At 43.5% G+C, this 72,089-nt stretch overlaps 1 protein-coding gene across 1 annotated transcript; it reads left to right on the forward strand.

Moving 5' to 3' along the window:
• Positions 1 to 4,272: 4,272 nt before the first annotated feature.
• LOC120997244 (cytochrome P450 2K1-like) lies at positions 4,273 to 54,210 on the forward strand. Its single transcript, XM_040427248.1, has 10 exons — positions 4,273 to 4,364; positions 9,173 to 9,358; positions 13,197 to 13,359; positions 15,368 to 15,517; positions 27,948 to 28,108; positions 30,104 to 30,280; positions 31,487 to 31,628; positions 32,421 to 32,605; positions 34,700 to 34,841; positions 53,413 to 54,210. The coding sequence occupies exons 2-10, from the start codon at positions 9,185 to 9,187 to the stop codon at positions 53,589 to 53,591; spliced, it is 1,473 nt and encodes a 490-aa protein (XP_040283182.1). The 5' UTR covers positions 4,273 to 4,364; positions 9,173 to 9,184; the 3' UTR covers positions 53,592 to 54,210.
• Positions 54,211 to 72,089: the final 17,879 nt, after the last annotated feature.

The following is a 72,089-nucleotide window of genomic DNA, read 5'->3' on the forward strand; positions in this document are numbered from 1 at the left end:
CCAAAACCGTGGCTGTGACAGAGAGACATTTTATTGTGGAGGTTGATGCATCCGAGGACGGCGCAGGAGCAGTCCTTTCACAAGGTCCTGCTAGCCTCACTAACCTGAGACCGAGTGCTTTCTTCTCCAGGAAATTCTCTCCCACGGAGAGAAACTACGACATAGGGAATAGGGAGCTGCTGGCCATTAAATGGGCATTTGAGGAGTGGAGGCATTTTCTGGAGGGGGCAAGGCATTGTGTAACTGTTGTCACTGACCATAAATGTTTCTCGAGTCTGCTAAGAGGTTGAATCCCCGTCAAGCCAGATGGGCTCTGTTTTTTATTCGTTTAGATTTTTCCATTAAGTTCAGGCCGGGAAGTAAAAATGTGAAGGTGGACGCATTATCTCGGAGCTTCAATGCTTTTCAACCAACTGAGGTACCACCTGAATCCATCCTACCAGCAAAAATCTTCATAGCAGCTCTAACCCAGGATATCTCGGCTCGCATTAGGTCTGAACAACATCTGGCACCGGTATCCACCCCAACAGATAAGTTGTTTGTTCCCGTACAATTTCGTCTCCAGCTGTTGTGTGAGTGTCACAATTCTGCCTTTTGTGGACATCCGGGTGTTGAGGGCACTAAGGATCTGGTTTCTAGATCTTATTGGTGGCCCACTCTAACTAGGGATGTCAAGTCCTACGTGTCAGCCTGTGAGGTTTGTGCCAGGTCCAAGACACCTAGGACTCGCCCTGATGGTAGCCTACGACCCCTACCCATTCCCAGTAGACCCTGGTCCCATATCTCAATGGACTTTATAACTGACCTACCGCCGGCGGAGGGTAAGACTGTGGTTTGGGTAGTGGTCGTTAGGTTTAGCAAGATGGTGCATTTCATTCCCCTGTCTAATCTCCCGAATGCCAAAACCCTGGCGTCTATTTTTGTGAAAGAAATTGTTGAATTGCATGGTATCCCGGAAAATAATTTTTCTGACAGGGGTGTGCAGTTTGTGTCCAAATTCTGGAGGGCTTTCTGTCAAAAATGTCAAATTTCATTGTCTTTTTCCTCTGCCTACCACCCTGAGAGTAATGGGCAGACTGAACGCCTTAATCAGTCTGTGGAACAATTATTGAGGCTGTATGTTGCTGATGACCAGCAATTATGGGTTAAATTTCTTCCATTGGCTGAATTTGCTTTGAATAACCGTGTCAATTCTTCTGCTGGGGTTTCACCTTTCTTTTGTAACCATGGTTTCCATCCCCGTTTTCATTCTGGGTCATCCATCTCCTCCTCTAACCCTGAGGCGGATAGGCTCTCCTCTGAACTGTGCACAGTTTGGGCCCTGTTCAATCGAACTTAGAAAAGGCTCAAAGTTCTCAGAAACTCAAGGCCGATAGGAGACGTTCAAGAGTGGTGAATTTTCAGGTTGGGGATAAGGTATGGTTGTCCTCCAAGAATCTCTCTCTTAAGGTAGATTCTAAAAAGTTTTCTCCTCTTTTTATTGGACCATATAAGATCACGGAGGTGATTTACCCGGTATCATTTAGGTTGCCCGAGTCATTCCACATTCATAATGTGTTCCATAAATCTGTACTTAAAAAATATTTTGAACCGGTAGTACCATCGAAAGCCTCACCTCTGCCGGTTCTTGTTAATGATGCTGTCGAGTATGTGGTGTCTAAAATAGTGGATGTCAGGAAGGTGCGTAATTCCTTGCAGTACCTGATTCACTGGAAGGGGTATGGACCTGAAGAGAGATCTTGGGTACCTGCCAGGGAGGTTCATGCTCCTAGACTTGTTCGAAAATTTTATTTAGAACACCCTGAAAGGCCCTCGCCTGAAGTCTTGGGTCCGGTGGCCCCTCGTAAAAGGGGGGGTACTGTAACGGGGTGCCAAAGGCGCACTCGGTCTCCCACCAGCCGCATACCTGCTGCTTAGCTTCGGGAGCGAGGATCTGTGTTTGACCTCATTCCCAGAGGGGCTTTGCTAGCTGGGAGGCTCCTTGCTCCTAGGTCTGCCTTGAGCGCCGAGCTGATCACTCGGTGCTCGACTGGTCGGTCTGTCGGTCATGTGACGCTGGCCACGTCACATGACCCTCACTCCCCACTATAAATACAGGCAGCCTGCTGGCCACGGGTTGCCTGTTAATTTAAGTTCCTGGCGTTTGTTGGATACCTGTATACTTACCTGATCCTGTTCCCTGACGATCCTTTGCCTGCTCCTCCTGTACTGCGCATCCCTCCTGGTATTTTGACCTCGGCTTCCACCTGACTATTCTTTGCGGACTCCTTTGGTACTTCTCGACTCTCCTGGTATTTATGACCCCGGCTTCTCCTGACCATTCTTTGCTTATCCCTCTGTACTGCGTTGTCCTCTTGGTTTTGACCCGGTCCGTTCACTATCCGTTATTTGTCTTGTCTGTCCTTCCCGCACGTATCCTAAGTTAGGGACTGCCGTCCAGTTGTCCCCTGCCATCAGGACTCGTGAGGCAAGTAGGCAGGGCCAGGGGTGAGGGTGGAGCGCAGTGGTCACTATCCTCCCCCCTGTGTGTGTGTGTATGTGACCGTTACACTACAGGAGAGACACCCCTGCCTATATGAGCTTACACTCTACAGGAGAGAAGTCATTGCCAATAAGAGCTTACACTCTACAGGAGAAAGATCCCTGCCCATAAGAGCTTGCACTGTACAGGAGAGAGGCTAAGAGCATACACTCTACAGGAGAGAAGGCCTTGCCCATAAGAGCTTACACTCTACAGGAGAGATGTTAACGTCCATAAGAGCTTACAGTAGCTAGAATTTAACAAAGTTAACGAATATGGAATATAGCAGTGCTAAGTTGAAATCGCAATTCGATTAATTCAAGTTATAATAATCAAATTGCGATTTCAACTTAATTCTCAAATCCGACAGTAAAGTATGGAGGCGTTCCCATGGTGATGGGGACGCTCCATAAGCACGGAAGTCGGCAGAAGCGGCAACGGGCACTGACTGGAGCAGCCAGGAAGCCAGGAATCCTCTGGACAGGTAAGAACTACTTTTGGGAAGTGGGAAAGAAAAAATATAACAATAAAAAAAAATTAAAAAAAATATTCGAAATAGCGAATTTATAGTGATATATTCGAAATATTCGCGAATTAGCGAAGTGCCGATATTCGCTAAAAAAATTCAATATTAGAATATTCGCATTCAACACTACTGCCCATATGAGCTTACACTCTATGGGAGAGAGGACCCTGTCAGAAAGCGCTTACACTCTACTGGAGAGAGATCCCTGTCCAAAAGAGCTTACATACACGAAGAGAAGCTAGTCTAGTGGTTGATGCAGTGGGAGATTTTCTCAATTCTGAATTACTTATTCAGGGAGTGCCCCCCTGGTGGAATAATTGTATCATTTATTTTCATGGCTTCCCCTAAATTCACTTGAAAAATCCACGGCACACCAAATATGTTTCATCAGTTATTCATTTTTAATTCATAGTAGGTTTTTACATCAATTCAATGTTCCATCCAGAGAAATTATATAGAGGGGGGTGATAAGAGGAAAAACAAGATAAAGGAGAGGAAAAAAAGGAGAAGAGGAGAGATTACAAATATTTATTATTCCAATGTCATAATCCTGAGTATTTATCCATGCATCAAGGCACTAACAGTGTTTTACATCCTAGCAATGTACAAGTGTATATATAATTGCCCTTTTTTCAGTTCCTTTTCCAGTTCTTTTTCCGTTCTTTTTAGTTTTACGATTTCTATTTTCCCTTTTTTCCCTTCCACCCTGGACCTCTGAGCAGAAGCTGTTAGCAGACTCAGATTTTTAAATTATAGGATAAGACATCTTACACTGATATGTATTGTTTAGCTTATTCATAATCTCTAGTGCTGCATCATTGTTCCGTCCACAATACTTATTTTTCTACTATGTATTCTTTACAGATCCCTTGATAAAGGTGGACACCGACCGAAACGTTGGTTAACTAAAAAATAGTGCTTATATAATTTCTCTGGATGGAACATTGAATTGATGTAAAAACCTACTATGAATTAAAAATGAATAACTGATGAAACGTATTTGGTGTGCCGTGGATTTTTCAAGTGAATCTACTGACGTCTGTCCTCTACGAGCACCCACCATCTAGGGTGTGCAGATCTCAAATATTTCTTGGCTTCCCCTAAATAGCATTGAGTTTCCACATGCCAGCAATAACAATGTCATCATTCTTCCCTGCTGGTAATTTAAGACAGTATGTGGAGCCGAGGTCGACGATTAATCATTACAGGAGTTAAACATTGCCCTGGAGTTTATAAGCAGTAAGCACACGGCTCTTGGCAAAGAAGTGCAGACTTGTCCAGCTCTTGGTGTAGCCCCCGCCATCTATAGTACTTAAAGTAAGGAATCATATTTTCCTATTATCATTATACATAGAACTATTCCATAATGTGATAAGATATAACATACTTAATGTCAATGTAGCATTGACCCCAATATGAGTTTTCTGGCCGCTCTGTATCTGACTACCTGTGAACTGGAAATGTTTACAAGCGTGGCTATTTTATATTACTATATATTATACATTCCAGGTGTGGTAAAGTTGAATTTGTAATTAGATTATACAATAATATTATACAATAATGTTAAACTTGGTTGGAGGAGTGTCTAAACTAGGGACTGGGGGGGGGGGGGTAATTACGTTATAGGAGGGGAAGATAGTGCAGATAGAGACCGGGGGCAAGGTAGTGGGACCGGGGGAGGAATGGAAGGAGGGACTAGAACAGTTCAGAAGGAGAGTTGTAGGGTAGAAACTATACATAAACCTCTTAATTGTATGTATACTAATGCCAGAAGCCTGACTAATAAAACTGGTGAACGAATTAGGCTACTTTCACACTGGCGTTTTAAATTCCGTTTGTGAGATCCGTTTCAGGGATCTCACAAACGGTTCAAAACGGATCAGTTCAGCCCCAATGCATTCTGAATGGATAAGGATCCGTTCAGAATGCATCAGTTTGGCTCCGTTCCGCCTCCATTCCGCTATGGAGGCTGCTTGCAGCGTTTTGGTGTCCGCCTGGCGATGCGGAGCCAAACGGATCCGTCCTGACTTACAATGTAAGTCAATGGTCCGTTTTGACTTAGACTTTTTTTTTTTTTTAAGAATAATGCAAACGGATCCGTTCTGAACAGATATAAGCATTTGCATTATAGGTGCGGATCCGTCTGTGCAGATACCAGACGGATCCGTACCTAACGCAGGTGTGAAAGTAGCCTTAGTGATGTGTGAGGAGGAGACATGACTAGATGATAACTATGACTGGGCAGTTAATGTACAGGGTTACAGTCTGTTTAGAAAGGATGGTCAAAACCATAGCGGAAGAGTGGTCTGCCTTTATGTAAAGTCCTCTCTAAGGCTACTTTCACACTCACGTTTTGGGCGGATCCGTCATGGATCAACAAAAACTGATCCGTTACAATAATACAACCGTATGCATCCGTCATGAACGGATCCGTTTGTGTTATCTGTAAGGCTACTTTGACACTGGCGTTTGGTGTGGATCCGTCTGCCAAATTGTGTCAGTGAAAATGGATCCGTCCCCATTGACTTACATGCAAGCAGCGTTTTGGTGTCCGTCTCCAAAGCGGAATGGAGACTGAACTGATTCAAACTGATGCATTCTGAGTGGATCCTTTTCCATTTAGAATGCATTAGTATGCAAACTGATCCATTTTGGACTGCTTGTGAGAGCCCTGAACGGATCTCACAAATGGAAAGCCAAAACGAGAGTGTGAAAGTAGACTTACATTGTGTGCCAGGACAGATCCGTTTGGCTCCGTTTCATCAAGCGAACAGCCAAACGCTGCAGGCATCGTTTTGGTGTCCACGTCCAGAGCGAAATGGAGACTTATCGGAGGCAAACTGATGCATTCTGAGTGAATCCTTTTCCATTCAAAATGCATTATGGCAAAACTGATCCGTTTTGGACCGCTTGTGAGAGCCCATGAGACGGATCTCACAAATGGAAAGCCAAAACGCAAGTGTGAAAGTAGCCTTAAGCCCACAGTCTGAGAAGATATAAGTGAGGGACATGAAAATGTGGAGTCACTGTGGGTAACTAACAGGATTTTATTATAACCCACCTAATATACCAGAGTCCACAGAAAATCTACTACTAAACGAAATAGATGAGGCAGCAAATCATAATGAGGTGGTTATTATGGGGGACTTCAACTACCCAGATATAGACTGGGAAACTGAAACTTGTAAATCTCATAAAGGAAACCGGTCTTGGCAATAACCAAATACAATTACCTTTCCCAACTGGTTAAGGACCCGACTAGAGGGACAGCCATACTGGACTTAGTATTAACCAATAGACCTGACAGAACAACAGATGTGCAGGTTGGGGGACACCTGGGAAATAGTGACCATGAGGTAATAACCTTCCAATTGTCAGTCAAAAGAGTGTTTCTTCAGGGAGGAATAAAAATACCAAACTTCAAAAAAGCTAAATTTAGCCAACTAAGAGAGGCCATAGACCTAACTAACTAAAAAAAATAATACAGCCACAAAATGGGATATTTTTAAAAGCATCCTAAAATCTAATTGTGAGAGGTACATACCTTATGGGAATAAAAGGTTAAGGAACAAGAAAAAAACAATGTGGATAAATAGAATAGAACTGTAAAGAAAGCGATAAATGACAAAAAGAATGTATTTAAATCACTATAAGGAAAAAAATAGAACATGTAAAAAAAACTAATAAAAGCAGCAAAACTAGAGACCAAGAGAATAATTGCCAAAGAGAGCAAAACTAATCCTAAAACGTTCTTCAATTATATAAATGGTAAAAAGTATAAATCTGAAGGTGTCAGCCCTTTACAGAGTAATGAGGGGGGAGTCGTAGAGAGCGATGAGGAGAAAGCAAAGCTATTAAATATAATTTTATCCACTGTATTAACTGAGGAAAATAAACTGTCAGATGAAATGCAGAATGTAAAAGTAAATTCACCATTAAAAGTGCCCTGTCTGAACCAGGAAGAAGTACAGCGGCGTCTTAAAAAGATTAAAATAGACAAATCGCCTGGACCAGATGGCATACACCCCTGTATCCTAAAATAATTAAGTAATGTCATAGCCAGACCCTTATTTCTGATAGTTAAGAACTCTATACTGACAAGGAGTCTTCCACAGGATTGGCACATAGCAAATGTGGTGCCAACATTCAAAAAGGGTCCAAAAACTGAGTTTGGAAACTATAGGCCGGTAAGTTTAACATCTGTCATGGGTAAATAGTTTGACGGTTTTCAAAGAGATGCTATCTTTGAGTACCTAAATGAAAATAAGCAAATCACACCATATCAGCATGGCTTAATGAGGGATCAGTCATGTCAAACAAATGTAATCAGTTTCTATGAGGAGGTAAGTTCTAGATTTGACAGCGGCGAATCAATGGATGTCGTATATCTGGACTTCTCCAAAGCATTTGACACTGTACCGCATAAAAGGTTAGTATATAAAATGAGAATGCTCGGACTGGGAGAAAACGTCTGTAAGTGGGTAAGTAACTGGCTGAGTGATAGAAAACAGAGGGTGGTTATTAATGGTACACACACAGATTAGTACACTGTCACTAGTGGGGTACATCAGGGGTCAGTACTGGGCCCTATTCTCTTCAATATATTTATTAATGATCTTGTAGAAGGCTTGCACAGTAAATTATCAATTTTTGCAGATGACACTAAACTGTGTAAAGTAATTTACACTGAAGAGGACAATATACTACTACAGAGGGATCTGGATAGATTAGAGGCTTAGGCAGATAAGTGGCAGATGAGGTTTAACACTGACAAATGTAAGGTTATGCACATACGAAGGAATAATGCAAGTTAGATACATACTAAATGGTAAAACACTGAGTAACACTGACATGGAAAAGGATCTAGGAATTTTAGTGAACAACAAACTAAGCTGTAGAAACGAGTGTCAGGCAGCTGCTGCCAAGGACAAAAAGATAATGGGTTGCATCAAAAGGGGCATAGATGCCCGTGATGAGAACATATTCCTACCACTTTACAAATCATTAGTCAGACCACACATGGAGTACTGTGTACAGTTCTGGGCTCCTGTGAACAAGGCAGACATAGCAGAGCTGGAGAGGGTTCAGAGGAGCGCAGCTAAAGTAATAACTGGAATGGGGGGATTACAGTACCCTGAAAGATTATCAAAATTAGGGTTATTTACTTTAGAAAAAAAGACAACTGAGGGGATATCTAATAACTATGTATAAAAATATCAGGGGTCAGTATAGAGATCTATCCCATCATCTATCCCATCATCTCCGTCTGGAGGAAAGAAGGTTTGTACACAAACATAGAAGTGGATTCTTTACGGTAAGAGCAGTGAGACTATGGAGCTCTCTGCCTGAGGAGGTGGTGATGGCGATAAAAGAGTTCAAGAGGGGCCTGGATGTATTTCTGGAGTGTAATAATATTACAGGCTATAGCTACTAGAGAGGGGTCGTTGATCCAGGGAGTTATTCTGATTACCTGATTGGAGTTAAGTGGGGAAGATTGGCTTCTACCTCACAGTTTTTTTTTTTGCCTTCCTCTGGATCAACTTGCAGGATAACAGGCCGAACTGGATGGACAGATGTCTTTTTTTGGAATTATAAACTATGTTACTATGTTACTATAATGTTTTTAACAACGTAATCTATAGTAGTTAATGCTATATTATCTTTACCCGAGGAATTATCATGATGCGGATTAAGTAATTTGTTTCTGTTCACATTTGGGAGGTTATATTCCATATATACAGATGTGTCCACCTTCACCTTATAGTTAATTTGATTAAGAATTGCACATTTTCATGACACTAGCTCAACACAACATCGCAATGTGCTATCAAAATTATTGATAGGCTGTAATTCACAACATAGCCACTGGCCAGCCACCTATAGACACATATATAATAGACATCTCATTACAAAGTATCAAAAAAATCATGTTCTTTTGACGAGCTGGTCACCTTATGACATCAGGACGTGTCCATACCTGTACACAAGGGAAATTTCCCAACATATGCATCAAGAATAAAGTTCCAACTTCTGCCACTGTATAAATACTATACTACATGTTATTTTCCTGCCCTTGGTAGTGATCCATTGTCTTTAAAACCTTTTTTCTCATGGTTTTTTTTCAGAAAAGGTTTGCTATGGACCCTATCACAATTGCCTTCTCTGTCCTTACCATCTTATTTGTTATTGTTGTGTCAAGAAAATGGAATCAAGGAATTCCCAAAAATTTCCCTCCTGGACCAATACCCTTACCGATCATTGGAAATATCCTAAGCATTGACATCTCAAAACCATATAAGACATTTGTGCAGGTAATGTGTAACTTATCGAATAATCAGGATTATGTACTTGACGGATGGCTTTCAGGAAAATGTAGACTCTGGACATTGTGTGTCTTAGATTTAAAAGGGTTGTGTCATCTGAGACATTGGTGGCATACCGCTAAGATATGCCACCAATGTCTGATTGGTGTGGATCCCACCTCTGGGACCAGCAACTATCTCCACAATGGGATACCCAAAGTTGAGAGAGAGTAGCTGTTTATGTGCTGCTGCCCTCTATTCATTTTTATAAAAATAGCCGAGCTCTGGTTCAACTGTCTCCGGAAGTGCCAGAGAAGTGAATAGAGTGGTGGCTTCGTTTGCACAGTGCACTCTCAATTCATTTCTATGGGACTTCCAAAAATAACTGTGTGCACTCAACTGGCTATTTTCACAACTTCCATAGAAATTAAAGAATAGCATGTTGCGTGCACAGCTTTCATTTGCTTCCTCATTCATGTAGCCTCACCACAAAAGATAGGACATGTCCTATATAGTGTTGATCGAGCACCAAAGTGCTCGTGTAGAACACTTCGCGATGCTCGGGTGTTTTACTGAGCACCCAAACACAATGGAAGTCAATGGGAGAACCCGAGCATTAAACTAGGCACCCACTGCTCTGAATAGGGGAGGTTGTCGGGACTCTAGTTCAGCTTAGGAGTCCCTGCTCTGACTCCATATATAGCTATATTCATATATGGAGTCAGTGCTTAGGGACACCCCAGTGTATTTAAATCTAATTTCTGAAAAGTTTCTGCCAGGATTTGAACTCCAAACGTTATACATTGGAGGCAAGGACCTTATCCACTCAGCTATAACACAGAATGCTAAACTGTGTCAGACAAACCTCATAGAAGTTTCTGATGTAGTGAATATTCCTATTTAGCAGAAGACTTATTTTATATTTCTGTGCAGGTTAACATGTAGCTCTTCAGTGTAGTGGTTAACGTTCTTGCCTCTAATGTACAAGGCTGGGAGCTTGAATCCTGGTATAAATATTTTGGATATATATATATATATATATATATAAGTTTTTAGCCATAATTTATTTACATATATTTTTTATATAATTAGAATATATAATATATTATAATATATGTAAATATATTATGGCTAAAAACAGTAGTAGTTTCCCACATATTATGCATTCATATATATCAGAAGTATGATTTTATATATATATATATATATTTTTTTTTTTTATTATTATTTTTTTTTTTATTAAAAATGTTTTATTAGCAATTACACATTTATTTTGCGCCATATTTTTTTTTTACAATTACCAAAACATCTTTGCCTCTAACGTACATGGTTGGGAGTTTGAATCCTGGCAGGAACTTTTCAGAAATAGAGATTATATTAAAAAAAAAAATTTGTAATTGTAAAAAATGTATGGCACAAATAAATGTGCAATTACTAATTACTAATATATATATATATATATATATTCATACTATATGAACGCATAATATGTGGGAAACTACTACTAATGTTTTTAGCCATAATATATTTACATATATTATAATATATTATATATAGTGATAGACGAACATCTGCCAGGACTGTGCGTGAACGCGATCAAATGTTCGCGAACCGCAAGTTCGCGGCGGGTCCCATTTATTTTAATTGGCAGGCGAACCTAAAAAACCTTCAGCTCATATTTGCAGCCAAGAAATAATTACTAGAACTGCACAAATAGTCCCACAACATGGACAGTGACATACCAGATGTATTATTCCAATTTGTGATCTCCATTCATAATTTTTTTCAATGCGAAATATCGGCAATATAATTTTTGCGTATGCGCATGTGCAAATGCACTATACAGTACCCAAATGCACTATAAAGAAAGTATATTAGTATATAACACCCCGCTTCAATCAGTTTTTTTGGGGGACGACTGGTATATCACACCAGTAGAAATTATTTGTTCCAATAACGTTTGTCCCTCTATATACCTGCAGTATCGCAGCAGAACCGCACACAACTGCCGCACAATACAAATGCACTATAATATACTTTCTAACATAGAAAGTATATTATAACATTGTACAAGGAAGGCAATCCATTAGAATATACATGAAGATAAAACGTAACCTTTAATAATGTTACTATGAGGGTCCATTCACATGTCCATAAGTGTTTTGCGGATCCGCAAAACACGGACACCGGCAATGTGCATTCCGCAATTTGCGGACCGCACATCACCGGCACTATAATAGAAAATGCCTAATCTTGTCTGCAATTGCGGACAAGAATAGGACACGGAAGTACGGATGCGGAAGTGCGGCTCCGGATCCGCAAATGCGGATGCGGACAGCACATTCCGGCCCTATTGAAAATGAATGGGTCTGCACCCATTCTGCAAAATTGCAGAACTGATGCGGACCCATTTTGCAGATGTGTGAATGGAAAAGATATCCCTCAAAATGAAAATAAATTAAATTATTAGAGTTAAGCAAAAAGCAAAGATGTGGTAGGCAATAAAAGGTGCTCGGCGGCACCAAATCAGAAACCATATTTCCTACCACAATCTGGGGTGTTCCAGTGCACATCGATGAATCCTGGAGGGAAAGCAAAAACCATCTATCCCTGGGCTAGATGATGATGTGGTATTGAAGGAGAGGGTGGGCAAAGAACTGTCCCTGATATTGCCCTACAGGGGGGTGCTATTCTGGCCCTGATAGCCTAACCACAGACCACCTGCCCTGATAAGAGCGACCTTGTCCGGAACCTTACCCTATATAAAAATGGCCCTAGTAAGCCCCTAGCCCCTAGGCCCCTGACTTCCAGGTGATCACTATATAGATCTATCTGTTTTTGACTCATTATAAAAGTATATTAAAAGTATATCGCACCCCTCAGTAAGTCACACCCATCGATAGCACACCTATACCAGTCCTTTAAAAGACTTTTGTGGCCCTATTAGCTAGCGTTTAGTGTCCCTAACAGCCTGTCCCTGCTCCACACAGCAACCTCTCCCTACACTGGCAAAACACTGAATGTAAAATGGCGGCCAGATCAGGTTTATTTATAAGGTAGGGGGTATGTCCATGTGCTAAAACGTCTCAATTGGCTGTCCTGTACCACCTGATGGATGTGTCATGGGTCAAAGTTCTTCAAAATGTAAAAGAATATGGCGGGCGTGAATATCTCCATATGTTCGCATGTTCGGTGAATCGCGACCATGCAAAGTTCACCGCGAAACGACCGCTGGGCTATCTCTAATTATATATTCAAAATATATATTAATATATGTAAATATATTATGGCTAAAAACTTTAAATGTTTATGCCAGGATTCAAACTCCCAACTTTGTACATTAGAGGTTAGGACTTTAACCACTACACTATAGAGCTACATGTTAACCTGCACAGAAATATTAAGTCTTCTGCTGAATAGGAATACTCACTGCATCAGAAACTACTATGAGGTTTTTCTGACACAGCTTACTGTTTAGCTTTATAGCTGAGTGGATAAGGTCCTTGCCTCTAATGTACAAAAGGTTAGGTGTTCAAATCCTGGCAGAAAACTTTTTGAAATAGATGCTAAATTACATTTAAATACACTGACTCGAGCACACGCTGTGTTCATCTGCACTCCACGATGTGCCGAGCATAGCGATGCTTGAGTCGAACTGGTGTTCAGTCGAGCATGCTCGCTTAACAATAGTCCTATACTTTGCCACGACATGCAGACCACAGACCTTTTGAAATCAATGGGTTCGTGGTGTGAACACGTTTTCTGGATCTGCAGTTTGTGGACAGCAAAACACTCACAGTCATGTGCATGAGGACTTATTCTCATCTTTTCAATCTTGTTTGCACAGTTGTCAAAAAAGTATGGCACAGTCTTCAGCATCCAGATAGGCTTATCAAAGATAGTTGTCCTATGTGGTTACGATACCATCAAAGATGCCCTGATCAACCATGGCGATAAGTTTGTGGACAGGCCTAAATCAAACTTGTTTACTTCAACCACCAAGGATCATGGTAAGTACAAACCTGTCCACCTTACCTTTCCTTGGATTTAGTTAAGAACTTTAATGTCTCAAGAAACAATTTCAATACAATATTGCAGCATGCCAGAAAAACCCTTGACAGGCTGCAACTCACATTGCAGCCACTGAGAGGTGACACAGACAAAAGCTACTTTTCTCCGGTTTGAATTCCGGTAGGCTGTTCTGGCCTGCCGGAATTCTCCAGATCTGGCACTGCCGGATGCAGGTGGAATATCCTCCAGCCCCATTAAGTATAATGGGGTCCGGATGGAGGTCTGTATGCATTCCGACAGACAATTGTCAGCTTGCCGTAACAATCATGTCAGAGTTTCACACTGGAGGTGTGAAAGTAGCCTTATATAGGATAGACATCTCATGACAGAGTGCTACAAAATCTTTTTTTTTTTTTTTTTAAAGCTGGTTATCTCATATCGCACAGCTGGGGATACATTTTAGCAAAGCTAAAAACAGACACATCTGTAGTTTGGCTACTTGAAGGAATTGTAAATCATATCATAAATCTTTACAGAGGACTTTTTGTACTTATGTAACCATTATAAAATTATCATTTGGCAGCAAATGGGCTCTATATGTAAACTTTTGGCAACTTTTTAGTTTCCATTTTTTTAATTTGGGACAATCAATTCCCTCAGTACCTACTTACAATATATACATATAACTTAGTAGGGAGTACTAGTTGCATAGTAAGTGTTATTATCAGCTAAAGGAGATGTATATTCTCTAAGCTGCAGTCTGTATGGTGCTGGCTAGATAGGGGGCTGGAAAAGCTAAACGATCTCATAGTCTTAATACTTAGCCCTCATAAGTAGGTATGGACTGACTTTGCAGAGGGAATATTCCCTGGTCACAGTCCCCAGAATAGTCATGGATTGATTGCAGTAGTGCTGATAACACCTGTCCAAGGTAGTCAGGAATGGAGCCAATGTTCATCACCAGGAAAAGATGAAATGGGAGTGTAGTCAGGATCAAAATGAAGGGTAAGAACAACAGGTACCAGGTAAAAAATTCTCAAGGGTAAGAAAATAACAATATCTGGAAAAAGAGCTGTGATTTTGATCATGGTCAGTTAAGATCAGGATCAGAAGCAACAGGAATGTGATCCAGCAAAGAGCATAAAACCAAATCAGCAGGCAAGGCAAGGAGTTGGCTGCCTTTTATATAGGCCTTAAGCCGTCTTTAGTTGCCGATTACCTTAGCAACCCATCACCAAGTATCCGGGCCAGGATAGCCAACTGGGCAGAGTAGGAGAGCCATGACCAAATCAAGCATGGTGGAAGACAGGAGCTGGAGCAGCAGAGGATGAGGCATCCAGTTGCCTAGCAACCTGATGCGGTCATTGGCAGGGTCCATTGCCAGTCTCGCTCAGTACCTTCATTTAAACATATGTTCTTCTAGCTGCACAAACCCATTTAAAGAGATTTTAAGGAAAACATATTGGTGGCTACCTATATCTCATCTTCCTGGAACACAGTTGGGGAGATATATTAATGGATGAGCCCCTAGAATCTTAGTATAAGTACGAGAGGTTAACCTGTTACTTCCCAGATTTTACCCAATAACTCATGCATTAGAAGGAGGAATGGAAGTCTCCTGTGATTGGAGCTCCAGTGGAGTCTTTTTGGAACTTATGGCAAGGCTGCTTTTGAGATATTGATTGCTTCAGGAGAAGTTTATTTCATGAGAGATAGAGAGCTAGTGCACTATGTCACCTATTACTTAGCACTTACCATAGGGTCAACAAGATCGTATTCTGTCAAATTATTAAAACAATTCTATTTAGCTTTTTTCGGTTTAGTTATTTTCTGAGTAATTTGTGTGACACAAAGTTTGGCTTCAATGGAAAAAGTCACCCAGATTTATGGCCAACCACATCTCACTTCTGAATACAGATTTTTGAAGGGTCTGTGTGACAACTTATGTTACAGCTGTAGAGATGGCCTTGTTTATTAAGAAAAGTAATATAACTTTGTGTTAATTAGGTGTCATCCTGGCTAATGGGGAAAACTGGAAAGTGATGAGAAGATTCACACTCTCAACCTTGCGAGATTATGGGATGGGGAAAAAGACTACAGAAGAAAGAATTATTGACGAGGCTGAGTCTCTGGTACATAAATTCAGAAGCTATAAAGGTGAATATTAATGATTTTCTTAAAGGGTGTTTAATCACACTCATGTGCTGCTTTTGGCATGTTATTGAAGTGCAATGAAGGCAGTCCGAAACCCAAGAAGCCAGAACCGAGCAGTTGGGAGCAGGAAAGTATAATTCCCTTCACGTATCCTGCTGGATTTTAAAAAGAAGATAAATCATGGACAACCCCTAAAAAGAGTAAACACGAAGCTTGTACCTCAGAGTGAGTGATTACCACCAAGTGTTGTGCCTCTCAAGAGGGAAATAAAATACTTGTGTGTTTTTAAATCAGAAGCTGTGTTGCAATATTCCTGTCAGAAGAAAACCACTCCCCAACACCCTTGCCCAGCTATTACTTCTGCTTGCTGACCTTCTGTTCTCTGCAGATTAGTCATATGGAAAAATATGAAAAAGTTATTTTTAAGGTAAAAATGCTATAGATAAAAAAAATATATATATAAACAGTTTTTTTTAAACTTTTGTTATTAAAATGATTTGCCAGATAACCTCCATTTTAAGCAACAGTAAAGTCTTATTAAATGTTCTGAATGAATCAGTCAACAATAATAGTGTCACCACCAGTTCTGTGAGAAGGTCTGGCAGACGTCCTTCTCTACCACTTGCATAATGTTCTTTGTTTTGGTTTCACTTTGTCATCTCCTTTCCTTCTCCCAGGTGTCACCTATTTAGACTAATCGTCTCCCTTTATATTCCCTCCCATACTGCCTCACTTTGCAGTTTATACTACTTCCTGGATGAAGTGTTCACTGCTGGAGGCTGCTGCTGCTGTTTACTCAGATAAGTCTTTTCATGTATTGTGTTTCCTTGCTGGCTTGATTCTAGGTGACCCTGACTCCATCCGTATTAAGTGCAGGGAGTCGGTGGTAGTGTCCCCTCACTATTATAGGGTTTTCAGGTGTTGCACAGTCTTAGGTTACGTGGGCATGCAATCGTCTACCATTGAGACCCTTGCATGGGCATAACAGTCAGGGAGAGCTCTTAGGGTTTTATAGGGTTCACCTATATGCTCCTTAGTTTGGGATCAAGCCAGCCGGACGTTTATTCATAAGTTCTAGCTATCTGCAACATCATCCATGACATTATAAACCGCCGTTACCGTCTTAAGCATGGATCAGGTTTCAGCCTTGATTGACCGCATGCAAGGTCTTTCGCTGGAGGTAGCAGATCTCCGTAAAACTGTGTCTCAGTTTCAGGTGACCGGTTCTGCTGGTGTTCATGGAGTTTGTTCCGAGCCTAATATCTCGCTTCCGGATACGTTCTCTGGGGGAAGTGAGAATTTTGTTCGCTTTAGAGAGGCTTGCAAACTGTAACGGTCGCGTACACACACACACAGGGGAGAAGGGAAGTGACCACTGCGCTCCACCCTTACCCCTGGCCCTGCCTACTTGCCTCGCGAGTCCTAATGACAGGGGACAACTGGACGGCAATCCCTAACTTGGAAATAAGTGCAGGGATGACAGACAGACAAACAACAGGACGTGAACGGACCGAGTCAATACCAGGAAAGCTACAAAGTACAAAGGATTAAGCAAAGAATGGTCAGGAGAAGCCGGGGTCAAATACCAGGAGAGCAGAGAAGTACAAGAGGAGTCCTAAGAGAGTAGTCAGGTGGGAGCCGAGGTCACAATACCAGGACGGATGCGCAGTACAGGAGGATCAGGCAAAAGGATGGTCAAGGAACAGGATCAGGTAAGTATTCATCAGTCCAACAAATAGCCAGGAACCTAGAAATTAACAGGCAACCTGTAGCCAGCAGGCTGCCTGTATTTATAGTGGGGAGTGAGGGTCATGTGACGTGGCCAGCGTCACATGACCGACAGACCAACCAGTCGAGCACCGAGTGATCAGCTCGGCGCTCAAGGCAGACTTAGGAGCAGGGAGCCACCCAGCTAGTAAAGCTGCCCTGGGAATGAGGTCAAACACAGATCCTCATTCCCAAAGCTAAGCAACAGGTCTGCGGGCGATGGGGAACCGAGTGCACCTTCGGAACCCCGTGACAGTACCCCCCCTTTTACGAGGGGCCACCGGACCCAAGACTTCAGGCGATGGCTTTTCAGGGTGTTCTAAATGAAATTTACGAACAAGTCTAGGAGCATGAACCTCCCTGGCAGGTACCCAAGATCTCTCTTCAGGTCCATACCCCTTCCAGTGAATCAGGTACTGCAAGGAATTACGCACCTTCCTGACATCCACTATTTTAGACACCACATACTCGACAGCATCATTAACAAGAACCGGCGGAGGCGAGGCTTTTGATGGTACTACCGGTTCAAAATATTTTTTAAGCAGAGATTTATGGAACACATTATGAATGTGGAATGACTCGGGCAGCTCCAACCTAAAAGATACCGGGTTAATCACTTCCGTGATCTTATATGGTCCAATAAAACGAGGAGCAAATTTTTTAGAAGTTACCTTGAGAGATAGATTCTTGGAGGACAACCATACTTTATCCCCAACCTGAAAGTTTACCCCCCTTGAACGTCTCCTATCGGCCTTGAGTTTTTGAGAACATTGAGCATTTTCCGCTTCAGGGTTAGAGGAGGAGACAGACGACCCAGAATGAAAACGGGTATGAAAACCATGGTTACAAAAGAAAGGGGAGACCCCAGCGGAAGAATTGACACGGTTATTCAAAGCAAATTCAGCCAATGGAAGAAATTTCACCCATAATTGCTGGTCATCAGCAACATACGACCTCAAGAATTGTTCGACAGACTGATTAAGGCGTTCAGTCTGCCCATTACTCTCAGGGTGGTAGGCAGAGGAAAAAGACAATGAAATTTGACATTTTTGACAGAAGGCCCTCCAGAATTTGGACACAAACTGCACACCCCTGTCAGAAACAATATTTTCCGGGATACCATGCAATCGAACAATTTCTTTCACAAAAATAGACGCCAGGGTTTTGGCATTCGGGAGTTTAGACAGGGGAATGAAATGGACCATCTTGCTAAACCTATCCACCACTACCCACACTACAGTCTTACCCTCCGCCGGCGGTAGGTCAGTTATAAAGTCCATCGAGATATGGGACCAGGGTCTACTGGGAATGGGTAGGGGTCGTAGGTTACCAGCAGGGCGAGTCCTAGGTGTCTTGGACCTGGCACAAACCTCACAGGCTGACACATAGGACTTGACATCCCTAGTTAGAGTGGGCCACCAATAAGATCTAGAAACCAGATCCTTAGTGCCCTCAACACCCGGATGTCCACAAAAGGCAGAATCGTGACACTCACCAAACAGCTGGAGACGAAATTGTACGGGAACAAACAACTTATCTGTTGGGGTGGATGCCGGTGCCAGATGTTGTTCCGACCTAATGCGAGCCGAGATATCCTGGATAAGAGCTGCTAAGAAGATTTTTGCTGGTAGGATGGATTCAGGTGGTACCTCAGTAGGTTGAAAAGCCTGGAAGCTCCGAGATAATGCGTCCGCCTTCACATTTTTACTTCCCGGCCTGAACGTGATGGAAAAATCAAAACAAGTAAAAAACAGAGCCCATCTGGCTTGACGGGGATTCAACCTCTTAGCAGACTCGAGAAACATAAGGTTTTTATGGTCAGTGACAACAGTTACACAATGCCTTGCCCACTCCAGAAAATGCCTCCACTCCTCAAATGCCCATTTAATGGCCAGCAGCTCCCTATTCCCTATGTCGTAGTTTCTCTCCGTGGGAGAGAATTTCCTGGAGAAGAAGGCACATGGGCTCAGATTAGTGAGGCTAGTAGGACCTTGTGAAAGGACTGCTCCTGTGCCGTCCTCGGACGCATCCACCTCCACAATAAAAGGTTTCTCCTGATCAGGCTGGATCAGAATGGGAGCGCTACTGAATGCCTTTTTTAATTTTTCAAATGAAGAAATGGCCTCAGTAGACCAATTCTCCAAATACGCCCCTTTCTTAGTAAGGTCGGTCAACAGTTTAGCAATTACGGAAAAATTCATAATAAATTTACGATAGTAATTAGCGAAACCTAAGAACCGTTGTAAGGCCTTTAAGGATGAAGGTCTTACCCATTCCTTAATTGCTAGTACCTTACCAGGATCCATCTTGAAGGCGTGAGGAGTCAGAACATGCCCTAGAAACAGAATCTCCTGCACACCAAAGACACATTTCTCTTGTTTAGCGGATAGCTGATTCTCCCTCAACACCTCTAATACTTGTCTAACATGAGACACATGGGATTCGAAGTCAGGAGAGAATATCAAAATGTCGTCAAGATAGACAATAACAAATTTACCTAAGAACTCCCTAAGAATGTCATTCATGAAGTTTTGGAACACAGCTGGGGCATTGCTGAGTCCAAAAGGCATCACCTGATATTCAAAGTGTCCTACCGGAGTATTGAACGCCGTCTTCCATTCGTCTCCCTCCTTGATTCGGATTAGATTGTATGCTCCTTTCAGGTCAATTTTGGAAAACCAGGTTGCCCCCAGGACCTTTTTAAATAAATCCGGAATCAATGGGAGGGAGTATCTATTCTGGACAGTGATTTTATTTAATCTTTGGTAATCGATACATGGCCTAAGACCACCATCTTTTTTCTTAACGAAGAAAAACCCCGCCCTCATAGGAGAGACAGAAGGTCTAATATGCCCTTTACCAAGGCTCTCCTTAATATAATCTTCCATGGCCTTGCGTTCGGGCATAGAAAGATTATAAATTCGTCCTTTAGGAAACTTGGCCCCCTCTACTAGCTCTATGGTACAATCATAAGGTCTATGGGGGGGTAGAACCTCCGGGGTTGGTGATGAGAATACATCAGAATATTCTCTAACAACAGAGGGTAAAGTATCAGACTTTACTGAGACCCCAGCCTGTACCACGGACAGGCACGAGTCATACTTAGGCCCCCATCTCACCAACTCCCCATTGGACCAATCTATAGTGGGGTTATGTAGTCGGAGCCAAGGCAACCCTAGTACCACCTCAGCAGGTAGGTTCTCCAGGACTAGAAGCGAACATCTCTCTGAGTGGCACACACCCACGGTTAGAGAAATCTCCGAGGTACATAAGCTCACCGTACCACCAATAAGAGGAGTAGCATCAATAGCCATGACATGGATAGGAGTTGGTAAGGCAAACATAGGAATACCCAATCTTACAGCATACTCAGAGTCAATAAAGCTAGCCGCTGAGCCAGAATCAATAAAGGCCTTACCCGGCCATTTATCTACTCCCAGAGAAATCGTAATGGGTACCGAAAGCTTTCATTTAGAAAATTCAGGGTGTACCTGGTCTTTAGGTTGCCTTGCCTTAGGAGACTTGACAGAGAGGACCTTCTTAGGACACTGGTTGATCCAATGGTCAGGATCTCCACAGTAAAAGCATTCTCCACGTCTGCGGCGAAGATTCCCTCGGGTCATGCCAACCTGCATGGGTTCCTCGGTGGAGACCTCAGCATTGTCTCTGGGATAGGCCTCTGGCTGGACCACCATCTGGGAAGAGAACTGTTGTTCCTGTCGTCTCTCTCTAACCCGTCGGTCAACAAGGGTCATCATCTCCTCTAAGGTCTCTGGAAGTTGATAACTGACCAGAAGATCCTTTAATTTATCAGACAGACCTGACCTGAACTGACTCTTCAGGGCTGGTTCGTTCCCTCCTGAGGGGACACACCACCTTCTGAATTGGGTGCAATAATCCTCCGCTGGTAAATTGCCCTGAACCAGTGCCTTTAGAGCCGTCTCGGCTACTAGAGCCCTGTCTGGTTCATCATAGAGGGTACCTAGGGCCTGAAAGAACCCCTCCACAGAATATAAACAACTGGTGCCAGCAGGTAAAGAGAACGCCCAGTCCTGGGGATCACCCTGTAATCGGGAAATGATAATGCCCACGCGTTGACTCTCGGGCCCAGAGGACACGGGGCGCAAACGGAAGTAAAGTTTGCAACTCTCCTTAAAAGAGAGAAACTTCTTCCGGTCTACAGAAAAGGTTTCTGGGAGCTTAATCTGGGGCTCAAAATGCGGACTGGAGGCCTGAGGAGTGGAAGAGCCTTGCCCTAACTCAAAAGAGCTGAGTTTTTCCCCTAACTCCTGCACCATCTGCGTCAGATTAGAGACATAGTCAGTCAGGGTCACCAGAGGATTCATAATACAGTGGTTATTGGGCCTGTTAATCTGTAACGGTCGCGTTCACACACACACACAGGGGAGAAGGGAAGTGACCACTGCGCTCCACCCTTACCCCTGGCCCTGCCTACTTGCCTCGCGAGTCCTAATGACAGGGGACAACTGGACGGCAATCCCTAACTTGGAAATAAGTGCAGGGATGACAGACAGACAAACAACAGGACGTGAACGGACCGAGTCAATACCAGGAAAGCTACAAAGTACAAAGGATTAAGCAAAGAATGGCCAGGAGAAGCCGGGGTCAAATACCAGGAGAGCAGAGAAGTACAAGAGGAGTCCTAAGAGAGTAGTCAGGTGGGAGCCGAGGTCACAATACCAGGACGGATGTGCAGTACAGGAGGATCAGGCAAAAGGATGGTCAAGGAACAGGATCAGGTAAGTATTCATCAGTCCAACAAATAGCCAGGAACCTAGAAATTAACAGGCAACTGTAGCCAGCAGGCTGCCTGTATTTATAGTGGGGAGTGAGGGTCATGTGACGTGGCCAGCGTCACATGACCGACAGACCAACCAGTCGAGCACCGAGTGATCAGCTCGGCGCTCAAGGCAGACTTAGGAGCAGGGAGCCACCCAGCTAGTAAAGCTGCCCTGGGAATGAGGTCAAACACAGATCCTCATTCCCAAAGCTAAGCAACAGGTCTGCGGGCGATGGGGGACCAAGTGCACCTTCGGAACCCCGTGACAAAACTCCATTTTCGCCTACTTCCCCATTCCTCTGGTGATGAGGATCAGAGGGTGGGGATCATCATCTCGCTGCTCAGGGATAACTCTCAGTCTTGGGCCTTTTCGCCACCGGTGGGGGCATGGCCCCTCCGATCGGTGGATGAATTTTTTGTAGCCCTGGGGCAGATATATGATGACCCGGATCGTATTGCTCTGGCTGAATCTAAACTGCGTCTTTTATGCCAGGGTAAACAGTCTGCCGAGATATATTGTTCTGAATTTCAGAGATGGGCAGCTGATGCTGGTTGGAATGATGCTGCACTCCGAAGTCAATTTTGCCATGGTCTTTCGGAAAGATTGAAAGATGCATTTGATTTTCATGAGAGACCAGCCTCGTTAGAATCTGCCATGTCTCTAGCTGTTCGTATTGACACGCGTCTTAGAGAGAGAGAGGAGACTACTCCTTCCTGTTATATTCAGCCCAAGGACAGTGGGGCTGTCTCATTCAGTGCGCAGGGGTCTCAGTCTGTCTCAATCCCCTCTGAGGAGGAGGCCATGCAGCTGGGTTTGCTTGCCTCTGATAGTAGAGGATTCAGCTCTCAGAGGAGGGTTTGTTTCTGTTGTGGGGGTATAAATCATTTGGCTAATGTTTGCCCCTCTAGGAGATTCATGGAGTTTTCTGAGAGTAATAAAATAAAAATAAAAACTCTAAAAACTTTCCATTTGCAACTATTGGCAAGGTTGATGAGGAAATTGAAGGTTTGCGGTTTGCTTGTAGTTCCCGTTTTCTCCTACCTGCCAGGGTGGCGCTAGAGAGCAAGAACATTGCTTGAGATTTTTTTAGATAGTGGAGCAGCTGTCAATCTCATTGATAATCAATTTGCAATAACGCATGGTTTCCAGGTATGCACTTTGGAAAAGGATATACCTGTTTTTGCTATCGATTCCGCTCCACTTTCTCAAAGATCGTTAAAGGGTATAGTTCACAATATCCGTTTGACTGTGGGTGACGCTCATGTTGAGGATATGTCATGTTTCATCCTAAAAGGATTACCTAATCCTCTAGTGTTGGGGCTACCCTGGCTCACTAAACATAACCCCACCATTGATTGGCAAGCAAGGCAAATAAATAGTTGGAGTGAGTTTTGCAGAAAGAATTGCCTCTTTCAGAGGTTTCGACCAAGACTGTACCATCTTTTCTCTCAGAATTTTCGGATGTATTTTCCAAGAGTGGTGTCCATGAGTTGCCCCCTCACCTGGAGTACGACTGCCCTATTAATCTCATCTCAGGCGCCAAGCTGCCAAAATCACGTTTATACAATCTCTCCCAAACTGAAAGAGTCGCTATGCGTACTTATATCTCTGAGAGCCTGAGAAAGGGACACATCCGACCTTCGAAGTCACCTGTTGACGCTGTTTTTTTTTTTTGTTAAGAAAAAAGATGCTTCTGTAAGACCTTGTCTGGATTTCAGGGAGCTGAACTGTATCACAATTTGTGACCCATATCCGCCTCCTCTGATCCTGGACCTGTTTAACCAGATTGTTGGGGCTAAAGTTTTTTCTAAGTTGGATTTAAGAGGGGCATACAACCTAGTCATGGAAGGGGATGAATGGAAGACGGCCTTCAATACCCCTGAGGGTCATTTCGAGAATTTGGTTATGCCCTTTGGTTTGATGAATGTTCCAGCGTCTTCCAACATTTTGTGAACAGCATTTTTTATCATTTAATGGGGAAATTTGTTCTGGTGTATCTAGATGACATTTAGATTTTTTCTCATGATTTCAAGACTCATCGGGACCACCTACGTCAGGTCTTGCTGATTCTGCGGGAGAATAAATTGTACACCAAAATGGAATAATGTGTGTTTGCGGTTCCTGAGATTCAATTTCTTGGTTTTCTTCTCTCCGCTTTTGGTTTTCGCATGGACCCTGAGAAGGTCCGTGCTATGCTTGATTGGGAGCTTCCTGAGAATCAGAAGGCGCTGAGGGTTAAAAATGTGAAGGCGGATGCCCTGTCACGTTGTTTTCCGGGAGGGGGGAACTTTGAAGACCCGGGTCCCATTTTGGCTGAAGGGGTGATCGTATCTGCTTTTTATCCTGATTTGGAGGCAGAGGTTCAGGCAGCTCAGGCAGAGGCTCCTGATCTTTGTCCTCCTGGGAGGTTGTTTGTGCCTCTCGCTTTACGACACAAGGTTTTTAAGGAGCACCACGATACTGTCCTTGCTGGGCACCTGGGAAGTAGAGCCACAGTGGATCTCATTGCTCGGAGATTCTGGTGGCCGGCTCTTCGTAAGACGGTTGAGGGTTTTGTGGCAGCCTGCGAGACCTGCGCTTGTGCCAAGGTCCCTCATTCACGACCATCGGGTTCTCTCCTCCCGTTACCCATTCCTTCCCGTCCTTGGACGCATCTGTCCATGAACTTCATTATGGACCTGCCTCGTTCCTCGGGGAAGACTGTGATTCTGGTGGTAGTGGACCGTTTTAGTAAAATGCCGCATTTCATTCCCTTTCCTGGGTTACCCAATGCTAAGACGTTGGCGCAAGCGTTTGTTGATCACATTGTTAAATTGCATGGCATTCCTTCAGACATCGTTTCTGATAGGGGCACGCAATTTGTTTCCAGATTCTGGAAGGCCTTCTGTTCTTACTTGGGGATTCGGTTGTCGTTCTTTTCTGCTTTTCACCCGCAGTCGAATGGTCAGACCGAACGCGTCAATCAGAATCTGGAGACATATCTGCGCTGTTTTGTGGTGGAGAATCAGGAGGATTGGTATTCTTTTTTGTCCCTTGCTGAGTTTACTTTAAATAACCGTCGCCAGGAGTCTTCTGATAAGTCACCATTTTTTGGTGCATATGGGTTTTATCCGCAGTTTGGGACATTCTCTGGAGAGGGGTCTTCTGGTTTACCTAATGAGGAGAGATTTTCCTCGTCTTTGTCATTTATTTGGCAAAAGATTCAGGGTAATCTGAAGAGGATGAGCGAGAGATATAAGCTTGTGGCAGATAAGAGACGTGTGCCTGGTCCGGACCTGAATGTGGGTGATCTGGTGAGGTTGTCTACAAAGAATATCAAACTGAAGGTTCCCTCCTGGAAGTTGGGTCCGAAGTTTATTGGGTCTTACAAGATCTTGTCCGTCATCAATCCCGTTGCCTTCCGTCTTGATCTACCTCAGATTTGGAATATCCATAATGTTTTTCCCAGGTCCCTATTAAAACCTTATGTCCAACCCACTGTACCCTCCTCTTTGCCTCCTCGTCCGATTGTTGTTGATGGTAATCTTGAATTTCAGGTCTCTAGGATTGTGGATTCTCGCATTATCAGCGGTTCTCTCCAATACCTCGTTCATTGGGAGGGTTATGGTCCTCAGGAGAGGATGTGGGTCCCAGTGGCGGACATTAAGGCCACTCGTCTCATCAGGGCTTTGCATAGGTCTCATCCTGAGAAGGTGGGCTCTGAGTGTCCGGAGTCCACCCGTAGAGGGAGGGGTACTGTCACCGCCAGTTCTGTGAGAAGGTCTGGCAGACGTCCTTCTCTACCTCTCGCATGATGTTCTTTGTTTTGGTTTCACTTTGTCATCTCCTTTCTTTCTCCCAGGTTTCACCTATTTAGACTAATCGTCCCCCTTTATATTCCCTCCCATACTGCCTCACTTTGCGGTTTATACTACTTCCTGGATGAAGTGTTCACTGCTGGAGGCTGCTGCTGCTGTTTACTCAGATAAGTCTTTTCATGTATTGTGTTTCCTTGCTGGCTTGATTCTAGGTGACCCTAACGCTGTCCGTATTAAGTGCAGGGAGCCGGTGGTCATGTCCCCTCACTATTATTGGGTTTTCAGGTGTCGCACAGTCTTAGGTACGTGGGCATGCAATCGTCTACCATTGAGACCCTTGCATGGGCATAGCAGTCAGGGAGAGCTCTTAGGGTTTTATAGGGCTCACCTATATGCTCCTTAGTTTGGGATCAAGCCAGTCGGACGTTTATTCATAAGTTCCAGCTATCTGCAACATCATCCGTGACAAATAGTTGTAGTTGACGCACAAGTGTTATGGACAGTGGATGTGGACCCCCTGTGCCAACTAAACGATTTGGCTTTGAGCTGTACCTAAAGGTATTATCCTGCCACACCCCTGTTTTTTACCCTTTAAAGGGTTTCTATCACTTTGTTTCACCTATTTAGCTTTCAGACACTAGCGATCCGCTAGTGTCTGCTTTATCTAACCATCCTAATATAAGAGCTTATTGTCCTGCCGTTTAGCTAAAAAAATAACTTATATAGATATGCAAATGAGCCTCTAGGTGCTATGGGGGCGTGATTAGCACCTAGAGGCTCCGTCTACCTTAACAAACTGCCGCCGCCCAGCGCGTCCCTCCAGCCCGCCCATCTCCTCCGGAATGCGATGCTCCTCGTATTCGGCGCATGCGCAGTGAATGTCTGATCGCTTCCCTGCTCAGACATCTCCACTGCGCCTGCGCCGATGACGTCATAGTGCTCCGAGGAACAGGCGCAGTGGAGATGTCTGAGCAGGGAAGCGATCAGACATTCACTGCGCATGCGCAGAACAGAGACGCGCACGGAGAGGATCGCTTCAGCTGGAGATGGGCGGGCTGGAGGGACGCGCTGGGCGGCGGCAGTTTGTTAAGGTAGACGGAGCCTCTAGGTGCTAATCACGCCCCCATAGCACCTAGAGGCTCATTTGCATATCTATATAAGTTATTTTTTTAGCTAAACGGCAGGACAATAAGCTCTTATATTAGGATGGTTAGATAAAGCAGACACTAGCGGATCGCTAGTGTCTGAAAGCTAAATAGGTGAAACAAAGTGATAGAAACCCTTTAACTCCTCTATGATAATCTGGTCTTTGCTGCAAAGGAGCCACCAAGTCATTACGTCTTGGAATAGTCCTGGTGCTTTTGGCTGCTGACGACTACTAATGGTGTCACGCTTAAGGGCTACAAAACAAGTATGCAACATTCAAGTAACCACACAGTACACTACGAATAGATTAATGTGTACCCAGTGAGTTACTCATCAAACAAATAGTACCTATAGAACTTGGTGGACAAAAACTGAGTCCACCTGTCTATATCTTATAGAACTTGGCTTCCTTATTCCTGTGTTTAAAGATCCATTTTTTGTAGGGTAGTGTCTTTTTTATTAAAGACTATGGGCAGTACCTGGTGACCAACTTCCTAGCCTGGTATTAAGCTTCATTAACAAATGCTCCATCAATGTAATAGGGAATAGCTCAGGGTCGACAAAAAGAAGACAAACCTTTGGGTAGTCAGCCATGTTATCATACAAGAATTTATTGATTTGCTCCCAAAAGCCCTTCACAAGGAGACAGGACCACATTTAGTGATAGTAAGAACCTGATGTCTCATTGCACTTAGGACATATGTCAAGAAACTCAAGCCTAAATTTGTAATATCTTCGAGTAGGTCTGATAACCCCTTTAAGTTAACTTCTCATGAATGTTTCAGAGAAAAGTTTCTGTGTACTAGAAAACTCCCTAAATGATGTGAGGTCATCATTGATAAAACATCAAAAGAATGGATTTTCCACTGTATAGATACAGCCAATATAATTTTGTAAAAAAAAATTTTTTTCTCTTTCTAGGAAAACCTTTTAATAACCTGAAAAATGTAAATTCTGCTGTAGCCAATATAATTGTGGCCATACTGCTCAGTCAGAGATTTGATTATGAGGATCCGACCATACTGAAGCTTGTGGATTTAATTAATGAAAATATAAGACTCTTTGGGAGTCCTCTGGTCAGGGTAAGTTACAGTCTGATCTATCAAAATGAAGTGCTAAATAATCTTGGTTTAATCTTTTTTTCTCTCAAGTACTGTATACAGCTGCTATGTTGAGCTACGGTATGTGTCCTTGTTTAACCTGAACCTGCAACTATACTTTTATATTCCCCATTTTTGTGGGTTTTCAGTTTTTTCAGAAGAGTAGCAGAGAGAATGGAGTAACACTTGACTGCAGGATCAGACTACACACAGGGCTTATTTGTAGTCTGTAACCATAGAGACTAACTGAATAGTAGCTTTATTTTAGATTAATTGGAACAAAAAACTGTTAACAATAGTCTAATTATCCTTGTATAACCTGATGCATGTGTTAATCTAGAAACCTAGTGATTTTAGTTTTAATGGCCCTCCACACCATACACTGGTTAGAAGGGGTTTTGTATTCCTTTAATATTGTGTTTCATTATTCATTTTATATTAGATTTTAAGCTACAAAGGTTGCGAAAGGAAAATTTTAATATATTTCTTCTTTTTGTACTTTATGTACTCCCACTCAGGAGCATAGCTTTAGTGGAAGCAGGGGAAGCAGCTGCTATGGGATCCCCCCAGGAGGAGGACTAAAACATTTTTATGTCAGGGCCCCTGAACAGTATTATAAAATAACATTATATACTGTTCATTGACATGAAATATAATATATATGTGTAGGAAACTAACAAAGCGGCTGCTTGGCCTGGTCTGGGAGACTGATCTTGAATAGCTACATGAGTGGGGTTTGCCCAGGAGGAGGGGGTTCCCAAGAAGTTACTGGGGGAGGAGGCCCTGTTCAAAAATTTGCTGTGGGGCCCAGTCTGTTCTAGTTACGTCACCGCTGCCACTTCCATTCTCTTGATCCTGGAAAGCCAAAAGAGGATTCTGATTTAGCTGTACTTACAAATGTCTGAAAGACTTCTAGAAAAAGGGGACATCGTCCACACTCCTTGATGAGCTGGCTAATCTCCTGGGTGGTACAGAAATACCCACTCCTTGTTCCTGTGCCTCCCCTTTTGTGGGAAAAGGACACATAGAGATCACAGTAGTATCTAAATTTCTGGTCTGCAAATAGTGTTACCTCCTGTGTATAGACCCCAGCTCAGACCTATAAATTATCCTAATCTGTTTGGGTCTATATAAAGTCTGGTCTGGGGGTCTGCATATGAGAAGGGCTAGGGTATGGTCTGAGGGTTTTTATTGGTTTAGGAAGATTAGGAGAATCTATATTTACACTGAGCAAAAATATATAAACGCAGCACTTTCGGTTTTGCTCCCATTTTGCATGAGCTGAACTCAAAGATCTGAAACATTTTCTACATACACAAAAGACCCATTACTCTCAAATATTGTTCACAAATCTGTCTAAATCTGTGTTAGTGAGCACTTCTCCTTTGCCAAGATAATCCATCCCACCTCACAGGTGTGGCATATCAAGGTGCTGATTAGACAGCATGAATATTGCACAGGTGTGCCTTAGACTGCCCACAATAAATGACCACTCTGAAATGTGCATTTTGAGGAACGGAATAGCTGACCTCTAATAGAACAGTCCTATCCTTGTCCGTAATGCGGACAATGATAGGACATGTTCAGTTATTTTTTATGGAAAGGACATACGGAAAGCACACAGAGTGACTTCCATTTTTTTGCGGACCCATTGAAATAAATATGTTTGTGTGCATGAGTCCTTATTTTGTAATTTCAAATGTTATATGTTGGTGGCATGTCCTATATAAATGGGTGGGGCATAAAGCTCAAAAATTTTCCGTAGTTTCCTTTCAGATGTTCAAAGTATGCTGCTTGTTTAAAAATTATTTTATAGCTCCCTATGCTTCTCACTAATATGGCAGCAATTAATTAATTAATAATTAGGAGGTTACATGATCTGTTTTGTATCTTTATTTTTTATTGATTTTTTAAAAATTATTTATTTAATATTTTTTTTAATTTATTTTGTCAATGTGTTTTTTTATTATCTTAAAGCTGGTAAACAGTTTTCCGCTGTTAATGCACTTGCTGCCGGGAGCTCACAGGAAAATTTTTGCCAACTTTAGAGAGTTTCATGGGTTTTTAGAGACAACATTTACTAAACATAGGAAAGAACTGGATGTGAATGACCAGCGCAATCTAATTGATGCCTTCCTTGTCAAGCAGCAAGAGGTATTTCTATTTTATCAGTTATGACCAACTATGGATAAAAAATTTAAAAAATAATGTACTAAAAATGTTTAAAGGGATCTATATCTATGTATAGGGCTCCAACATTTCTATGTTGACTACAGAAGAGTTCAAGTGGGTATTCTATGGTTATTATAGGGGAGATTTAGTATGAAGTTTCATCAGCTGCAATACATTTTAGCTGCACAACTGGTAAACTAAGAAAGAGATTCAGGCAAAAAATAAATGGCCCAATAAACCTTGATTCTCACTTAAACCCTTGACGTTCCAGTGACACAACACAATGGAATTAGATATTTTAACATTTATTCCAGTTTCTGTAGCCACAAAAGGATCTTGAGTTAGTCTTTGAAAATCCCAAATATAGTAATAAAAATTGTAGTGATGTGTACAGGATAAGTGCTGGAAGGTGTCTCAGCTGGGTGAGATAAATAAAATCCAGAAAGCTGCAGGAGTTTCAGCAAAGTGTAGTCTGTGGAGACAAGTTTGTTTACAGTTTGTTTTGGGCTGGATTTCATTTGAACTTGTGGATAGGTTTTGAAGTGGGATCTGCCATTTCACACCCTTCCAGTACGGTTTTTGTCTTTTACCTGAGGGGATCGCAGGTGAAGCCTGCTGTAATCAGATTGGCATAAGTCAGCTCTCAGGGAATCAGTCAGAGACAGAGAGTGAGTTGGACATGCAGAGGCTCTGAGTGGTCTCAGCCAAGAGGGCTGAGGGGCCACGAGGCTATGTAGAAGCCTGACGTTTGGGGGATCCAGCGATGCCTGTGGAGCGATGGTCGCACGGCCAGAGTCAGGAGGACTACTGGGCCATAATCCCCCAAAAATGTACTAGAGTTGTCACAGCCTGGAATCTGCTGAACGCTTGGCTGAGAAAGCCGCACCTGAGACAGTGTGTGAACTGTGCTATGTAGGTGAGTCAGGAAGACACATTATATGTATTAGTTAGAGACTAGCTGGGCAAGTGTTTATTATTTTGTGTGGATGCCACATGTGTTTAGGTGAAGCTGGGACTTCATTACCTGTATTGGCTGAAGTGTCCTAAATAAATTACAAGTTTGGACCTTAAATTTGGTGTCTGGTGAAGAAGTCTGTGAGCGTGAGCCCCTGAAGTAAAGCGATCCCTTACAAAATGTTAATGTTGCACACAGTATTGTATGATGATATATCCTATTTTTATGTAAAGGGAAACCTGGAATCAGCTCAGTTTTACCACAATGAGAACCTGATTGCTCTGGTGGCAGATCTTTTTGTTGCTGGAATGGAGACCACGTCAACCACATTGAGATGGGGTCTTCTGCTCATGATGAAATATCCAGAAATTCAACGTAAGATAATAATTATTCACTAGTCATCATGCCCCAATCACTAGAATGGGGTCCCCTGTTCGACATTTGAATGAAGTGGCAGACACATGTGTGTCCAATGATCCATTGAATTTATGGGGCTGCTGGAGATACAAGATATGGGGCAGATGAAGATATGGGGCAAGTGGTCAGCTATCTCCAACAGTCCAGTAGAGTTGAATAGAGAAACGTACATTCATGCATGTCTGTTGCGCCATTCAGATAGGAAAATGGGAACCCGTTCTAGTGAATAAGGGGGCCACAACGGTCACACCCCTAATATTCTAACACTTATTCTCCATGCTGTGGATAGGGGTAAGTTGTTGTTATGGAGAAACCCCTTGAAGGCCCACATCTTATATATGCTATCATCTTTTTTGCATTTCTTAATTGTGCATACAGTATATAGGAAGTCTTCATGTGTCCAGGGGCGTAGCTATAGGAGGTGCAGAGGTTGCAGTTGCTACCGGGCCCAGGAGCCTGAGAGAGCTCAAAGAACCTTGTTCCGCATAAGAAGACACTGGTATTATGTAAAGTGCATACTGGTCAAGATACACCTCTGGCTGGAAGGAAGGGGTTAGGCATGGTGGAGTGCCATTTCAATTTATGCCTCAGGCAGCATGAAGGCTATGTTCTTCCCTGTCCCTGGCCACTAAGCACTGAGAAAAGGGGGGCCCAAGCTGAACTCTTGCACCAGGGCCCATGAGACTTTAGCTATGACCCTGCATGTGTATTCTTTGTCATTGATTGCCTGACATATCTCTTCTCTGATAGAAAAAGTCCAAAACGAAATTGAAAAAGTGATTGGATCAGCTCATCCTCAGGTAGAACATAGGAAACAAATGCCGTATACAGATGCCGTCATTCATGAAATTCAGAGGTTTGGTGACATTGTACCTGCAAACGTCCCTCGTGTAGCTTCTCAAGATGTAACATTTAGAGGGTATTTTATACCAAAGGTAAGAATTGTATTTGCGTGTGATGTTTCAAACTGATGTTTGAAATGATGACCATTGTGTTCATTAATACATGAGGAAAACGAAGTACACCCTTTTTGAATTTTATGGTTTTATGTATCAGGACATATTAAAAGAAAATCATTTAGTGGTAAATGGAAGATGAAGAACATCACACAATATAGTCAAACGATTAATTATTTATTTAATAAAAACTAGACTAAAATGTTGAATTTGTGTGTGAAAAATTAAGTACACTGCTTCCATAGGAATTAAGAGGGTAAGCAGTAACCAGGTGCTGTTAATCAAATTCCCTTGATTAATTGATCATCAGCAAGTGTGAACACCTCTGTAAAAACAGAAGTTTGGGCATTTTGCTGGTCTGGAGCATTCATTCATTAGTCTGTGAAGGGTTATAAAGCCATTTTCAAACAATTTGAAGTCCATCATTGTACAGTGAGAAAGATTATTCACAAGTGGAAAACATTCAAGACATGTATTCAAGATGTATTCTGTTTATAAGCTTCCGTCCACATGCAGTATTTGTTCAAAGCCTATAGAACCCCAAAGCCTAATGGAACCTCAAAATACACAAGTAAAGTCAATTTATGGAGTCTGTAGTTGAGCTTTTGGATCCATCATATGTCACAGCTTTTGCTATACATAGAAGTTATGATATCCTAAGTTTGGTTTCATGTTGCATGTTATTGCAGAAGCCAACCATTTCCCCCTGTGGTTCTAATAATAAAGCAAACTTAGTGCTCTGTAAAGTTCCATAAAAATCTAAATTTGGTTCAAAAGAAATGCAAGTGACAAAGTTGTTGTGGCGACAATATGGAGGCTAAAATGTGGCTGTTTAAAGTATACATCAATCTCATGGATGTTGGCATGTAGGTGATATCTTTGGACCCTTTAGGAAATATGATTGTTTCCAAAAGAGTTCTATAAAAGTAGAAAATGGATCCCTTTTGCATTGCAACAGTGCCAATCTTGTCCATAGGCTGTGACTTGCATTGTAAATCATCTCAATCAAGACCCTTTTTCTAACTTAATAAAACTCCTTTAACTTGGGTCTTTGAACACCATTTCATGTCATCATCTTTTAATGAACATAATTGTGAACCATAATGGATCAGCCATATCAATTAAACCATCTACCTAATATTGTGTAGGAATTGCGTTATGGAATCCGTTACCAGGGACCATATCACAATTCTATGACGGAATGCATAATGGAAAGCCTTTGGAGGCATTCTGTTATTCATTCCGTTATAATAGAAGTCTATGGGCTGCAAAACGGTTCTGTCCCGTTTCCGTTATGCATTCCGTCATAGAATTGCGTTATGGTCCGTGGTAACAGAATCCATAACGCAATTCACCTTTTACCACCAAACGAAGTGAGAACGAATTTCAAAATATTAAATTTGCTCATCTCTAATTGTGACGTAACCCCCTTCTTGCAATGATTGTGGCAGGAAGGGGTTAATTCCCTTTTTGTTTTCTTTCATAAAAAATCAAAGTAAAGCAGGCATTTTGTACATAAAATATACATACAGTCATTTTTATACACATATATACATCTTTTTTATTATTGGCATATAGCAGTCTTTTGTGTGTATGTCTTATATTTTTTTCATTAAAAAAGAAAAAAAAATACTTTTAGTAAAAATATAGCAGTCTTTAGGTATTTTATTTAATAAATTGTCACTTTGTCACAAAAGATGCCTTTTTTTCCTTCCAAAAGTGTGTGTGTGGTAAGGGGGATGTTAGTGTGTTTTATAGGGTCCCGTTATGGAACCGCTCATTAGTAAAGCAGGACCGAGGAGCAGTGAACACAATGCTCCATGTGCTGGCAGTACTCACCACTCCCTGGTCGTCTTCTGCCTGTGCCGCATTCTGTGCTGTGACCTGCACACAGCTTGAGGACATAGGCATGCCCAAAAAACATAATCAATTTGCTGTAAATCCGGGAGCGGTTTTGCTGTTTCTAGCTGTGCATCACATTAATGCCCCACCACCTCATGTGTCCTGTAATGGTTGATCAGTATGTATTTGAAATATAATTTCACTGGTACATGATTTTTTTTATTCCTACAGGGCACTGTTGTTACTCCATTGCTGCACACTGTACTGAAAGATAAATTTCACTTTAAGAAACCTGATGAGTTTTATCCAGAACACTTTCTTGACTCCAGTGGAAATTTCCAGAAGAACGAGGCCTTCATACCCTTCTCATTAGGTAATGGCATTTTGGGTTCTTATATCTAGATCGTTTTTTTTTTTTATTATTCAATTTAAGATATTTTTATATGCCTTATAGCAGCTGCAATAAAAAAAGATTAAAAAAAATACATGCTTGTAATAAAAGCATGATTTAAATATCAGATTCTGATGTTAAAGGGCTTCTGTCAGCCCACTAAACCGTTTTTTTTTTTTTTTATAATAATCCCTACACTGCGATCTCTGCATACATAAGTAAAATAATAATTTTCGTTCAGTAGAATTTGATAAAACGCTATTTTTATAATATGTAAATTACCTTGCTACCAGCAAGTAGGGCGGCTACTTGCTGGTAGCAGCCGCATCCTCCGATCCTAATGACGCCCCCTCCGCATTGTGATTGACAGGGCCAGTGGACGGGATCTCTCTCTGCTGGCCCTGCCTGTTTTCATTCAATATCTGGCGCCTGCGCCGCGGCCGTACCTATCTTCAATCTGCGCAGGCGCACTGAGAGGCGGCCACTCACTCGGCCGCTCGCTCCTCAATGCGCCTGCGCCGGGTGTAGATGTGACGTCATCGGTGCAGGCGCATTGAGGATGGAGCGGCCGAGTGAGTGGCCGCCTCTCAGTGCGCCTGCGCAGATTGAAGATAGGTACGGCTGCGGCGCAGGCGCCAGATATTGAATGAAAACAGGCAGGGCCAGCAGAGAGAGATCCCGTCCGCTGGCCCTGTCAATCACAATGCGGAGGGGGCGTCATTAGGATCGGAGGATGCGGCTGCTACCAGCAAGTAGCCGCCCCCAACTTGCTGGTAGCAAGGTAATTTACATATTATAAAAATAGCGTTTTATCAAATTCTACTGAACGAAAATTATTATTTTACTTATGTATGCAGAGATCGCAGTGTAGGGATTATTATTAAAAAAATAAAAAAAAAACGGTTTAGTGGGCTGACAGAAGCCCTTTAAATTCCTTTTAAAGAACAAGTCAGAATCTAGAGACATGAAAACTTTGCAATTCGTAAAATACTATATTTAAACAGTTGGTATTCCTCACCAAAACCTGTGTCAAATCCATTCAGTGCCCAATTGATATAAATGGGAATCTGTGCATCGTTTATATGACAGATTTCTTCCACTACACATCTGAAAAAAATCAATAAATAAGGGTCATATTATTTCTTAAAAGAAAAATCACTGAAAATAATGCATTAACTCAATAGATGCCAATATTATTTATAGACCAAGGCCTCGTTCCCATTTCCTTTTTTAACAGATTTGTGCTGTCCGCATTTTCCACGAACAGCACACATACCCATTGATTTAAATGTGTCTGCTAACACATCATTATTTTTCGGTCAGTAAAAAAAACACAGAGTCTTACATTACCGTGATGTGGACCAAATGCCTTTTGAAATCTATGGGTCTGTGAAAATCACGGAGACAACACAGATGGCATCTGTGGTGCGTCAATTTTTCACGGAAAACAGATAGGATATGCTCTTGAAATAAATTTTCAGCTGAGCCACGTCCATGGATTACGAATGACATACGGAGGGTAAAAATGGACACACAGACCATCCATGGATCGTTCACAGACATCTTCAAGGATTAAAAGATGCTTTTTTCACGTACGTAATACTGACATAGAAATGTGAACGAGGCCTAAGCCCTCACTCAGATATAACAAAATCTGAGATTCATGGCTAATATATTTTGATAAAAACACATCTGTGCCCACCTACCAGTGACGAGGTCATCTCAGTCAGGCAAGAACCTAATCTATTGCCTATCTTTATGCCAGTGGGCATCTACATTCAAGACAGCAGACCCTGCACATATAATGTGCTGCTACTTGTTAAATCTGTGAGTAGCCAAACATTCAATGAGAGGAAGCATGCACAGCTATATGTACCATCTAATAAAATTCACCATAGTCAGGGCAAAAGTGCACACAAAAAATGCTACTACCAAAATGGGATAATAGGTATGCATTCAGGCTTGAATGTGCCATTCTTTCAACTATATACTACAGACAAAATAAAAGCACTGAAAAATATCAAACATCCTACATGATGTGATAAATAATTATGTGGATGTACATGGCTACATTTAAAAAAGAAAAATCACTGAAAATATTCCACTCACACAATAGATGCAAACATTATATATGAACAAATCCTTCAATCTGAGATTCTCAGCCAATATTTGATCAAAACACATGTATGCCTGCCTACCAGTGACAAGGTGGTCTGAGTCAGGCAGGACCTATTCTAAAACCTATATCTGACTAAGATCACCTTGCTGCTGGTAGGCAGTTGTGTTATGAACTTATGATCAAAATATATTGGCTTAGAGTCTCAGATTTTATCATATAAGATTAAGGAGCTTAGTCCATATATAATGTTTACATCTATTGTATTAGAGCATTATTTTCAGTGATTTTTCTTTTATAAATGTAGCCATGTACATACACATATTTATTTATCACATTGTGCGGATTGTTTTTTTTATCTTTTTCAGTGATTTTTGTTCATATTATTTCTTGAAAGAAAATCCAGATGAGATTTACCTGCGGCTATACAGTATGTGGTTCTCTGGCGTGCGAAACTGTAAATCTGTGTCAGAAATCCGATGTTCAGCCTCAGATTTATGCAACTGGTTTCATCGCAAATACACACTGGATTTTCCCAACAATTGGGAAAATTCGCTCTCTAGTGCCCCCTATAGGTAGCTACCATGAAAGCCAATGTTCAAACCTTTACAGAACCTAGAAACATGACCAGGAATATCGGGATCATTGCTAGAGATGATCAAAATGTTTAAAAATTAGATTCGGCCGGTTCGCCGAATTTTTCAATTTTTTTTGGTTTGATCCGAATTTATTTGCAGCGAATCACATAAAAAAATGGCAACCTAAGATGCATCATAGCTATGGGTATAGAAAAAGTTGAACCCCCATTCGCGGTGGAGACTGGGATCGAATCCTGTTACAACGTGAAGCCCGCTGGACTTTCACGCTACGTACACCCTCACCCATGGGCCTGAATGAGCAGCTTAATTTTAGCTGTTTCATTTAGACCCATTAATTAGGCCTACATGTGAAATGCTGTCTGGTTCATATGGGGGGGGGGGTCCTTTAATTCCCTTGTAGCTCCTCCCCCCTCCTCCACCCTGCTAACAGATATTAATATACACTCTTTATTTAACTAATTATTCACACATTGCTCCCCTATATTGCCCCTCATCAATTTTTGCTTCATAATAATTGTCATGTATTATATATTTAGGCCACTATATCCAGGTCACCTTTACAATACAAACGCCGTCAATTCCATTTTCTATATAGCGCGGCTCTGTATCGGGAGCCGCACATTTGACAGGAGCCGGGGACGCATCCCGGTTGCCCAGTAACCATGTCAGTAGGATCTCGCATGCTTTGGCAAGATCTGACGTAGTGACGTCATCTTACCTCACCTGCGTCCCTCTGGTGACTCCACTTCCTAGTTACTGTGGTGCTTTCTATCGCGCATGTGCCGCCGTGGCATGCAGTGCACCCCACAGGAAGTGTGCCATCAGCCAAGCCGCGCTCTGGGGCTGTATTTCATTCAAATATCGGCGGGTTTCACAGCCGCCCTAAGGATACATCGAGCCTGCGGATGACTGCAATTCCCTGTTAGGAGGAAGAGGGCATTCATCTGCTGTCCCCTCCTCCCCCTCCTCTTAGATTTGCCAACCCAAGCCACATCAGGACTCGGGGCTCATCATTGATTTAAAAGGTGCACAGTTAGTATCTTATTGTTTGCACCTCGGCTAACCAATTCTCCTTTTGGTGATTTGCCTAGCATCCCTATGTTTCCCCTGATGAGCTTTGTACTCATCTCAAAGCGAAACATGCATGTAGGGATCCAGTAGGAGAGAGCTAACCAGGATCAATCAATTCTAGGGTTAGGTTCTGGACGGGGTCGCCCTTGTCAGGGCGGGTGCTCCGTGGTTAGGCTATCAGGGCCAGTATAGCACCCCCCTGTAGCGCATTATTAGGGAGATCTAGTCTGGGCCCCCTATCCTTTTGCAGCAATTCCACTTTCACGAGGATTATTCACATCAAGTCTCCGAAAAGAAACTGCTGCACACAGGAATCAATCTATGGAGCGGTAGGACAAACGGTTTTCCATCCAAAGTGCCGCAGTGCACTTCTATTTCTACTCCACAAAGTGATTTTGTCTTCCAGGATTTGATTATATAGTCGAGACTTATTTCCACAGAAGCTCCATATATTGTACTTTGTTTGAGTATATGCATTATCAGTAACTATTTTAGGGCCAATTATTTTATTAGAAAGCAACTATTAAAAGCTAAGTTTTATTATTAAGTAACTACAGATCACTTTTTTCAGTCTATTGTATTAGAGCATTATTTTCAGTGATTTTTCTTTTATAAATGTAGCCATGTACATCTGCATATTTATTTATCAAATTGTGCAGGTTTTCATCGCAAATACACGACTGGATTTTCCCAACAATTGGGAAAATTCGCTCTCTAGTGCCCACTATAGGTAGCTACCATGAAAGCCAATGTTCAAACCTTTACAGAACCTAGAAACATGACCAGGAATATCGAGATCAATGCTAGAGATGGGCTAAATTTTCAAAAATTCGATACGGCCGGTTCGCCAAATTAAAAAAAAAAATTTGGTTCGATCCGAATTTTTATACGGCAAATCGCATTAAAAAATGGCTATATCCTAGCTGCAGATAGCCTTTATAGTGGCCTTGCAGTAACACACATAGGGAGTCTGCTGTGGTAGTGAAATAATACTCAGTCAGTATGACATGCAGATGACAGGCGTCACTCTTAGAATCACTACACACTTCACCAATTTGGGCAGTTACGGGGCCAAAACTGACTAAATAACTCAAGTATCAACTCAGCCTTACAGGTCGATGTTAGCGCCAAGAATAAGCGCACTTTTTTTACACCGTCGTCAGCTGATTCCACATAGATGCCTACAGAACCTGTTCTATTAAACGATTATACAAGTAGAGCCCCCCCCACAGAGTGGAGAGGGTGTCAGCAGTAAGTTTGTGTTGACGTCACTGATTATTTTGCCCTTCCTCTGATCCGTCAGAACAATAATCCCCAGAAAACAGATCCTGTCTGTTGCGCATCTGCCTTCACTCGGTCAGCATTTGGTCAGTAATCCATCAGTAATCCATTTCTGGGCAGGTAGGCTCCTGCGAAGTGGGTGGTCTACCCCGGGTATGTTTGGCTCCCGACATCCCACTGTTGCCACCCTGCTGACTCCTGCCATGCTAGCGACTTGCTGGCTCCGCTGCTGCCTCACAGGCAAGCTGCCACCCTCTTCTCCCGATGATGATGAAGCCCCTAATTCACCCGGCTCCCAAGTGCGATCAGCTACATCATAATCATCGAGTACTGTCTGCTAGAGAGGTCCCAAACTATTCGCCGGCGAATAGTTCCCGGCGAACATAGCTTGTTCGCATTCGCTGCGGCTGGCGAACATAGCTTGTTCGCGTTTGCCGCGGCGGGCGAACATATGCCATGTTTCGGTCCGCCCCCTATTCATCATCATTGTGTAAACTTTGACCCTGTACCTCACAGTCAGCAGACACATTCCAGCCAATCAGCAGCAGACCCTCCCTCCCAGACCCTCCCACCTCCTGGACAGCATCCATTTTAGATTCATTCGGAAGCTGCATTCTTAGTGAGAGGAGGGACAGTGTAGCTGCTGATTTAATAGGGAAATCAATAGCTAGGCTAGTGTATTCAGTGTCCACTACAGTCCTGAAAGACTCATCTGATCTCTGCTGTAAGGACAGCACCCCAAAAAGCCCTTTTTAGGGCTAGAACATCATTCTGCTTTATTCTAATTGCACTTGCCTGCCTGCCAGCGTGTGTGTCAGGCTCACAGCGTATACTGTGCCCACTTGCCTAGTGCCACCACTCATATCTGGTGTCACAGTAGCTTGCATTTAAAAAACAAACAAACTTTTTTGACTGTACTATAATAGCAGTCAGTTGCCGGCACGCGCGTGTGTTTCAGGCCCTGCAAGTGCATAGTGTCAACAGCGCAACTCATATCTGGTGTCACATTCGATTACATTTAAAGAAAAACAACAATTTTGACTGTGAATAAATAGCAGTCAGTTGCACACACGTGTTTGTGTGTTTAAGGCCCAGCTGCAAGTCCATAGTGTCACTTCAGCGCAACTCATATCTGGTGTCACAGTAGCTTGCACACATAGTACAACTTAACTAATCTAAAAAAAATGACAGGCCACCCCGCAGGGGCCATCGTGGTCGTGGGGCTGTGATTCCCTTTGGCCCTAGAATAATGCCCAGTGTTCAGAGGCCACGTACCCTGAACTCGAAAAGTTCTGAGGACATAGTTGACTGGCTAACACAGGACACCACTTGCACGCCTGCCGCCACCACCAACACTAGCACCACAGCCGCTTCACTTGATCTGTCAGAGGAGTTATTTACACATCGGTTGGAAGAAATGAGTGATGCGCAACCATTATTGCCAGAGGATGTAGATAACAGGGATATGTCTCAGTCAGGCAGCATTACACATATGGACGTACGGTGTGATGATGATGATGTTGTACCCGCTGCTGCTTCCTTTGCTGAGTTGTCAGATACAAGTGAAGCGGTTGATGATGACGATGTGTCCGTGGATGTCACGTGGGTGCCCGCTCGAAGAGAAGAAGAACAGAGGGAAAGTTCAGAAGGGAAGACAGAGAGAAGGAGGAGACGAGTTGGAAGCAGGGGGAGGTCGTCGCAAGGAGCTAGTGGCACAATCAGAAAGCATGCATCGGCACCCAGGGTCAGCCAGACAGCACGCCAATCAACGCATGCTGTTGCCACCACCAGAATGCCATCATTGCAGAGCTCAGCAGTGTGGCATTTTTTTTGTGTGTCTGCCTCTGACAACAGCGATGCCATTTGCAACCTGTGCCAAAAGAAACTGAGTCGTGGGACATCCAACACCCACCTAGGTACAACTGCTTTGCGAAGGCACATGATCGCACATCACAAACGCCTATGGGATCAACACATGAGTACAAGCAGCACACAAACTCAAAGCCGCTATCCTCCTCCTGGTCCAGCATCTTCAGCCACGTCAACCACTGCTGTCCTCCTTGCCCCCTCTCAACCATCCGCCACTCCGTCTCTCGCCTTGAGCAGTTCCTGCTCATTTGCCCACAGTCAGGTGTCTGTCAAGGACATGTTTGAGCATAGGAAGCCAATGTCACAAAGTCACCCCCTTGCCCTGCTGGCTTGTCGGAACTCTTAGCCCGCCAGATTTTACCATACAAGCTGGTGGAGTCTGAGGTCTTCCAAAAATTTGTAGCTATTGGGACACCGCAGTGGAAGGTACCCAGCCGAAATTCCTTTGCACAAAAGGCAATCCCCAACCTGTACTCGATTGTGCAAAAAAAGGAAGTTATGGCATGTCTGGCACACAGTGTTGGGGCAATGGTCCATCTGACCACTGATACCTGGTCTGCAAAGCACGGTCAGGGTAGGTATATCACCTACACTGCTCATTGGGTAAACCTGCTGACGGCTGCTAAGCATGGAATGCGTGGCTCTGCAGAGGAGTTGGTGACACCGCCACGACTTGCAGGCAGGCCTGCTGCCACCTTCTCTACTCCTCCTACTCTATCCTCTTCCATAACCTCCTCGGCTGAGTTCTCTTCTGCTGCTGCGTCTTTCTCCACATCAACGGCACCCCCCCCCAGCTCCCCAGGGGCAATTCCACATCCCGGATACGACAGTGTCACGCCGTCTTGCGGTTGACTTGCCTGAAAGCAGAGAGTCACACCGGACCAGCACTCCTGTCTGCCCTGAACGCACAGGTGGATCAGTGGCTGACTCCACACCAAATGGAGATTGGCAAAGTGGTGTGTGACAACGGAAGCAATTTGTTGGCGGCATTGAATTTGGGCAAGTTGACAAATTGGCCGTGCATGGCACATGTGAGTAATCTGATTGTACAACGCTTTGTGCATAAGTACCCAGGCTTACAAGACGTCCTCAAGCAGGCCTGGAAGGTGTATGGCCATTTCAGGCGTTCCTACACGGCCATGGCGTACTTTTCAGATATCCAGCGGCGAAACATGCCAGTGAGGCGCTTGATTTGCGACAGCCCGACACGTTGGAATTCAACACTCCTAATGTTCGACCGCCTGCTCCAACAAGAAAAAGCAGTCAACGAGTATTTGTATGATCGGGGTGCTAGGACAGCCTCTGCAGAGCTGGGAATTTTTTTGCCACGTTACTGGACGCTCATGCGTCTTTTTGAGGAGGTGACAAACCTAGTCAGTCGCACCGAAGGCACCATCAGCAACATCATCCCATTTGTTTTCTTCCTGGAGCGTGCCCTGTGAAGAGTGCTGGATCAGGCCGTAGATGAGCGTGAAGAGAAAGAGGAAGAGTTGTGGTCACCATCACCACCAGAAACAGCCTTATCAGCATCGCTTGCTGGACCTGCGGCAATAATGGAAGAGGAGTGTGAGGAAGAGGAGTCAGAGGAGGAATGTGGCTTTGAGGAGGAGGAGGAAGATCAACCACAGCAGGCATCCCAGGGTGCTCGTTGTCATCTATCTGGCACCCGTGGTGTTGTACGTGGCTGGGGGGAAGAACATACTTTTAGTGAGATCACTGAGGACGAGGAACGGGTCATGAGTAGCTCGGCATCCAACCTTGTGCAAATGGGGTCTTTCATGCTGTCATGCCTGTTGAGGGACCCTCGTATAAAAAGGCTGAAGGAGAACGACCTGTACTGGGTGGCCACGCTACTAGACCCCCGGTATAAGCAGAAAGTGCCTGAAATGTTACCTAATTAAAAGTCGGAAAGGATGCAGCAGTTCCAAAATAAAGTAAAAAGTATGCTTTACACAGCGTATAAGGGTGATGTCACAGCACAACGGGAATCTAACAGGGGAAGAGGTAAAAGTAATCCTCCTCCTACCCTGACCACGCCGGCAAGGACAGGACGCTTTACAGACGTGTTGTTGATGGAGGACATGCGGACCTTTTTAAGTCCTACGCATCACCACAGCCCTTCGGGGTCCACCCTCAGAGAACGACTCAACCGACAGGTAGCAGACTACCTTGCCTTAGGCCCCTTTCACACGGGCGAGTATTCTGCGTGGATGCGATGCATGAGTTGAACGCATTGCACCCGCACTGAATGCCGACCCATTCATTTCTATGGGGCTGTTCACATGAGCGGTGATTTTCACGCATCACTTGTGCGTTGCGTGAAAATCGCAGCATGCTCTATATTCTGCGTTTTTTACGCAACGCAGGCCCCATAGAAGTGAATGGGTCTGCGTGAAAATCGCAAGTATTCGCAAGCAAGTGAGGATGAGGTGCGATTTTCACGCCTGGTTACTAGTAGACGAACGGGATGGAGACCCGATCATTATTATTTTCCCTTATAACATGGTTATAAGGGAAAATAATAGCATTCTGAATACAGAATGCATAGTTAAATAGCGCTGGAGGGGTTAAAAATAAAAAATGTACTTACCTTAGTCCACTTGCTCGCGCAGCCGGCATCTCCCTCTGTCTCCTTTGCTGAACAGGACCTGTGGTGACGTCACTCCGGTCATCACATGATCCATCACCATGGTGATGGATCATGTGATGGATCATGTGATTACCAGAGTGACGTCACCACAGGTCCTGTTCAGCAAAGGAGACAGAAGGAGATGCCGGGCTCCGCGATCAAGTGGACTAAGGTGAGTTAAATTATTTTTTATATTTTTTTAACCCCTCCAGCGCTATTTAACTATGCATTCTGTATTCAGAATGCTATTATTTTCACTTATAACCATGTTATAAGGGAAAATAAATAAAATCTACAGAACACCGATCCCAAGCCCGAACTTCTGTGAAGAAGTTTGGGTACCAAACATGCGTGATTTTTCTCATGCGAGTTCAAAACGCATTACAATGTTTTGCACTCGCGCGGAAAAATCGTGGGTTTTCCCGTAACGCACCCGCACATTTTCCCGCAATGCCCGTCTGAAAGAGGCCTTAACTGCAGATATCAACACTCTGAGGAGCGATGAATCCCTTGACTACTGGGTGTGCAGGCTTGACCTGTGGCCTGAGCTATCCCAATTTGCGATAGAACTTCTGGCCTGCCCCTCTTCAAGTGTCCTGTCAGAAAGGACCTTCAGTGCAGCAGGAGGTATTGTCACTGAGAAGAGAAGTCGCCTAGGTCAAAAAAGTCTAGATTACCTCACTATTATTAAGATGAATGAGGCATGGATCCCAAAGGGACTGACAGTGGGCGATACATTTGACTAATAAAGGCCTGGTGATGAGATGAGCTGCCTTGGGCTAAAAATGGTCCACACGCTGCTGTATTTTATCTCTGAATGCCGGATGACTTGCGTGACTTATCCACCACCAACTAGGGTTCAAGCCGCAATGTTTTAGGGCACTTTCTGACTGGAAAACATAAATTTTTCTGGCCGCTGCTACAGTACCTAATTTTTCAGGCATGTGTACATGCCTAATTTTTCTGGCCTCTAGTGCTGCACTGTGGCTTTAAAAACCAAAAAAAAAAAAAAGGCACATACATGTGTCAATTCCCCTTCATGATCGTTACCTTGTTGTGGTGAAGGGGCTTGCATATCACAATGAAGCGACCACTGAGTGTGTTGGCAATGGCAATGTTGGCACACCCCAGATGATAAGGTCGTTGCTTCATTGTGAACAGACCAAAAGCGATCAGCTGGATAATTTTGCATAGAAAAAACATTAATTTTCTTTGTGATCATCTAAGGTGATCATTAAAGCCTACTAGGCCAACAATGGGCCCACACTGCAGAATCATTGTTTTCTGGGTCACTTAACTGTCACTGAACTACCTCAGCACAATGTAATGAGTGTGTCAACTATATTGTCAACTCTTTGCGGTTGTCTAAAATCTATTCCATACACGTCCCCTGATAGGGGACATAACAGGGATTAAACTGATAAGAATAGTACTACTTAACACACCTTATAATAATAATAATAATAATAATAATAATAATAATAATACTAGTGGACGTAACAGGGATTAAACTGATAAGAATAGTACTACTTAACACACCTTATAATAATAATAATAATAATAATAATAATAATAATACTAGTGGACGTAACAGGGATTAAACTGATAAGAATAGTACTACTTAACACACCGCTCCTATCTGGTGGCACAGTAGATTGCACGCGCAGTGCCCCAAATTGGACGGAGGAGGACCGACCAAGCATCTTTTTCCATATCCCGGTTCCTAAAATTGATTCCATACTCACGTCCCCTGATAAGGGACGTAACAAGGATTAAACTCATAGGAATAGTACTACTTAACACACCTTATAATAACGCAGAGAGAGGAGTCTGAAGAAGAGGAGTCAGAGGAGGAAAGTGGCTTTGAGGAGGTGGAAGATCAACCACAGCAGGCGTCCCAGGGGGCTTGTTGTCACCTTTCGGGGACCCTTGGTGTTGTACGTGGCTGGGTGGAGGAAGAAACCTTCAATGACATCAGTGAACAAGGAATGGGACATGGCTAGCTTGGTATCCAACCTTGTGCAAATGGGGAGTTTGCGGTTGTGCAAATGGACTGTTTGCGGTGCGTTAAACATACCTGATGTTTTAACCACTTACCGTCACACTAACGCCGAAAGGCGTCATCTCTGCGGCGCTCCCAGGTCACACTAACGCTGATTGGCGTCATCTCGCGTGAGCCGAGATTTCCTTTGAACGCGCGCACACAGGCGCGCGCGTTCACAGGATCGGAAGGTGAGCGAGTGGATCTCCAGCCTGCCAGTGGCGATCGTTCGCTGGCAGGCTGGAGATGCGATTTTTTTAACCCCTAACAGGTATATTAGACGCTGTTTTGATAACAGCGTCTAATATACCTGCTACCTGGTCCTCTGGTGGTCCCTTTTGTTTGGATCGACCACCAGAGGACACAGATAGCTCTGTAATATGTAGCACCAAACACCACTACACTACACCCCCCCCTGTCACTTATTAACCCCTTATTAGCCCCTGATCACCCCATATAGAGTCCCTGATCACCCCCCTGTCATTGATTACCCCCCTGTCATTAATCACCCCCCTGTAAAGCTCCATTCAGACGTCCGCATGATTTTTACGGATCCACTGATAGATGGATCGGATCCGCAAAACGCATACGGACGTCTGAATGGAGCCTTACAGGGGCGTGATCAATGACTGTGGTAATCACCCCATATAGACTCCCTGATCACCCCCCTGTCATTGATTACCCCCCTGTCATTGATCACCCCCCTGTAAAGCTCCATTCAGATGTCCGCATGATTTTTACGGATCCACTGATAGATGGATCGGATCCGCAAAACGCATACAGACGTCTGAATGGAGCCTTACAGGGGCGTGATCAATGACTGTGGTGATCACCCCATATAGACTCCCTGATCACCCCCCTGTCATTGATCACCCCCCTGTAAAGCTCCATTCAGATGTCCTCATAATTTTTACGGATCCACTGATAGATGGATCGGATCCGCAAAACGCATACGGACATCTGAATGGAGCCTTACAGGGGCGTGATCAATGACTGTGGTGATCACCCCATATAGACTCCCTGATCACCCCCCTGTCATTGATTACCCCCCTGTCATTGATCACCCCCCTGTAAAACTGCATTCAGACGTCCGCATGATTTTTACGGATCCACTGATAGATGGATCGGATCCGCAAAACACATACAGGCGTCTCCCTGGAGCCTTCCAGGGGGGGTGATCACCCCATATAGACTCCCTGATCACCCCCCTGTCATTGATCACCCCCCTGTCATTGATCACCCCCCCTGTCATTGATCACCCCCCTGTCATTGATCACCCCCCTGTCAGGCTGCATTCAGATGTCCGTATGATTTTTACGGATCCACGGATACATGGATCGGATCCGCAAAACACATACGGACATCTGAATGGAGCCTTATAGGGGGGTGATCAATGACAGGGGGGTGATCACCCCATATAGACTCCCTGATCACCCTCCTGTCATTGATCACCCACCTGTCATTGATCACCACCCGGTCATTGATCACCCCCCGGTCATTGATCACCCCTCTGTCATTGATCACCCCTCTGTAAGGCTCCATTCAGAATTTTTTTTGGCCCAAGTTAGCGGAAATTATTATTTTTGTCTTACAAAGTCTCATATTCCACTAACTAGTGTCAAAAAATTAAATCTCACATGAACTCACCATACCCCTGACGGAATCCAAATGCGTAAAAAATTTTTGACATTTATATTCCAGAATTCTTCTCACGCTTTAGGGCCCCTAGAATGCCAGGGCAGTATAAATACCCCACATGTGACCCCATTTCGGAAAGAAGACACCCCCAGGTATTCCGTGAGGGGCATATTGAGTCCATGAAAGATTGAATTTTTGGTCCCAAGTTAGCGGAAAGGGAGACTTTGTGAGAAAAAAAAAATAAATAATCTATTTCCGCTAACTTGTGCCAAAAAAAAATGAACTCGCCATGCCCCTCATTGAATACCTTGGGGTGTCTTCTTTCCAAAATGGGGTCACATGTGGGGTATTTATACTGCCCTGGCATTTTAGGGGCCCTAAAGCGTGAGAAGAAGTCTGGGATCCAAATGTCTAAAAATGCCCTCATAAAAGGAATGTGGGCCCCTTTGCGCATCTAGGCTGCAAAAAAGTGTCACACATCTGGTATCGCCGTACTCAGGAGAAGTTGGGGAATGTGTTTTGGGGTGTCATTTTACATATACCCATGCTGGGTGAGAGAAATATCTTGGCAAAAGACAACTTTTCCAATTTTTTTATACAAAGTTGGCATTTGACCAAGATATTTATCTCACCCAGCATGGGTATATGTAAAATGACACCCCAAAACACATTCCCCAACTTCTCCTGAGTACGGCGATACCACATGTGTGGCACTTTTTTGCAGCCTAGGTGGGCAAAGGGGCCCACATTCCAAAGAGCACCTTTCGGATTTCACAGGTCATTTGCCTACTTACCACACATTAGGGCCCCTGGAAAATGCCAGGGCAGTATAACTACCCCACAAGTGACCCCATTTTGGAAAGAAGACACCCCAAGGTATTCCGTGAGGGGCATGGCGAGTTCCTAGAATTTTATATTTTTTGTCACAAGTTAGCGGAAAATTATGATTTTTTTTTTTTTTTTTCCCTTACAAAGTCTCATATTCCACTAACTTGTGACAAAAAATAAAAACTTCCATGAACTCACTATGCCCATCACGAAATACCTTGGGGTGTCTTCTTTCCAAAATGGGGTCACTTGTGGGGTAGTTATACTGCCCTGGCATTCTAGGGGCCCAAATGTGTGGTAAGAAGTTTGAAATCAAAATGTGTAAAAGATGACTGGTGAAATCCGAAAGGTGCTCTTTGGAATATGGGCCCCTTTGACCACCTAGGCTGCAAAAAAGTGTCACACATCTGGTATCTCCGCACTCAGGAGAAGTTGGGGAATGTGTTTTGGGGTGTCATTTTACATATACCCATGCTGGGTGAGAGAAATATCTTGGCAAAAGACAACTTTTCCCATTTTTTTATACAAAGTTGGCATTTGACCAAGATATTTATCTCACTCAGCATGGGTATATGTCATTTTTTACACATTTTGATTTCAAACTACTTACCACACATTTGGGCCCCTAGAATGCCAGGGCAGTATAACTACCCCACAAGTGACCCCATTTTGGAAAGAAGACACCCCAAGGTATTCGCTGATGGGCATAGTGAGTTCATAGAAGTTTTTAAGACTTTGTAAGAAAAAAAAATAAAAAAATAAAAATTATCATTTTCCACTAACTTGTGACAAAAAATAAAAAGTTCTATGAACTCACTATGTCCATCAGCAAATACCTTAGGGTGTCTACTTTCCGAAATGGGGTCATTTGTGGGGTGTTTGTACTGTCTGGGCATTGTAGAACCTCAGGAAACATGACAGGTGCTCAGAAAGTCAGAGCTGCTTCAAAAAGCGGAAATTCACATTTTTGTACCATAGTTTGTAAACGCTATAACTTTTACCCAAACCATTTTCTTTTCACCCAAACATTATTTTTTTTATCAAAGACATGTAGAACAATACATTTAGAGCAAAATTTATATATGGATGTCGTTTTTTTTGCAAAATTTTACAACTGAATGTGAAAAATGTCATTTTTTTGCAAAAAAAATCGTTAAATTTCGATTAATAACAAAAAAAGTAAAAATGTCAGCAGCAATGAAATACCACCAAATGAAAGCTCTATTAGTGAGAAGAAAAGGAGGTAAAATTCATTTGGGTGGTAAGTTGCATGACCGAGCAATAAACCGCTAAAGTTGTGGAGTGCCGATTTGTAAAAAAGGGCCTGGTCTTTAGGGGGGTATAAACCTGTGGTCCTTAAGTGGTTAAAGCACATTATTCCAAACAATTTAGGAATGTTAGGTGATTTATGCCCTTTATGGATTAAAACCCGACTCTGCGTCAACTATGTAATTTTCCATGGGAGTTTTGCCATGGATCCCCCTCCGACATGCCACAGTCCAGGTGTTAGTCCCCTTGAAACAACTTTTCCATCACTATTGTGGCCTGCCTATTGAAGTCTATGGCAGTTCGCCCGGTTCGCAAACATTTGTGGAAATTCGCGTTCGCTGTTTGCGAACGGAAAATTTTATGTTTGCGACATCTCTACTGTCTGCACGTCACTGATGTCCTCCTCAACGCTCTGGGTCAGGAGCCTCACTGCTCGCAACACCAGCTCCCACACCATTCTGCTCATCACTACTTGGCCACCTAGCAGAGGAAGCGGCGGATGTCTCCTCCACATCTTGGCTGGCCAGTAGCTGCTGACTCTCCTCTAGTAGCTCGTCCTCGGTGTACTGTGGGGCTGAGCCCACAGCATACAATGCTTCTGTGGGTGATGGAACAGCAAAGGACAGAGGCAGGTTGAGGACAGGTGAGGGCACAGGACCTGCTCCCGGGCCATGTCAACTAAGGGTTATGTCTGACGAACCCACCGAATCTTGGCTGGGGGTCTCTGATGTCACTTGGGACGAAGTGGATGACCGAGTCAACCATTCGAGAACTGCTGGGTTGCTGGTCAAGACACGACTTCTAGATGACAGAGAACTCAGGCCTCTCGCTGCGACTCTTGCTGCCACACACCCTCTTACTTTGCTGAGACCTGTGCCTGCGCCAGAAACATTTAGGCCTCTGCCACTCCCCTGTGCAGGGCCTGTTACTTCTCTGTCTGACATACTGTTAGATCATATAAATAAATATAAAGAAAATTAATACGCCCCAAAAAAAAAGTCTGTAATTTTCTCACTTCACCATACAACGGCTTTTAAGCCCCTTTTTTTTCAACTAATACATGCCAAAAAGGGCTGTATTTTTCTCACTTCACCACACAACAGGAAATACTTTTTTTGTGCCACTAATACATGTAAAAAGGGGCTTTAGAACATATAACTGCACCACTGAACGGCAAATAGGCCCTTATTTGTTTCCACTTATACACAACACAAAAGGCTTTAGAACATGTAACTGCACCACTGAACGGCAAATACTGTATATTTTTCTTTTCCACTAATAAACGACAAAAAGGGCTTTAGAACATATAACTGCATCGCTGAACGGCAAATAGGCCCTTATTTTTTTCCACTTATACATGACACAAAAGGCATTAGAATATATAACTGCACCGCTGAACGGCAAATATATGTTTCTTTTTTCCACTTATACAGTACACTCCACGAAAGGCTTTAGAACATATAACTGCACTGCTGAACGGCAAATATTTTTTTCTTTTGCCACTAATACAAGACAAAAAGGGCTTTAGAACATATAACTTCACCACTGAACGGCAATTATAGATTTTTTTTTGTGCCACTAATACAAGAAAAAAGGGCTGTAATTTTCGCACTTCACCACACAATGGCTAATAAGCCCTTTTTTCCCACTAATACAAGCCAAAAAATGCTTTAGAACATATAACTGCGCCGCACAAGAGCAAATAAGACATAGAAATATTTCCTTGTAATAAACCCTGTTAGGGTACTTTAGGGTACTTGCGGCAGAAGATTCCGTCAAGATGTATGCAAACTGATGGCATTTGTCAGATGTATCAGGATCCTGATCTGTATGACAAATGCATTGAAATGCCGGATCCATCTCTCCGGTGTCATCTGGAAAAACGGATCCGGCATTTATTTATTTTTTTCATTTTTTGCGGTCTGAGCATGCGCAGACCGCACTGCCGGATCCATTTTTCCGGGAACACTCGGGGCCGGATCCGGCATTAATGAATTTCAATGGGAAAAAATGCCAGATCCAGAATTCCGGCAAGTGTTCCGGAATTTTGGACGGAGATAAAACCGCAAATACTGAACTGCTGATGCATTCCTGAACTGAATGCTCTCCATTCAGAATGCATTAGGATAAAACTGATTAGTTCTTTTCCGGTATTGAGCCCTTAGGACTGAACTCCATGCCGGAAAAGAATAACGCTAGTGTGAAAGTACCCTTAATGGCTGTATCAAACAGCACTTGCACCCTCAATAACAGGAACGGTTTGCTAGAATTACAGAGCTGAATAATGGCAATTTGGGTCCCCAGTCAGTGCAGCAAGGTGTAATAGGATTGTTCCTATTACCCAGGTTGTAACCTCCCCTACTGAACCCTGTTCAACATAAATGCTGTGGAATGATTCCTCTCTGTCCTTTTCCAACTCCTTAAATAATCTTTCCCTGAACTTGTAAATCATTTTTTTAGCATAATGAAGTTTTTCCTAGCACTGTCCCTAGCGCCTGCTGACGTCTCTCCCTGCACTGAGTACACTGGATATGGCAGAATTCAAAATGGCTGAGGCGATTTATAGGGCTGTGACATCACAGGGGCTGGCTGGCTGCTGATTGGCTGCATGCATTGCATTATGGGCGATCCCGCGTTCCCAGAGTTCATTGTTCCATGTTTTCACATGTGCAGCAACCATTTTAGGAAAAAATGTGATTCGTTACCACGAAGCGTGAGGAAATTCGGATTCTGTGCGAATCAAACTTCGATTCGCACATCTCTAATCATTGTCCTAATGAGTCCAAGCTTGTGAGCAGCACAGTAAATAGAGTAGATTGGGTGCCAGCGGTTGTACGAGCGATCCAATCTCCAAGAACGAAAAAGAAATAATCCACAGCACTTCTACAAGTAAAATAAAGATGTGACTTTATTCACCAAAGCAACATTTCGGTCCACACACTGGAACCTTTCTCAAGCAGTGACTTGAAGAAAGGTTCCAGTGTGCGGACCAAAACGTTGCTTTGGTAAATAAAGTCACATCTTTATTTTACTTGAGGAAGTGCCGTGGATTATTTCTTTTTTAAACATTGCCCTAAATACTTCTACCAGCTGAATTTCCATAAGGAGGATCACAACTTTTCAAGAATTTGACCTTGGGGACTCACCCCCCTCGTCTCTTAGTCATAAACTATGTAATTGTCTGTTAACATTTTTCATTCTTTGAATTGTAGGAAAAAGAAGTTGTGCAGGGGAAACCTTGGCTAAAATGGAACTGTTTCTGTTCTTCACATCATTATTACAAAACTTCACATTCCAGGCACCTCCTGGGGCAAAATTGGATCTTACACCTGGACCAGGGTCTACAAATTCTCCCATGCCTTATGAAATCTGTGCCATACCTCGCAGATAGATTGTGCTTCTCCTTAAAGATAGGCTGAAAATAAACCCAGTCATTCTTTAGTTTCAAAGACCTGCATTATCTAGCTCAAAACCTGAGCAAAAAATTCCTAACAACTAACCCATATAGATGACCTGTCCATAGGATAACCCCTCATTGTGTGTAAGGGTTGTGGGTCTGACACCTGGTATTCCCACAATTAAGCAGCCAGAGAGCATGATGGCCCCTTAATGTTACTCTTATCATAGCTGCACATCCGTACCTGTGGCTGAGCTGAGGTACCAGCAGGGGTCACTCATGTCATTACTGTTCTGTGCTTGTATAGCATTGTAGGTGCTGTCTTGTCCTATTGTGTAACCTTTATCCTTTAATATTTTCAGTTCAGATTTTCACAAGAGCTGAGGAATTTATTTTAGCTTTAAATAATGTGATCATCTATATATGATAGTAAGGGGCTATACAGGACTTTAACACTGATGGTCTGTCGTTGTCATTAAGAAATATCTTCAGCTTAAGGGCTCATGCACACGACGGTGTGCTGGCCGAGCCCATGCTGCAGACAGTAAATTGCTGTCCGCAATGCACGGGCATCGACCGTGGGGCAGCCGCATGCGGACTGTGGACCCATTCACTTGTAGTGTGAAGAGGGGATTTTTGTCTCTTGGAAAATGGAGATTTATGTATATCTCCGTTTTCCATCCCTTCTATTCTATTCCTAGCAAATTGCCTTTGTTTCCCATACAACCCGATTATCCTGTGTAAAATTACACCTCTTCCAGTCCTTCATATATCTCAGGAACAACACACAACCCTCGCAGATACTTATATATAAAAATAGTTTACTGATAACATAGAGATGACAAAGCAATGGACATTATACATGGAGATACAGATAACACAATACATAGAGGACACCACCACACACAGCCACCTCAGTTCCTGTCCACCCTGGATGCTAAGCAAATGCGGCTAATAATGTGTATGTATATACAGTATATCCAGAGTCCACCAATATACAGTCTACTGGATCTACTCTTCTAACCATCTCACATCCAGTACCTGACCATTAGTACATGTACATATAGAGACTCATGCATAAACAGCATATAATCTAACTGGTAATACAATTGCAGACTACAAATATCTATATGTACACATATAAAGTCTACTGGGATATTATACTTATATACATACCCACATACGCACACATATAACTTAGCTTGCTCCTGCATCCATCGGTGTCCAGGAAGAGAAGCCCCCGCCTAGCTCCCAACTTTCACCTATATCTTGCTGTGTCCCAGCCCCCCACCATAGACTCCACCCTGTGACCACCCAAATATCTCCCCCCATCTCTTGGTCAAGAGGATGTTGTTCAACTGCCTAGGATATGCTAACAAGGGACACAATGCTACTGGCCATACTGAATGGGTGAATACCACTGGGTCCAATTATTAGGCATATTTGTGTGGTCATCAGGATGAGGTTCTGGCTGAAAGCCATATTTCCCTTAACATATCCCCCTGTTGTCGGTATACCGACACACTATGTTGGAAGCCTGGTCTGTGTGTGGAGGTGTTTACAATAAGAACAAACACAATACATTATAAGCTCATTTATGTTGCATCTTTGGCCAATCGGCTGATTCATCTTCCTGTGTATGGATGGTTCTGATGTTCATCTGGGATTTCATCTGGGATCATCTGGTGGCTTCATGATGGGTACAGATGTCTGGTCATCTTCTTAGATCAAGGGCAATCATTGTGTCTCTAGGCATTTCTCCACCTGGAATCATATTAAACAGTCTGCTCCTCAGGGGAGCACACCTCAACAGCTGCAGTTCTGAAAATCCATCAGGAGATATCATGGCCTCCCCCTGTTGACAGTATCTGTAGATAACACTTGGCACTCTTAGTAGGTACATTACAAATTGAGGCTATATATCACAACCCAGTGGGAGCTCCCACTTGCAACGGCTGCGCCCAGGTTCCGCGTCCGACTGGACAGTCCTCTGCGGATCACTGTGGGGTCATCCCACTCCCTCGATGAATCCCCAATAGGGAGAGCTATGCCCCACAACCTACTGGCTGCGCCGCGGACTTTGTGGGCTAACACCCAAATTACACGGCATGTATCCATGGTAGTTAGTTACTACCGTTAATGGGCCCAGTCAGTTTTGGCCTGACTGAACGCCTACTTATAAGTGCCAGTGACAGACAGGGAGATAAACTGCCATTTCTCCATACTACCCAATTCAGAAGCTGACAGTACAGGGTTTACTTGAGTAAGACACACTGGAGATATGCAACGACATGCCCTTATGATGAACATGCCCTTATGATGACACTCTGAGCCAAGTTAAGGGAGCAACAGACCTTGGCACGAAAAATTAGTTTTTTATTTTAAGGTACCTGCCCAACATGAAAAGAGCACTCCCAGACTGAACTGTCTTATTATGCAAGAAGTTATCCTTTATGAACCAACAGTATTGCCAATTGATGCAAGCAAAAGAGCTCATCTAATATCCATTGTCTCCTCATGGTTGAGGGACAATACCATCTGTTCGTGAGCTGTATGGCCTTAAATTCCTAACAGCTCCCCCAACAGACACCTGGGTGTAGAGATTAAAGACAAGAACTCTATCACATTTGCATTACACACTGAGGACAAACAAACAAAAGGTTCTGCAACAGTAAACCTAACCCCCCTCCCTGTGTTGGTAACCATGCACTGGGGCTATTATGGGTTTACATTGATTGCCTGCTCTGGCCAGTATATGGGGGATCCCTGAGTTACATATTATGGACAGATCTTTAGGGATCCCCACCACAAATCTATTATAACAGATTCCCAGTAGGGATATCTGTTGTAATGGTGTATTTTTGCAGCCCTGTTTCATGTGTAGCCTGTTGGCTCACAAATGGAACAGGTCTCTGTCTCTGCAATTGTATGTGTGGTTGAAAGCCCCCCCGCCTTACATCTCTGTGCGGACAGAGTCGTTTAATGTGTCCAGATTGCAGACAATGGAAACACTGTATATTCTCCCACTTTCTTCTTTGAAGAGCACTAGAATACACAGATATTTTGTTAGCTGCCATCCCCTTTAACTTGCAGCCATCTTGCATTTTTTTATTAAATGCTACCTTCGTCCTGATTTTTATAGATTTGTGACTCTTTAGAAAATCCTGCCTGACCTGCTCTATTACCATTGCTGCTTCAATCAGTGATGTCTCCTTAGCTGCAGTTAAACGAATTGTGGTATCAAGATATGGAAACTTCTCCACAAACATACGTATCATGCCTTGTGGGGCTCCTACACCATGATCCTTTGTCACCTTCCTATACATAGCTTCAAACCTTCCACAAAGCGACAAGGGCTCATCATGGATGGTAGGCCTGAAGTTACTTAGGACCTCTGGGCTGACGTCCGTATGCCCTGTTACCAATTTCATCAGGATGGAAAGCCTGTCTTCCTCATCATGAAATAGGCCATTCCTGGAGGCAATTTTCTCTATGGCCTCATATCTTTGAAAGAGATGTGTAGGCAACCATAGCTTGAACAGTTCCATGCGATATTCTGGAGGGACAGAAAATTTCTGGCAATGTCCCTCAAAAGTATCACAGGAAGTGAAAGGATCTGCATCTGGATCATATGTAGGAATCAGTTTACATATCTTTAGCAGAAATTGCATCCTCTCCATGTTATGGAAAGAATGCAATTCTGTCGCATTGCTGTGACATGTCTGTGAGTTGGAAGTGGTCTGTCCCATGCCACCTCCTAATCCACGAATGGTGTCACCAGCAGCCCTATGTACAGTTATTGGAGTGGAATCAGTCTGATTGGAGGCAGCCATAGGAGCGGTCTCACTCTCATCTGTCCCCCTGTTTGCACTTAAAACACAAATTTGCTTTGAGTGCAAATCTTTGAGATGTGAGAGCTCAGTTATTGTCTTCTGCATATTACTAATTGTCTCATCCCTCTTTGTTAACTTGGCCCTCAGGTCAGCAGTTATCACCTCTGTAGAGGCTGTTTTTTCCTTATAGCCCGTTATCTCCATATACAGCTGTATAAAAACTTTATCAACATCTGCATAGTATTTTTCTTTCTCAGCTAACTAAGACTGCAGCAGGCTGATCTGACTGACTGTTTCTTTGTGTTGTGTTTCTAGACTAGAAACCTGTTTAACCGCTTCTGCACAACAACAACAATGCAAATTTACAGGGGGCTTATTCTCTTCAAAGGATTCCACCTTCTCCAGCTTGTTAATGGCATCATCAAATATGCACATCAGCTTAGCAAGCATGTGAAGGCGCTTGGACGTTTGTTTGAGCACACCACGCTTAGCAATGTGTAATTTGTCATAGGAATCAGCTTGATCTACCAGAGATTCCCATAACATTTGCACAGATTCATTTGATCTAGGCAATACAGGGTTAAACGTACTGTATCTACTTAACTTTTCAAAAGTCCCATGTCCTGCTTTGTCACTCATGGTTATCCCTGCGATCTATGTGTTACTCCTGAAAGAATCTTTTACCAACCAGCAGATTCTACTGAAGGACTGGAGAAAAAATAAAATAAAAAACCAACAAAAACAAGCACCTCACAGGTTATAATGGGAAACGGTCAGTAACCTAGGAACGTCACTTAAATAGGTTCTCTGTAATTAATTGCTCTCACACTAGGACTCAATGAAACTGTGTTACCTGTCCGAATCTCCCAGGTCTAAAAACCTAATTCACAGTATAACAGCAATGTCAACAGTATATCCTAACAGAGATCAATTCAAACATTTGGGCCTAGCTCGCCATTAAAGAGGGGATTTTTGTCTCTAGGAAAATGGAGATTTATGTATATCTCCGTTTTCCATCCCTTCTATTCTATTCCTAGCAAATTGCCTTTGTTTCCCATACAACCCGATTATCCTGTGTAAAATTACACCTCTTCCAGTCCTTCATATATCTCAGGAACAACACACAACCCTCGCAGATACTTATATATAAAAATAGTTTACTGATAACATAGAGATGACAAAGCAATGGACATTATACATGGAGATACAGATAACACAATACATAGAGGACACCACCACACACAGCCACCTCAGTTTCTGCGCACCCTGGATGCTAAGCAAATGTGGCTAATAATGTGTATGTATATACAGTATATCCAGAGTCCACCAATATACAGTCTCTTCTAACCAACTCACCTCCAGTACCTGACCATTAGTACATGTACATATAGAGACTCATGCATAAACAGCATATAATCTAACTGGTAATACAATTGCAGACTACAAATATCTATATGTACACATATAAAGTCTACTGGGATATTATACTTATATACATACCCACATACGCACACATATAACTTAGCTTGCTCCTGCATCCATCGGTGTCCAGGAAGAGAAGCCCCCGCCTCACTCCCAACTTTCACCTATATCTTGCTGTGTCCCAGCCCCCCACCATAGACTCCACCCTGTGACCACCCAAATATCTCCCCCCATCTCTTGGTCAAGAGGATGTTGTTCAACTGCCTAGGATATGCTAACAAGGGACACAATGCTACTGGCCATACTGAATGGGTGAATACCACTGGGTCCAATTATTAGGCATATTTGTGTGGTCATCAGGATGAGGTTCTGGCTGAAAGCCATATTTCCCTTAACATAGTGCATGCACTACTTTTTTTTTGCAGTGCGGAGGCACGTACAGTAAACCCACGGAAGCACTCCGTAGTGCTTCCGCGGGCTTCCGATCCATGCCTCCGTTCCGCATCTCCCGAATTGCGGACTCATTCAAGTGAATGGGTCCGTGAGCCGTGATGCAGGATGCCCTATGCGGGCCGGGCAACGGCCGTGTGCATGAGTCCTAAGGAAGAACAAGGAGTCCTGGAAGTGAAGGTATGGACCCCACAAAGTCATGATCTCAACATCATTGAGTTCGTCTGGGACTACATAAAGAGACAGAAGGATTTGCGCAAGCTTTAATCTACAGAACATCTGTGATTAGTTCTCCAAGATGTTTGGAACAACCTCCCTGCCGATTTCTGTTAAAAACTCTGTACAAGTGTACCTAGAAGAATTGATGCTGTTTTGAAGACAAGCGGTGGTCACACCAAATATTGATTTGATTTATTGCTAATTTCTCTTTTGTTCAATCACTTTGCATCTTGTTAATTGATAAAAATAAAACATTAACGCATATTTTGAAAGGGTTAGGGCAGTGGAGGGTCAGAGGAAACAGGCAGAGAGGTTGGTACACAGGCAGACAAATGGAACAGTACACATTAGTAGGAATTAACAGACTAGAAAAATCTATTGTTCAGTTCGTACCAAATCAAAATGACTCCAATTGCCCTGAAATTTGTTAAGCAATACCCCCTTGTGTTCCAGGACTCATATTTTTTAGGAAAATATGATATTTCTTTTTGTTAATTTTTTTTATCAATAATTTTTGCTCTTTTTCTCCTCGCTCCCTACCTAAGCTCTTGAACACAATAACAGCAGCAGAAAATAATGTCAGAGTGACACTGACATACATAAAGCTATGAGTAAACACATGTTTGAAGGTCAACCAAACCTACAAATTAGAATGGTGTGAATACCCATAACAAAAAACAGCCACAAGGAATACAAATATATATATCCTTTATTAAATACTATTAAAATACATAGACATTTAAAATAGAGGAATCCACATTACAGTAGGGAAAATATATTAACCAGTGAGGGACTACCTCAATGCAGACAAATAAGGACATACTATAATGTATAATGTATGATGTAAGTGCAATTATACTTTCCCAACAATACATGTATCGCAGTACGTATCCATAATTAACTATATATCCAAAATTAACTATATAAGTCCCCGTACAAAAGGCCACAGAACAGTAGCAAAATACAACAGTATGTATCAAGTACAAAACTTCTGCATGAGGAGCCCTCACTTAACACGTTTCGCCAAAAGCTTCATAGGGTGCTATAGGTAAATATCAGGATCACAGATCTCGCGAGAGGACGGACGCTCCAAAACACTGTGGACATTACGCGACATCCAAGCAAATAACCCCTTCCTGACACATGACGTAATAGTACGTCATGGTGGCAGATAACTTGCCACAATTTGACGTACTATTACGTCATGGTGATCGGGCGGTCACCGAAGCAGTGCCCGCCCGATCACTGCAGGAGCCTGCTAGTCACTGATAGCCGGACCCCTGCCGTATCCGCCGGCAATGCTGTAAAATCCCATGCCGATGGATTAACCCCTTCTATGCCACAGTCAGCACTGACTGCGGCATAGAAGGGGTTTGCAGTCAGAGAGGGATCCCATCGGGTCCCCGCTCTGCGGTGACGCGGACCCGGTTGGTGAGAAGGCAGCCCGATGCCTTGCAGTTGCTGCCCAATGCCTTGCAGGGCATCGGAATCTGCTTTCTACGGAGGCTGAGGAGATCCAGCCCCAGGCTGGTTCTCTTAGGCAACCTGTTTGTGTATTACTCATTGTAATGCAATGCAGAGGGGATAAGGCCCCCAAAAGTTGAAGTCCCAGAGTGGGACAGAAATAAAATTAAAAAAAAGTTAAAAAAAAAACAAAAAAACTAAGTTTCAAATAAAAACCAAAACAAAAAAATTCCCCTTTCCCCTGATTTTATAATTAAAAAATAAGAAAAAAAACTCACACATATTAGGTATGGCCATGTCCATAACAACCGGCTCTATAAATATATCCCATAATATACCTCGTCAGATAAATACCGTAAAAAATAAATAAATAAAAACTGTGTAAAAAAAAGCTATGTTTGTCAACTTACATAACAAAAAGTGCAACGCCAAGCGAATAAAAAGGCATATGCACGTCAAAATAGTACAATTCAAAATGTCACCTCATCCTGCAAAAAATTAGACCCCACCTAAGACCATCGGACAAAAAATAAAAAAAATATGACTCTCAGACTATAGCGACACTAAAATATATATATATATTATTGGATTAAAGCAAAATAAATAAATAAAAAGTGGACATATTAGGTAGCACCGCATTGGTAACCATCTGCAGGTGAACTCTGTAAAAATAAATAAAAACTGTGCCAAAACAACCAATTTTTTGGTCACCTTGCCCCATAAAGTGTAATAATGAATGATTAAAAATTCATATGTACCCAAAAATGGTACTAATAAAAACGTCAACTCTTTCTGCAAAAAACGAGCCCCTGCACAAGACGATCGGCAAAAAAAAAAAATATAATATGGGGTTCAGAATATGGAGACTAAAAAAATATTTTTCAAAAATGCTTTATTATGTAAAACTGAAACAAACAAAAAAGTAGACATATTTGATATCATCGCTCTATAAAAATAGCACATGAGCGAACCTGTCAGATGAACGTTGTAAACAACAAAAAAATGCAAACTGTGCCAGAACAGCCATATAAACAAATATAGAGTGATCAAATTCATATGTACCCAAAAATAATACCAATAAAACTGTCACTTATCCCGTAGTTTCCAAAATAAGGGTTACTTTTTGGAGAGTTTCTACTGTTGGGGGCATCTGGGGGGCTTCAAATGATACATGGTGTCTAAAAAGCAGTCCAGCAAACCATATGGTGCTCCTTTCCCTCTGTAACCTGCCGCGCTCCCTTAGTTTACAACCACATATGTTTCTGTAAATTGCAGAATCAGGGTAATAGATATTGAGTTTTGTTTGGCTGTTAACCCTTGACGTGTTACAGGAAAATAATTATTAAAATGGAAAATCTGCCGAAAAAGTGAAATATGGAGACATCAAATGAAACATATCGGAGTCTGATATAATTAGAGCACATGATTATATACAAAAGCATAAAGTAATATTAGATGGACACCTCACGATCATAGATGTACATTATCAATAAATATAACATTTATAGATATACATTATCAGTATATATAAAGATATCTCATATAATGGCATAGAACTTAAAATAGAGAATATATTCTTTATAGAAAATATGTCATGTAAAAGCACATGAAATCATATATACACAATCAAAAAATCCTATCGTATGCAAATATATTCGTGGGTCAATGGGAACAAGAGATCTTTATGACTAATCCTGTACAATCAAATTGATAGGGTCCATTTTTGGACCCGTTACATTGATGACATTTTGATCATTTGGCATGGGTCTATCCAAGATCTGGAAAATTTTATGATCATAGTAACCCGTATAATACCAAACTGACATACAAATTCAGTAAATTAAAAGTTGATTTTGAACTGCTGGTGGACGATATGGGAGATATCCAAACTGATTTATGAAGGAAACAGCCACAAACACATTGCTACAATGCATCTTCTGCTAATCAACAAGCGATTAAGCTGTGGGCACTTGGAAGCCATCACAGTCATGCCTAGTATTGGCAGCATGGCTGTGATTAACCGGTGCACCATGTGACCATGCATGCCTAAATGCTGGATCACATGGTGCACCGCCATTCTGCTCTGACTAGTGTAGGGACAGGACACTGCTGCAGGCACGGAGAGTGTTAGGCTTTTATTATTTTATATAAGTCTGCTGGTGACCTGTAGTCATTTTTGGTCGGTGCAATACAGCTCCTTTGCAGCAGTGACACGGAAATTCAATAGTTAATCTGTCAGTTAATAGTGTCCTGACACATAGCTATTTTTGGGCCCGCTAAACCCTTTCCTTGCTATTGTGACACAGAAATACAATTGATTGTCTGTCAGTCTATTTGATGGTTGACGGTAAAAAAATGAGGAGAGTATTAAATAAGGGACATGGCAGTAGAGTTGGTGCTGCTTGTGTAACATCCTGGAGTATGTCACTAAACTCTTTTCCCCCTGCTTCATAATGTTAGGTATATGCATATTGTCATCTGGTATAAGTTTGCATCACTCTCTCCATAATGTGCATTTTCCAGGCCTGTTGTATTGTATATTTGCTGTAAATCTTAATGTACACCAGCAGGTGGCAGCAATATCTAAGCAGACCTTGGTTAGTTAATAGATCTAGGCTGGAATAGTCCATTCCAGGCTAGCTCCCCCCTATCTGAGGAGGAGTGGAATGTTTCCACATCCTATTTCAGGGGGAGGAAGGAAAGTTCTAGTGAGTGTAACCAGCCCCCCTGCTGGAGTAGGCTGTGTTAGTAGGAGCTCCCAGAAAACAGGGACCCCAACCAAGCATCCAAGCCTCTGCTGAGGCCCAAGATCAACCTTCCCAGCCTGAGTCCCTTACCTCTGCTGGTGGACAAAGAAAGCAGCCCTTCACAGAACTATCAGATCTCCAGGAAGAAACCACCATACCCTGCGAGCAGTCCTGTAAGTAAAGATCCCAAGACAAAGAGAAGATAAGTACCTCTTCAGCTAGTCAGACCCAAACTAAGCAGACTAAAGACAGAGCAGACGATAGATACCTGCCAGTTTCTCTAGGCATATGATCAGATGCAGAATACATATAAATTCCTGCCACATATTGCCAAAACCTGCTGGGACCCTAGACTATTGCTGTACATTGTATGGATCAAAAGCTGCATATCATAACATCAAGTAAAGACAAGTTGGACCCTATTATCTGTGTGGAATTCCATCATTCCTCTATTACTCCTATTAACAGCACTCAATTTGTTGCATGTGAGCCAGGATACAGGAGTCCAGCCATACCACAGGTAGGAGACACCGTTGACACTATACAGAGACAATATCCCCCTCTGGCATTCCTCACCTGGTACATGAGCACTAACATCTTAAAGGGCCCTGCTACAGTACCTGCGCAAGCTGCAACTGGCGTCACAAACTTATACACATATACTGACCCACTGCATGGCATGCCCACTGACCCAGTGTTCTGCCCATTGCATCAAGTGGCGTCACGAACAGGATCGGATTGTATTGTGTGTCCATCCCTAACAACAGAACCGCATCTAATTGTGCGCAAAAACGGACTTAAAACCGCATGTTTCACAGTATAATAAGGGCTGAAGATTGTACAAAGATCGCTAAAAAGGGACTTTCTTACTTGTATTGCTGTGTCAAGAAAGCGCTGCACGTGCGCTACAGCATAAGGAGTTAATTCGATATTGTGGAAATTCGCCATATTCGTTTAAAATGGCGTCTCATCTTCATGCCAAAGAACAAAGAAACAAAAGGACGCCCTCTCAAGAGAGCGAAAATGCTGTCTACGCCCCCCAGAAGCGGGAAAATCTTGTAACACCCCCTACAGAAAGGCGCGAAGATGTCGAATACGCCCCTTCAGGAGCGGGAAAAATGGAGAACGCCCTCCATGAACTTGTTACTGACCTGGCCCGAGGTGATAAAGACTCCACCCTCTGTGCCCCTCCCTTAGTTCTGGCAATCAGTGTGTTCCAGAGAACAGCAACCATGGTCTATCCACGTCCTAGGTGGAACGAGATGTCCTTCGACGGAGAGCCTGTCTACCCAGAACAGCCGCTGGAGATCCAGGTCTCCCAGCTATTGCAGAGACGCGGTCCATCGATCTTTGGTGCCAGACCGGAGGCAATGGATCCCTCCGTGTCCAAAGACCCAGCATCACCTACCCTGGCCAGCATCCCAGAGGAGTCGGAGAAGGCCGTCGCTGATGCCCCGTTCCCTGATGTGAAAAGCCAGGAGTTATTCAAGTTCCCGGAGGCCGTGGATTCCTCCTCCGACTTAAGTGCCACTGCGGAAGAAGACGTGCCCACCGGTATGGAAGTTGACGTCGAGCCATCCACCGCAGAGGCCGTCGCTACTGTCACCAGCATCCAGTCTGCGGTGCAGACGAAGATGGAGCTGCAGGATCGTGACCAGGGGACATCGGAACCGGCCGCCTGGCCGCGACAGCAGGTAGGAGCAACCCCGCTCCCTGAGGCCCAGGCCCGCTCCGAGCCTGCCCCTGCACCGCGTCCAGAGACTCTGATCCCTGCCGTCAGGCCCAGGCCTGCATCGCGTCCCGCGACACCCGCCAACGTCACCGGACCCCAACCGGCACCTCTGTCTGTGCATCCTGGTGCGGCGGAGGCGGCTGGAGATTCCACTCCGCCGCCCAGCTATGAGAAGCTCCGCAGCCTGAACCCAGATGTCCCACATGAGATCACTGCTTTCGCACAGACCACGTGGGAGTACAAGTCGGCGGTTGAGAAATGGGCGAAGCAAGTGATCGATGACCCCCAACCAGGCGACCCCAAGTTAGCTAGAAGGACCGGAACAGTACTATGGTTCTCGGTGGAGCGAGGTGTGGGATTCATCCAGGACAATTATTCCGGGACTGAGGTATTTGTGGGCCGCCGTTCAGTGAAACGCCACTATTTGCCTCAAGAAAGACACAATCTGTATGTGGGGGACCAAGTAGAATACACCCCCATGAGGTCTATGCAGGGACTCTTTGCTGCTGGAGTCACCCTGTTGCAGAAACCACTCTCCCCTGCCGTCACCCCAGAGACCTGGCAGGAGGATCCAGGCTCTGCGGGCAGGACCAGATGCCTTCAAGAAACCCCGGATGGCCGCTTGTTATTTAACCACCTCCGGACCGCCTAACGCAGCTTCGCGTTCCGGAGGTGGCAGCGCTGCGCAGAGTCACGCATATACGCGTCATCTCGCGAGACGCGAGATTTCGCTCCAAGCCGGCCCGCGCATGCGCATCGCGGGCCGGCAAAAGTTAAAGAACAAGTTCGTCACCAGCCTGCCAGCAACGATCATTGGCTGGCAGGCTGGCGATTTTCAAAAAATCCAATCACAAGTCATATAACAGATCATATTAGTAAATATGATCTGTTATATGGCTTCTCTGCTCCTCTGCTGGTCCTTTTCGTCGGTTGGATCCAGCAGAGGAGCAGACTGAACTGTGAGTACACCAAACACTTCACTGTAGCCCCAGATCACCCCCCTGCACCCCAATTAACCCTTTGATCACCCCTTTGATCGCCCCTGTCAATCACTAGTGAAAGGAAAAAAAGTGATCAGTGTAAACTGTCACTTTTTTTTTTTCACTAGTATTGGCTGTTAGGTTTTAGGGATAGTTTAGGCCCCTTGGTTAGGTAGTTTAGCGTGAGTTAGCGCCCAGCCCACCGCACCGCAGTCACTTATTCGCTGTTTAGCGTATCGCTAATCAGCATTTGTACTTTTATAGTATCTGTAAGTGATCAAAACTGATCACGGTCAGATCTATAATAGTATTAGTGTCACCTTAGCTCGCCCTCCACCCAAAACGCAGTGTTTGCCCGATCAGGCCTGATCGGTCGCCCACACGTGCGTTCACCCACGCCCACCCCACGGCAGTGACAAAAAATATATATTTTTTTGATCACTGCACATTAATTTTACACGCTCTGCGGCGATAAAAAAAATCAGTTTTGATATTTTTTATCAACCGCAGCGGCCTCCGGTACTTCGCTAGCCTCCCCTTTGTAAGACAGGCTTGCTTTTTTTCTTGGGTAGTCTCAGGGAATACCCCTAAATTTAGTAGTCCAAAATGTCAAACAGGGGGTATTCTTCTGAAGAGGCCTACAGGATTCTGACCCAGTCGGATGAGGAGTGGGAACCCTCATCTGACGAATCTAGCGGGTCAGAATATGAACCTGTGGAAAGCAGTGGCTCTTTGACCCAAAGTTCGGACGAGGAGGTGGAGGTCCCTGACAGCACCAGGCGTACCCGGCCCTGTGTCGCTAGACCACAGGTTACGCAGGATCCGCTTCAAGAGCAGCAGAGTGGGGCTGTCGCTGCCGGATCACGTGGTGAGGCATACACCAGCAGCGCAGCCCTCCCTGGACCTAGTACCAGCACTGCCGTACAACATGGTGACGTGGCGAGCACCAGAAGGGCAGTTGAAGCTGGTACGGTGGCACGTGCACTAGTTACCCCGTCGCAGCCACCGCACAGACAGGCCCGTAGAGCCCCTAGAGCCCCTGAGGTGCTGGCAAACCCTGATTGGCAGTCACCAACTTCAGCTGCACCATTAGTTCCCCCTTTCACCGCCCAGTCTGGAGTTCGGGTTGAGACGGCTCAGATCAGTACGGCCCTGGGATTTTTTGAGCTGTTCTTGACTGCGGAGCTCTTGGACTTAGTCGTGGCAGAGACAAACCGGTATGCCACACAATTTATATCCGCCAACCCGGGAAGCTATTATGCCCAGCCTTTCCGGTGGAAACCAGTCCAAGTTTCCGAACTTAAATTTTTTTTGGGCCTTCTCCTCAACATGGGTCCAACTAAAAAGCATGAATTGCGGTCATATTGGTCCACGAACCCGATTCATCACATGCCCATGTTCTCTGCTGCTATGTCCAGGGCACGTTTTGAGACCATCCTGCGTTTCCTGCATTTTAGCGACAACACCACCTCCCGTCCCAGAGGCCACCCAGCTTTTGACCTGCTCCACAAAATTCGGCCCCTCATAGACCATTTCAACCAGAAATTTGCAGATTTGTATACCCCCGAGCAAAACATCTGCGTAGACGAGTCCCTAATACATTTTACCGGGCGCCTTGGCTTCAAACAATACATCCCAAGCAAGCGTGCCCGGTATGGGGTCAAATTGTATAAGCTCTGTGAAAGGGCCACAGGCTATACCCACAAATTTCGGATCTATGAGGGAAAAGATCAGACCCTGGAGCCGGTCGGTTGCCCTGACTACCTGGGGAGCAGTGGGAAGACAGTCTGGGACTTGGTGTCACCCTTATTCGGCAAGGCGTACCATCTTTATGTGGACAATTTCTACACAAGTGTGGCCCTCTTTAGGCATTTGTTTCTAGAACGGATTTGCGCCTGTGGCACCGCGCGAACTAGTCGCGTGGGCTTCCCCCAACGGCTTGTAACCACCCGTCTTGCAAGGGGGGAGAGGGCTGCCTTGTGTAACGAAGAACTGCTCGCGGTGAAATGGAGAGACAAGCGTGACGTTTACATGCTCTCCTCCATTCACGCAGACACGACAATCCAAATTGAGCGAGCAACCCGTGTCATTAAGTTGGCCCCTCTGAGTCCACGACTATAATGCGCTCATGGGAGGGGTGGACTTCAATGACCAGATGTTGTCTCCGTATTTAGTTTTGCGCAGAACCAGACGCTGGTATAAGAAGGTGTCTGTATATTTAATTCAATTGGCGCTGTATAATAGTTTTGTTCTCTACAGTAAGGCTGGGAGAACACGATCCTTCCTCAAATTCCAGGAAGAGATCATCGAGAACCTCCTTTATCCAGGAGGTTCCGTGGCCCCATCCACCAGTGTAGTTAGCCGTCTACACGAGCGACATTTCCCCAGTGTCGTTCCTGGTACCTCAACCCAACAGTCACCCCGAAAAAGATGTCGTGTCTGTAGCAGGAGTGGAATAAGGCGTGACACTCGCTATTTCTGTCCTGACTGTCCTGACCACCCTGCCCTATGCTTTGGTGAGTGTTTCCAGAAGTACCACACACAGGTACACCTAGCATAGGGATTGCATCTCACAGGACAGGCACACAGGGCTATTAGGGCCCTTACACTCACAGCTGCTGAAAACCTCTCCTTTCACCTGGGATAAAGTGCATAACGTACTTCGCCACATCTTTGGGCGATTTGCGCTTTGCACATTGTCCCATGGGGAAGGAGAGGTTTGTTCTATAAAGGTAAAAAAAACTAAACAAAAAAAAAAATACCGGTAAGTAAAAAGGTTAATGTTCAGTTAAAAAAGTTAAAAAAAAGTTTAATATGTTCTGTTCAAAAGTTAATAAATTTATTGCGTTGCGGCCTGGTTTTTTCTTTTTTGTTTTGTTTTTTTTACCTTCCAGGTGGACCAACCGATCGACTAGCTGCAGCACTGATGTGCATTCGGACAGAAGCATTGCGCTGCTGTCAGATTACACGCAAGTCGGTGTATGCGGCGCTGCAAGACGAGATTTCTCCTCTGCAGTAAAAGATACGTTTGCCGAGGCATATGAGCTGAGGAGGTGGCGGTGTTCATATACTTTGGCAAACACTTTGTATATATAAAAAAAAAAATCACGGCAATGATTTATTCATCCACATCTATTGATGTGAATGGAGAAATCTGGTTTGCCAGGGCATACGAGCTAAGTGGGTATGGATGTTGGGCGGAGCTCCTATGTCCTGGCAGACGCCTTTCCCCTCCTTTTTCTTTTTTTGGCAGAGATTCTTTCATCCACATTGATCGATGCGAATGAAGAAATCTGTGCCGTTCATTTTTTTCTTTCAGCCCAGAGGCTGAACGGAAAAAAAAAAATCTCATTACCCGTATGCTCAATATAAGGAGAATAGCAGAAACTCCTAATGCTGGGCATACATGTAATGATTGCGGAGACCCTCAAATGCCAGGGCAGTACAAACACCCCACAAATAACACCATTTTGGAAAGAAGACACCCCAAGGTATTCGCTGAGGGGCATATTGAGTCCATGAAAGATTGAAATTTTTGTCCCAAGTTAGCGGAAAGGGAGACTTTGTGAGAAAAAAAATCAAAAAAATCAATTTCCGCTAACTTGTGCCAAATTTTTTTTTTTTATATGAACTCGCCATGCCCCTCATTGAATACCTTGGGGTGTCTTCTTTCCAAAATGGGGTCACATGTGGGGTATTTATACTGCCCTGGCATTTTAGGGGCCCCAAAGCGTGAGAAGAAGTCTGGTATCCAAATGTCTAAAAATGCCCTCCTAAAAGGAATTTGGGCCCCTTTGCCCACCTAGGCTGCAAAAAAGTGTCACACATGTGGTATCTCCGTATTCAGGAGAAGTTAGGGAATGTGTTTTGGGGTGTCATTTTACATATACCCATGCTGGGTGAGATAAATATCTTGGTCAAATGCCAACTTTGTATAAAAAAATGGGAAAAGTTGTCTTTTGCCAAGATATTTCTCTCACCCAGCATGGGTATATGTAAAATGACAACCCAAAACACATTCCCCAACTTCTCCTGAATACGGAGATACCACATGTGTGACACTTTTTTGCAGCCTAGGTGGGCAAAGGGGCCCACATTCCAAAGAGCACCTTTCGGATTTCACTGATCATTTACCTACTTACCACACATTAGGGCCCCTGGAAAATGCCAGGGCAGTATAACTACCCCACAAGTGACCCCATTTTGGAAAGAAGACACCCCAAGGTATTCCGTGAGGGGCATGGCAAGTTCCTAGAATATTTTATTTTTTGTCACAAGTTAGTGGAAAAGGATGATTTTTTATTTTTTTTTCATACAAAGTCTCATATTCCACTAACTTGTGACAAAAAATAAAAACTTCCATGAACTCACTATGCCCATCAGCGAATACCTTGGGGTCTCTTCTTTCCAAAATGGGGTCACTTGTGGGGTAGTTATACTGCCCTGGCATTCTAGGGGCCCAAATGTGTGGTAAGGAGTTTGAAATCAAATTCTGTAAAAAATGACCAGTGAAATCCGAAAGGTGCTCTTTGGAATATGGGCCCCTTTGCCCACCTAGGCTGCAAAAAAGTGTCACACATCTGGTATCTCCGTATTCAGGAGAAGTTGGGGAATGTGTTTTGGGGTGTCTTTTTACATATACCCATGCTGGGTGAGATAAATATATTGGTCAAATGCCAACTTTGTATAAAAAAATGTGAAAAGTTGTCTTTTGCCAAGATATTTCTCTCACCCAGCATGGGTATATGTAAAATGACACCCCAAAACGCATTGCCCAACTTCTCCTGAATATGGAGATAGCAGATGTGTGACACTTTTTTGCAGCCTAGGTGGGCAAAGGGGCCCATATTCCAAAGAGCACCTTTCGGATTTCACTGGTCATTTTTTACAGAATTTGATTTCAAACTCCTTACCACACATTTGGGCCCCTAGAATGCCAGGGCAGTATAACTACCCCACAAGTGACCCCATTTTGGAAAGAAGACACCCCAAGGTATTCCGTGAGGGGCATGGCAAGTTCCTAGAATTTTTTATTTTTTGTCACAAGTTAGTGGAAAATGATGATTTTTTATTTTTTTTTCATACAAAGTCTCATATTCCACTAACTTGTGACAAAAAATAAAAACTTCCATGAACTCACTATGCCCATCAGCGAATACCTTGGGGTCTCTTCTTTCCAAAATGGGGTCACTTGTGGGGTAGTTATACTGCCCTGGCATTCTAGGGGCCCAAATGTGTGGTAAGGAGTTTGAAATCAAATTCTGTAAAAAATGACCAGTGAAATCCGAAAGGTGCTCTTTGGAATATGGGCCCCTTTGCCCACCTAGGCTGCAAAAAAGTGTCACACATCTGGTATCTCCATATTCAGGAGAAGTTGGGCAATGCGTTTTGGGGTGTCATTTTACATATACCCATGCTGGGTGAGAGAAATATCTTGGCAAAAGACAACTTTTCACATTTTTTTATACAAAGTTGGCATTTGACCAATATATTTATCTCACCCAGCATGGGTATATGTAAAAAGACACCCCAAAACACATTCCCCAACTTCTCCTGAATACGGAGATACCAGATGTGTGACACTTTTTTGCAGCCTAGGTGGGCAAAGGGGCCCATATTCCAAAGAGCACCTTTCGGATTTCACT

Source organism: Bufo bufo, chromosome 4 (assembly GCF_905171765.1).
Source record: "Bufo bufo chromosome 4, aBufBuf1.1, whole genome shotgun sequence".
Lineage (NCBI taxonomy): Eukaryota > Metazoa > Chordata > Amphibia > Anura > Bufonidae > Bufo > Bufo bufo.

Bases quoted from the DNA above. Each gene is read 5' to 3' on its own strand.
- LOC120997244 (XM_040427248.1), top strand. From the start codon at position 9,185: ATGGACCCTATCACAATTGCCTTCTCTGTCCTTACCATCTTATTTGTT. The intron at 28,109-30,103 runs GTAAGTTACAGT...ATTATCTTAAAG, and splicing joins TTGGGAGTCCTCTGGTCAGG to CTGGTAAACAGTTTTCCGCT. The intron at 30,281-31,486 runs GTATTTCTATTT...TTTTATGTAAAG, and splicing joins TCCTTGTCAAGCAGCAAGAG to GGAAACCTGGAATCAGCTCA.